This window comes from Phodopus roborovskii, unplaced genomic scaffold (genome assembly GCF_943737965.1).
Source record: "Phodopus roborovskii unplaced genomic scaffold, PHOROB, whole genome shotgun sequence".
Taxonomy (NCBI): domain Eukaryota; kingdom Metazoa; phylum Chordata; class Mammalia; order Rodentia; family Cricetidae; genus Phodopus; species Phodopus roborovskii.
Window position 1 is genome coordinate 30,557,584 of NW_026126416.1, and position 72,089 is coordinate 30,629,672.

At 41.6% G+C, this 72,089-nt stretch overlaps 1 protein-coding gene across 1 annotated transcript; it reads right to left on the reverse strand.

Moving 5' to 3' along the window:
• Positions 1 to 26,805: 26,805 nt before the first annotated feature.
• Positions 26,806 to 56,745, reverse strand: Sqor (sulfide quinone oxidoreductase). Its single transcript, XM_051183524.1, has 9 exons — positions 56,500 to 56,745; positions 52,605 to 52,775; positions 48,612 to 48,665; positions 45,693 to 45,887; positions 44,314 to 44,523; positions 32,944 to 33,127; positions 29,164 to 29,231; positions 28,599 to 28,777; positions 26,806 to 27,094 (listed from the first exon to the last, which is right to left on the reverse strand). The coding sequence occupies exons 1-9, from the start codon at positions 56,734 to 56,736 to the stop codon at positions 27,037 to 27,039; spliced, it is 1,356 nt and encodes a 451-aa protein (XP_051039481.1). The 5' UTR covers positions 56,737 to 56,745; the 3' UTR covers positions 26,806 to 27,036.
• Between the last annotated feature and the right edge of the window lie 15,344 nt (positions 56,746 to 72,089).

Consider the following 72,089-nt stretch of genomic DNA (forward strand, 5'->3'; position numbering starts at 1 on the left):
TGTAACTTAAGTCAAAAAAGCAACACATTCTCTCAAGGAAGGACTATGACTATTTTATCCATTCCCCTTTGTGGTTATAAGTGGCTCAAGAACCAGGGCCGTCTTCATGAGGTACTATGCTAGACCTTGGGATACCACCCATAGCAGGGATTCACAGGAATTTCTCTTAATTCTTGAGTAACATACACAGGTCAGACATTTTATATATATTTGTCAACTTAAACAAATCTGGATAGATTTGTTAGATTTTGATTAGATATTGTTATTTCCATTGTATACATTAGAAATCATAAAAGTCAAATAGGTGCCCACATCCCATGCTAGAAAATGACAACAGAAAAATTTGAGAATTTGAGTACTGATCCATTTAAGTACCAAGGCTTCTCTTTTCTATTTCCCCATTCCACAATGCCTCATATTTGCATATCCCATTAACTCAAAGAAGGCAAAACCATAGATGTCTCTTTCACACAATCCTAATCTTATGGGTGGGTGATTATCAAGTTCTGGTTGCAGCTTGTCTATATGCTAAGAACTAATATCAGAAATAGTTCTTCTATGTAGATACCATGACAATGCTGTCAACGGGGCTGAATGTCCTAGTACATCATTCTGTCTCATTACATGCCTGAGCAAAAGAGCATCTTGGATGGTCTCCTTCTGAATATCTCAGTGGATATATGTCAAATCAAATGGGATTATGAGTGTAATGTGCCCAAGACCATGTCCAAATTAATGAGATGTCACATCAAACTTACATGCATTCAAAGTCATGTAATTTACAAAATAAACAGGTCATGTTGACAGCAAAGGTGATCTATTAATGTCAGTAGATCTGAATAAAATCCATTATCCCCAATGTACTTCATATGCTTCTCTATAAACATTTCATTACCTCATAACTCAAGGGACAAAAGACCATGGAAGAGGCCATGAAGGTTGTTGCCTATCAAAATCATATGAAGGCTAAATATTAATAGTAAAATTGTCCCAAAGATGAATTCACATCAATTGAAAATAACTATGTTAGGCAGTGGATTAAGGAAAGCCAGGGCCCACTCTACAACAATTTTCTAATAACTTCTAAGGGAGATGAGCGAGTAAGTCTATATATTAATTTACCTCCTAAGATATGACAAATTGATCTAAACTTGAGAAGTTTGAAAAATGTTTATTACCTCCCAGTTTCTGTGAGTAAAGAATCCAGGAATAGGCTAGCTGACTCTTCTTGCTTAAGGTCTCTTACAAGGCTACCATCTTCTTGGTTGAAGGAGGATCCACTCCCAAGCTCACGCCTATGTCTGTTGAACCTTGTTTCTTGGGGGTTGCTAAATTGAAGACCTATGTTCCTTGCTGTGTTAGTTACTTTTCTGTTGCTGTGATAAAATCCTTGGCAAAAAGCAACTCGTGGAAAATGATTTAATTTTACATATGGTTTCAGAGTTAACAGAATCCATAATAATGGGGAAGACATGGAAGCAGAAGCAGGAAGCAAAAAGACTACATTTTATCTACATATAGGAAGCAGAAGAAGAGAACAGGAAGTTTAATCAAGCTATAAACTTTCAAAACCCAACCCCAGTGACATACTTCCTCCAGCAAGGTTCCACCTCCTAAGAGTCTCCTAACATTTTGGTAGGATGGCCACTTCCACAATATTAATCTTACCAATCCATGAGCATGAGAGGTATTTCCATCTTCTTGTGTGTTCTTCAATTTCTTTCTTTAATCTCTTGAAGTTTTAATTATAGCAGTCTTTTACTTGCTTGGATATACTTATTCCAAGAGATTTCTCTGAGACTGTTTCCTTAGTTCCTTTATCAATGTTTGTCCTTTGTATGTAAGAGGGATTTTGTGTGTTAATTTTTCTTATTTTACATATCAATCCCAGTTCCCTCTTCCTCCTTCCCATGCCCCCCCCCGAACACCCTCCCATCTCATTCCCCCACCCCACTCCACAGGGAGGGTGATGCCTTCCAGGAAGGATCAACAAAATCTGTCAAGCCATTTGGAGTAGGGACTAGTCCCACCCCCTTGCCTCTAGGATAGGGGAGTATCCCTCCATGGAGAATGTACTCCCAAAGTCTTTTCGTGCACCAGGGATATATCCTGGTTCCACTGTCAGAGGTCCCTTAGACTGCCCAGGCTTTCTAACTGAGACCCATGTTCCAGGGGTCAGTCCAATGCTGGTTTCCCAGCTATCAGTCTGGGGGTCCATTAGCTCCTCCTTGTTCAGGTCAGCTGTCTCTGTGGGTTTCTATAGCCTGGCCTTATCCCCATTTTCTTATCACTCCTCCCTGTCTACATCTGGATTCCAGTTCAGCTCAGTGTTTAGCTGTGGGTGTTTGAAAAGAAAATCAACAAAATTGGCATCTAATGAAATGATCATGAGATTTTTGTCTTTTAGTGTGTTTATGGTTGGGTTACATTTATTGATACATATATGTTGAACCATCCCTGTATCTCTGGTATGAAGACAATTTTATCAAGGTGGATAATTTTTTGTTGTGTTCTTGAATTTGCTTTGCAAGTATTTTATTGAGAACTTTTACATCTATGTCCATAAGGGACCTATAATTTTTGAGGGTCTTTGTATAGTTTTGAAATACAAATATAATGGTTTATGAGAAGAATTTAGACTGTTCTATTAGTTTCTACTTTGAGGAATAATGTGAAGAGGCATTAGTTCTTTGAAGGTCTGGTAGAATTCTATACTAAATAATCCAGCCCTGGGCTCTTTTCAGTTGGGATATTATTTAATTATTGTTTCTATTTCACTAGTGGTTATGAGTCTGTCTATATTGTTTATTACATCTTAGTTTAACTTTGGTAGGTTGTATATCAAGAAATTTATCTGTTTTTTATAAGTTTTGCAGTTCAGAGAACATTTTTTTTTAAAAAAAAAAATATGTCCTCATTCTCTGACTTTCCCTGTTCTCTATTGTAATATCTCCTTTTTATCTCTAAATTTATTAATTTGGACCCTCTGTTTCTATCAATTAATTTGGCTAAATATTTGCCAATTTTGTTGATTTTCTTTTCAAAGAACCAACCTTTATTGCATTGATTTTTTTTGTATTTTTTCCTTGTTTCTTTGTTTATATTCCATTGATTTGAGCTTCAAGTTTGATTATTTGATTATTTCTTCCCCTCTGCTTTTTGGGGGTATTATTGCTTCTTAAAATCAACAAACAGCATCACTGAGAACCAAGTGTTCAAATACATGAGCTTCTAGGGGACATTTTTCATTCAAACCATCATATTCACCAACCATGGACTTCCCTCAGCTATTTGTAACTGGGTCTCTCATAAAAACAAATTACTTTCATTGAAATAAAATAGCAAGTGATTAAGAAGGAGAGCCTTAGTCATTCTGCCACCCAATCTCAAAGCTGGAAGGAACCTCACTATTCTTCCATATTCTATTTATCTAAAGGAAGCCACTAGGTCCAGCCCACATTTGAATGAAAGGGCTACACAACTGTACAAATTCCAGGAGTTGAGACTGATTGGAGTCACCTTAGAGGAAACCCACAGTGAATGTCACCAGCAGCACTGGGCCTTGATGCTCTCCTTCCACTATCTCTCCAGAAATAACAGCAACCTTCTGAAATGATGCTGCACTTAGAGGCATATTCCAGAAGAGGTAGTCTTCTCTCTCTCTCTCTCTCTCTCTCTCTCTCTCTCTCTCTCTGTGGGGTTGATTCCACTTCCTAATACTCCTTATTAATAACTGGCTCATCCTAATACGAGTTATGCTACACACACACAGAGAGAGAGAGAGAGAGAGAGAGAGAGAGAGAGAGAAGCAAAGCAGAAACAGGAAAGGAATTTTATGTTTTTTTTTCATTCTTTTAAATAATATACCTGAAAAATTAACCTCATAAAACAGAGAATGAATGGGAGAAGAGTGGAAAAGGGAAACACTTAAAATACCATCAAGAAACCAGGCCTTTTAGTGCACTACATACATACATACATACAGACAGACAGACAGACAGACAGACATGCCTATAATCTCATATATTCAAGAGATGAGACAAGAGGATCACAAGTTTGAGGCCAAGTTGAGCAACATAGCAAGACCCTGTCTTGAAAGAAAAATTAAAAGGGACTGGCCATATATCTCTGTGGCAGGACACTCGGCTGGCATAATAGGCAAAGCCCTGGGTTCAGTGCCCAGCAATGAAAAATAAAATCAGATAAGAGTCCTGCAGAGAGTACATAACTGTGACACTTGGCAGGTAGAAGGAGTATCTTAAGTTTAATGCCAGCCTATTGGATACAGGGTAAGTTTGAGAGCAGCTTGTCTTGAAGGAAGGAAAGAAAACAGAAGGAAGAAATGAGGGGGAGGAAAGTAAGGAAGGACAAGGAAAGGGGGGAAGAGAAGGAAGTTCAAGACATCCAAGCATTGCCTAAAGCAAGGACCATTCATTTGACTCTTGTTTTACTAGTTAAAGTGTCAGTCTAAGCCACCCCTTTCTTTCTCTGAAAGACCCACCCTAGCTCCTTCCTAAAGAGTTTCTTCTTAGAAACCCAAAGTCAAAAGAGGTCATTTACCCTCTTTTTTAATAACTCTAAAGAACCCTGGCACCCTCTCCAGAAAATCATCTATCATGGCATTTAAGTTCCCATAGTAATCAAAGGCTTTTTTTCTTCCTTCTGGAGCCAGATTGTCTGGGATCAATGCATTTACCAGGGCATTTTAAGCCACTTAATTGGTATTCAAAGTGATGGTCCCGATTCTTTCTCCCTCACATAAATGGATGCTGGACCATGCACAGGACGTTGAGCTGTTCCTAAGGAGGACATGCTCATTGAAATCCCTTGAAATCACATCTCTCCCAGCAGTGGCACACATAAAATGTGTGGTAGCCAACTACCAAACACATCCAAGCAGAAACAAATCATCATCGTTGAGCATCGCTGATAGGCCATCCACTAAGCAGATGTGTGAGGACTGGTGCTGTAATTACCTGCAGAAGAGTTGCCAGCAGCTATTGCCTCAGAATGGTTTTTCAGGCACATAGGAATATTTTATATCTATTGTCTAATATGCCAGGACAGTGTGCATTTGGCAATGGTGTTTACAATTCAAGTCTCTCTAATACTATGAGGCATTCAGACTCTCAAATCTGTACTCTTTCTAATTCTTCTTATGTCATAAATTTTCACCATACAGTTTTCTTTACATCAGTATCTGTAAATTTTCAAAACTGGAGAGTGAGTATTGAATGCCCTTCCTCCAACCTCTACTGATAGCACACCTGCACCCCTAAGACACACACACAACAGCAGCAATAAAGCCCTGTCCTTGGTTACCAATAAATATTCCTCATGTCTATATCAAAACCTTGGAATGAGATAAGTTACCTTAAATTGTCCAATGATGTTTCAGAAAATCTAGTAAGTGAGAACTGACTGCCAAAGGCAGACAATGCCACAAAGCCAAAGAAAAAGGTAGATAAATCGGAAGTAATTAGAGGCTACAGAACAGGAGGCCTTCCATACCTAGAGGCAGGAGGACAGGGCTAAACTGGGCAAAGATGACCCACAGATGGTCGGAATGTACATGGGTTTCTAACTATAAAAGAACTGTTAAGGCCCAGCATCAATGATTGGCACAAAATGCAGCTTAGCTGGATTTTTTTTTTTTTTTTTTTTGGTGGCTTTATCTTCATAGGATCTGGGATGCATGAAAGACAGGCAAGATGGTTGTAGTGAGGTAGTCCTTCTGTAGCACTGACCACGCCCATTGGGGGTGGAGCGATGGGCGGAGAGGACCTGAGGAAGGAGGTCGGAGGGCATAGAATTGCCCCCACCTTGACCACTGATTTGGACATGCAGTCCTATGTGCTTGCAGGAGACAAATATAAAAGACTGCTTGACCTTGCCAAGTCAGGGTAAGACAGCCATTCTATTTCCCTGCTGTTGTTGTGGTCTGTCAAGTTCTCTTGGCCTTAGCCAAATCTGGGTGTACCAACGTCGCTGTGAGACCTAGGGTGACTGTTCAGGTGGCTTGCTGTTTCTGTCCTTGCTGCACCTTTTGGAAGTTGTCCATCCGCATTTCCTGTCTACTCTAGTATTGTTATTTTCCTTCTCAGGTCTTGATGAGGTTGAAGATTAAACTATCACAACTATTATTCTCTCTTCCTAGTTAGATATATTAGGTACTAGACTTAACGTTTTCCAGCTTAGGACAACTCTATTGTAAACTCCATTATGCCCTCACCCTAGGACTAGATATGTAGGTCATTTTGTTCTCGATTTTCCTTTTCTTAGAGCACACTTGTTATTCACTGTTTTGTATATAGTTTTGTATTAAGCCTAAATCTTTTCTTTAGACTAAAAGGGGAATTGTAGTGAGGTAGTCCTTCTGTAGCACTGACCACGCCCATTGGGGGGTGGAGCGATGGGCGGAGGTGACCTAAGGAAGGAGGTCGGAGGGGGCCAGAAAGGCGCTCTCCTTTTCTGGCGTGACTCGGACAGGAGAGGATCGGGTTGAATTTCCTGGTGTTCATCTGTCTAGGTTGTAAGTTATTTCTCCCTGAATAAACATCTATTCGGCCTATTTGTTTATCCTGATCCTTATTTACCGCAATAGATGGTAGTTACCAACAAGATGGCTGTAGTCATGTTTCCCCACAAACTGCAAATTAACAACCTTCTTCAATACTGTCCACACATCTGTTCCTCTCCCAACACCCTCAGAATCTGGCTGGTCATCTCTGTGACTGACATACTCTCTTAGATATAGATAAATTCAATTAGAATGCTCTTCTCCGACACCATACTTACCTTTTATCTTTTTAAAATATTTTTAAAGATTTAATTATTTATTTTTACATGCAGGTGCTCTATTACCTGCATGTACACCCACATGCATGTACACCTGCATGCCGGAAGAGGGCATCAGATCCCATTATAGATGGCTGTGAATTGAACTCAGGACCTCTGGAAGAGCTGCCAAGTCTCCAGCCATCTCTCCAGACCCCACCATATTTATCTTAAAAGAACCTTGAGTCCATCTACCTCCCCCCACCCTCAACCACCTTGACCTCATCAGCCCTTCCACTTTCCACTGCTTTACTGAAAGCCACTTTCCTTCTTCATCTCGCTGCCTCTTCCTACCATTCCAGGATCCAAATGAAAAGAACAACAAGGTGTCCTAACTCCCCGTGTCAAGCTCTCCACCCCCCCACTTATTTTTCCCATACACACACACACACACACACACACACACACACACACATTCTCATACAATAAAATCTGAATACTGCTCCCCCCACCTCTATTCCTCCCAGTTCTTCCCCTCCCCCTCTCACCCAGATCCACTCCCTTTCTGTCTCTCAATAGAAAAGAACAGGCTTCTAGGAGATAACAAGGAAACATAACATAATAAAATATAATAGATAAAACAAAAGCCATCGTATCTAAGTTGGACAAAACAAGCCTGCAGAAAAATAAAAGAGCCCTGAGAGGAGGAACAACAATCATTCACACATTCAGGCTTCCCAGTAAATTACAAAACTGACAGATAACAGTATATGCAAGGGACCTGGACAGACCCACGCAGGCTCTGTACATAATGCTACAGTTTCTATGAGTTCATATGAGCTTTGCTCGGTTGTTTAGAGGGCGTTGTTCTCCTGGGGTCCTCTTTCCCCTCTGTCTCCCCTACTCTTTCTATCTCATCTTCCACAGGGTTCCCTGAGCTCTGCGGGAAGAAATTTGATGGCGACATCTTGTTTATTCCAAGGTCTGTCTCTCTGCATAATGTCTGGCTGTAGAGCTGTAGGTCTCTGTATTTGTTCCCATCTGCTGTGGGAGGAAGACTCTCTGATGATGGCTGAATAAAATATCAATCATATTTATATTTTTGAGTCTGGGTTACCTCACTCAGAGTGTGGGGTTTTTTGTTTGTTTGGTTTTTCTGTTTTGTTTTGTTTTGTTTTTCCTAGCTCCATCCATTTGCCTGTAAAATTCATGATGTCATTTTTTTTCCAAGAGTTGAGTAATACTCCATTGTGTAAATGTACCACATTTTCTTTGCCCATTTTCTGCTGAGGACATCTAGGTTTTGTCCAATTTCTGGCTATTCTGAATAGGGCAGCAATGAACATGATTAGGCAAGTGTCCCTACAGCCTCCATTTATAACATCTGAACTGGATATTCTGTCTTCCTCTTCCCATTGCTGTTATGGACAAGCATTCAAAACTCTCCTGCCTTCTTCAGGGGCTTTCAACCCTGTTCCCATCTACTTCTCCAATATCTGCTCCCAACCTTCTGACAGATGTGAATCACCTATGCTTCTTAAACATCCTCTTCATCATGTTCTGAGTGCCAGCTTGTTGAACCTCCAGAACATCAAGGTAAAGGCTAAAGAAGAGGTACTAATCAGGCAGCAGTTTCAGGACCACGGCCCTTATCTTGCCTTGTTGCAAACCTTCAGCCCCTCCTCCAGTTAGCCAGTGTTCTCTGCCTGCATAGGCACTGGATACACCACATAGATTCATCACCACTTAACTCTGCTCCACTAAGGCCCCAGGATTCTGACGACCTTTGACTTTGCACCCACTGAAATCTGACTTACAGAGTCAGCACTGAAGTGTGGTATGATCTGGCAGCTTTAGACAATGACAGGCAGGGCAGACCAGCTAGCACACAGTGCTGCCTATGGGTTCTTCACTCTTTGCTAACTGATTTGCTGCATGAGACTGTGTTGACCATGCTCATCCTTAATTCCACCCTCTTGCTCTCAGAAGATGACTCCATCCCTTGCAAAAAAGAGCTACTTTTAATTCCTGCCCTCCTGGACCCTCACCTTCCTCTACTCCTACTCCTGACCTATCCCTCACCCCTAGCCTTATCCCCCCTCATTTCCTGGGTGACAAATTACTTCCCTGTGGAGTTTTTGCTTGAGGTGCTTTCATAGCAGATCTGGTCACTGCTCATGCTAGACTCCAAACCTAACTGGCTGGATTACAAAGTGACTGGCATTTCCTTACAGAAAAAAAAGTGTGCTGGGAGCCAAGAATCCAAGCCACTGTTTTCTCTATCCTGGTGTAGCTTTCCATGCTGCTGTAGCAGGAGTCTCCAGGGAGGGACCAAGGAGACACTTGAGTTTGTATCAGATAAATAGTTTTCTATTGAACATTTGTTTATCAGGGAAACATTCAGGTGTTTCTACATAGAATTTTAATTTTTGTTTCTGTTGTTACTGAGAATTTTATTGTCTTGGTTTGTGCTTTAAACTTCCCTTTATTCTCTTTTTATATCTCTTCCTATGAATTCAAACTTCTTTTATTTTCCTTTTAAAGTATTTTTTGTAATCCTATTTTTCAAAGTATTAACACTCAAAAGAACATTCTTAATGCCTTAATCTTGCACTTCAGCTTCAAACTATCTTCTAGTTTTTTTTTTTCCATCTTTCCCTGTGGGTTTTAGTCTTCTAGCCTCTTAATCTGTTCTCTCTTTCCCTTTGATGTAGTTAACCTTTTACATCATTAGTTTACATTTTTTATCCTTGATCTTAATTAAGTTTTGTTTGTTAAATTGTCGTGACTTGTACTTCTTGGCTTTTATTTTTACCTTAAATTCTATTGGCAGCTTCCTGGCCTCGTTTTTAACTGATCTTTTATTCTAGCTTTTCCATGCCTCCCACTTTCCTTTAGAAACAGCACTCTTTTTATAATTCCCTAGATTTTATTTATCTGTCACTATTCGTTTACATTTTTATCAACTGGACCTTTACTCTCCCTTCTAGTCTTTTCTTTGCCTTTTTGCTTTTGGTCACATCTCAATATTTTAACTTTAATATTCCCTTAACCTTCATTGGTTTTCTTATTTTACTTAAGCTTTAATTCTTTCCTTTCTTCTCCTACATCTTTATTTTTTATGATTTGGTTTAGAAATTGCTATCAGGGCTAGTAAAGGCAACATAACTCCCATTTCCCCCAGACAGACCAAGGTACAATCCCTACAGTGGCCCAACCCCTGCACTTCATAACTGATGCTCTCTTTCCTTCCAAGGAGACCTACACGATTGCTATCTCCAGACTGGCATCCTCCAACTGATGCTGAAGGGGTGTGGGAACAACCCTAAATTTTATAAAGGACTAAGGCTTCATTGATTCCAGATATCCCAAGAATTCCCATGGACACATTTGTAAATTTTCTTCAGGGACCTATTTCAGTTTCATATACAGCCCCCAGCTTCAGTCAACATTGAAGTGTTTAGAGAGTTTTTTGTTGTTATTGTTTGTTTGTTTCCCAATGAAATAAAACAGCAAGTGGTTTAAAGATGCGGTTGTTAAATTCTTTCAGGACCTCAGAGAAGAACACTTCTCTGAGTTTGCCATCAGAGACAGGAGGAAGTACTGATCCTGTTTCCACTGCTTGCATACACACAGCTCATATCCCCACCCCCACGCCAGCTACGAGAGAGCTCGAGGCCAAACAGGTGGCCCAATTCCAAGCAAGTTCCCCAGGCCAGAGCTGAGAGCAGGCACCACTCACAGTACCACCTCACCTCTCCGCATCCTATGGGTCTCACAACAGAAGTCTTCTTACCTGCTCGTTTTATACTACTTTGTGGCATTTTGTATGTTCTTAATCATCATAAATCCCTCTGAACACTCTGTTGTGCGGCTATTGTTGACCTTAGGCAAGATAATTGTCCTCATGCTGCTTCCTCTTCCTCATCTTTGAAATAGAGATGCTATTATCTATCTGGTGGATGTTTCCAGGAGTCAGTGACAGCCTGCTGGTCCACCACTCAGCACCATGTGAGGCACTGAAGACAAACATAGCAATTGAAGTCAAAATCAGAGACTCTGAAAGAATTAAAACCATCTAATAAGTAAAGCAAAGGATGACAGTTAGGGGCAATCGTTTCTTCCATCCAACCCGCTCTTCTGCCAAGTGAGCTGCTATGCTTAGACCAAGAGATAGAGTCTGTGCTCCTACCTTGTCGGATCTAGGCCAGCCCTAGATTGATTTTTTTTGATTAATAATATATAGTAAAAATCATTGTGCACATTCCAGACACAGCCCTTATGTCTCCTAGGAACTTCCTGTCCTTGTCTGTAAGGAGCCAGCCATCATTTTTAAAGTGCTACCACCTTGAGATGAACACACTAGGTGATCTCGAAGCATGTGGAGAGTGCCTGGAGAATGAGAAGCCATTTACAGAAGGAAGGATAAAATGCCCAAATGTACATGTGCACACAGAAGCCATCTTGGAAAATGACCCATTCAACATTGGTGCCATTTGAATCACTGTCACCTGGCAATTCACTCACCAAAGTTACCACAACTCTAACAGATGTTCAGAATTATAGATCAGCGAATCCCAAATGGCATAAAAATTATAAAAGTGTTCATTTTTTGTTTGGTTTTTCAAGACATGGTTTCTCTGTAGCTTTGGAGCCTGTCCTGTAACTCACCCTGTAGACCAGGCTGGCTTCAAACTCACAGAGATCCACCTGCCTCTGCCTCCTAAGGGCTGGGATTAAAGGCATGCACTGCCACCAGCAGGGTCCTCCTTCTAACTCCAAGAATCAAATGAAGATATCTGTGCTCTGTGGAAATGAGTTCTGTAATTAATTAGCATTGTCTGTATAGGACAGGAGTTGAAACACTCCTGATAGGTATTGAAAATATGTATTGTTGTTCTGCTGATGGCCAGGGGGTGGGGTCCTGCCCCTTTCTGAGAAATATAGAGGAGGGGTGGACTGGAGAGGTAGAGAAGAGGAAGGGGTGAGAGACGAATAAATTAATATAACTTAGAAAGAAAGAAAAATGCATATGTGCTACTTGGTTTCTGATTCACTGCTACAAAATGATATGCCATCAATATTTTCTATTATTTCCTTGAACACCTATGACTCTTGAACTTTGTACAAATCTCTTTCCATGAACCATATTTTTATCTTTCTTTTCAAAAGTTTTTGTTTAAGTTTATGAGCATTTTGCCTGCATGCATGTATGTATGTGCACATGTGTGTCTGCTGACCATGGAGGTCATACAGGGTGCTGGGGCTGGAGTTATAGATGGTTGTGAACCACCATGTATATGTTGGGAATTGAGCCTGTGTCCACAGCAAGAGTAATGAGTTGTTGTTTTGGACGTTTTGGGGTTTTTTAAGCACTGAGCCATCTATCTCTCCAGCCCCCCACAGATATTTTATAGTCCAGATAGAAAATGAAGAAACTGATTTGAAGTGAGGGTTATGACTATAAACACATCAATAAAGAAGATTTGGCTGAATTAGACTAAACTTCAAGCTCCAAGAGTTTCATATATATACTCACTAAAAGAAAATCATGCACACATAAATAAATAAATATTTTTAAAGAATCTGTATTTCTTTCTCTATGAAATCACAAGTGTGAGTTTAAAATTTTCTAGCAACACAGCCATTCATCTAATTAAATTATGTACAAAACACCACACATATAAAAATATAATTATTCTTATTAAAGAGAGAAAAGTGAGATGTTTACCTTCTTGCCCACCTCTACCTGAGCAGTCTCAACAGCTCTCTGAGCTTGAGAAGTATCAGTATTAAACCAAACAGAAACCTCTACTGTCCCTTGGGACCACATGTAATTACAGCACTATAATATTGCAAGCAATTAACCAACTATATTCATCTCCGTGATCCCAGTTATCTTATGAACCCACCCAATTCCCTTATCTGGGCATGAAGCACCCATCACCTGAAAGAGGATTCATCCCACAAAAATAATCAGATACTTGGCTTGTGCCTTCAAAAGGCACAATTCAGGATTGATTGATCTGCCTAATTAGTGTCAGACCATACTGCAGCAACACACAATCAGAAATATCAGTGGCTTGGTGTAAGACAAATTATTTGGGTTCTGCCACTCCATCTTTTAGCACCATTATCAAGAACATACCACCAAAGGTCAATATGGCAGAAGAGAAAATGTGTACCCTGCACATTCTCAGCTTATATATCAGTCTGTTAGAGATGTCATAACAAAGTACTGAAGGTATTCACTCAAACAACAGAAATTTACTGCACACAGTTCTAGAATTTGGAAGTTCAAGATCAAGGTGTTAACAGATTCAGTTTTTGCTAAGGCCTCTCTCTTTGGCTTGCAGGTGGCCATCCTTTCTACTGTCCCTATTGAGTGTGTTTCCCTCTAATGTTTCTTCCTCTTTTTATAATAGCATCAGGCATATTGGACTAGGACCCCACCATTGCAACCTCATGTGACCTTAATCTCATCAAAGGCCCTATCTCCAATTATAGTCCCACTGGGGCTAAGACTTCAACTTCAGAGGATATAATTCTGTCCATATCATCCTGAGATCCTGTCTAAATACAGTAAGTCACCTAATTTATAAGAGGGTCTGAAGCCTTTTATTTACATATGTACCTGGAAGGAGACAGGAACTAGGCATAGGCAACCACTTGCCATCTCAGTGTCAGAAAGTAAGAAAAGAAGACTGAGAATAATGGGTAATTGAGCACACACACACACACACACACACCATCCTACAGTGAGTTATGGGAAGGCAGAACAACGGACAGTAATGGGAGAAACTGATAATGGCATTTATTTGGAGGCACCATGTAGACAGAGGCACAGGAGACAGCATCCAGAGGTGTACCCTCCTGCTTAGTCACTGCTTCCTTTTGTCATCTGGGTGGGATCTAAGGCCAGCAGTAGCCACCACACTGCACACTGCCTATCCCAAAGGTCTCATGCCTATAGGTGATCATTATCTGGCTACTGCAGTAGCACACACACATACATACACACACACACACACACACACACACACACACACACACACACACACTTTCCTAACAACTCAGGGAGAAAAAGAACCTTCATCAGCCATTCTCATCCATGTAGCTGAATGGAACAGCTCAAGATTTCCCCACAGGCCAGGGGGGAAGTAAATTACTCTCATATATTAAGGGGCACCAAACTAGCATGTGTCAACTCAAGAAATGCCACAGAGCCATCTACTGGTCATCAGTAAGCAAACAAACAAAAGCACTCATCTGCAAACAGTGAATGTGAGGGAAAACAAAAATAAATTCAACCTTAATAACTTCATTATAGAAATGTGATGGGAAGTGCCATCTCATTCTCTTCAGTACAAGAAAATCTAAGACACCTTGAAAGTCAGGCATGCCTTTAGTAAATGTGTTTAGGGAATCTGAATTGTATCAGTCTAGGAGGTCATCAAGGTTCGATTCTCTCCATTCTACATGCTCACATTCTATGAACATAAAACACATATTCATTTTATGAAATCTGAAACACGCAAGTTTAATTAAGGAATCTGAAATCCCACAGCGTGGCTGACAAATGATACAGTCAGCGCCCAATTTTCTGCTATTAAGTGGATCTGCACTACCTCCATAGAGCCTTGGCAACGTGGCGAGTCCCAGTTTCCCAAATGGTTGTAATGATTTCTAACAAAGAACGATTCCCAGAGTCTGGGAGACCGGGTGAGTGTAATAAAGGCCTCATTCCAGCAGGTGCCTACTGTAACAGTATTACTGGATTCAGAAAATGATCTAAAAGATAAGCAGCCTTGCAGCCGATGAAACAATCACATATGCACACACACATGCACAAGCACACACAACATAGAGGACCGGGACGCAACACTAATGTCGTTTCTGCTTTAAGATACAAAACCTAGAAAAGGACACCCAGACAAAGAAAGGTGCTAAAAACACCTTGGGGTTTTTTTCACAGCCTATGGGCAGAATTCCAAAGCCCAGCCCAGGACATGATCCAGGCTGAGGTGAAATGCTATATTTAAGCACAGAACGGCTGACCTTCCGTTTAGGGTCAGAAATCGGCTAATCTGTGTCTCAGACTTGCTCTGCAGAAGCTGAGCAGATAGGATGAAATTTAACTGAAAAGATGCCAGACGCCATGTCTTGCAATGGAAATCTAAAAGATGCTCAGAACACCGTGCACCGAGCCCACAGCGCCACCTACAGCTCTCTAGACGCAACTCACCACCGCCCTGTTCAAAAGCAGCCCCTGAGAGCAGAGAGCATCTAGACTATTTAAAGTTAGTGGTTATTGTGTTTGCTTGGGAATGAATGGGCATGGGGAAGGAACATGGTAAGAAAGAGGCTTCGTCGATGGTTGGTGACATGCCTGATTGATTATATAGTTTGACGTGTTTGTTTTCAGTTAACAGTTTCTAAAACATGCTTATTTTTCCTCCAAGACCTGTTTCAGGAAATCACTGGGGTGTGCAATCAATCAGACATAATCGTCAAGAGCATTTGATATTGAAATATTATGTGTAACAAGTAGTCATTCATCTGCCCTCGATGAAGTTACCAAACAAGCACTAAGGCATAGAATACCTCAACCTTACAGAAGGTGTGGTCAAGCTGGGGGTTAGCAAACAGACTCAACTCTTCACCAGTTCCTCACTGTCATCCTCTCCCTCTGTCTTTTGTCAAATTGATCAAGCATCTATTACTAGCTATAAAGGGAAGATCAAAAGAAAGAAAGGAACACAAGGAGGGAATTCCTGCCTTTCAGAACTTGTACTGCCAAGCTTTATCCTGTAACATCACTATAACCAAACTCACACACAGATCCATGTTTTCTAGCCTTTATTTACTCAGAGAAGGAAAAGATCACTGAGTCATCTGGCTGTAAGTTCAAGCTCAAATGTCAACGGAGACTAACCACACAGTTAATAGAAGGGATGACTAGCTGTGTACTGTGTAAAACCGGGCCCACAGACCCACACAAACACCAGCCAGAGACATGGTCATAGTCACAGCATTCTGAGATATTCTCTTAGGGTAATTCTGCCTTTCTCAAAGCATTTTACCATCATCTGATTTACATGTATCTGTACACTCACTTTCTCTCTCCCAGGATCTATATTTTGCTCGATCCTCTTCTCAATGCCCAGTTCAGGGGCTGGTGCACTGGAGTTTCTAGGCAAATACAGAAGAAAGGGAGCAGGGAAGGGGGAGAGAGCAGGAGGAAACAAAGTACTCAGAACAATCTCCTAGAAACCGAGAGTCATGCAAGTAGATGTCCTAGAAGGATGGAGGGATCCCTGATGCTGGACCAGAACACTGGAATAATTCCTATTTCCCCAAGCTGTAATGGCTATGCCAAGGTCTTCAAAGTTTGATTGAATGGAATGGATTTTGAAGGAAAAGATGACTGGACATGAAAGAATCAATTACTCTATATCACATGCTGATAATGATGAGTCACACCACTGAATAGAATATAAATCTGAGGTCTTAAACATATGAACAAATTAATGAGCATAAGTCTAGAACATCATGTGTCTGAAAGTATAAAAGTGCCCACAAATTAATGGAGATCTGTCAAAAGAACCCAAAAGCTAGCTTGAAAGGGGGTAACACTAGCTAAACTTTGAAATGATAACTTTAAATAAAACAAATGATAGTAATAGTTTACAACCCATTGGGTAGGGTGAAAATCCATGAGACACTGAAGAAACAGGTTAATCAACAGATGAGAGAGGAATCTCTTCCTCCCACTGAGGACCAACTAACAAATACAGATGGAATGATGGGAACCGGAAACCACCATTCAGAAGGAAGTCGTCATCTTAAAGGAAGTCACCAATAACTAAAAAGTCTGGTGAATAGAGTTGTGAGTGAGTAACTCAAATAGCTCCCCACAAAATATTAATCACAGTGGGAAAGCAGTTACTACAATGAATACATGTGACAGAAACCAATTTGATGAACGTCAGGATGAAAATCAAGGGAAGAGTTGTCACCACATGCCTCCCAGTGTGAGCACAGTGTTGTTTCTGTGAATTCTAAGACTATATGGCCATCATCTAGCCAGGTTGGCCTTCAGAATGGCAGGCCAGTACTCTAAGCTTTTTCAGACCAAGCAAGACAGGAAAATGCTGAGGAGACATTCCAGTTTGCAGTAAACTAAGGAGATGTGACTACTAAGCAACACAGTGTGGTGCTAGGCTAGATCTTATACCAGAATGGCAAACATGACATTGTTGAACAGATGGGTCTGTGGATCTGGAGATTCGATGGTTGTGGGTAGTCTTGCAATAGAGATCATTAAGAGTACAGGAAAATGCTGAGGAGACATTCCAGTTTGCAGTAAACTAAGGAGATGTGACTACTAAGCAACACAGTGTGGTGCTAGGCTAGATCTTATACCAGAATGGCAAACATGACATTGTTGGACAGATGGGTCTGTGGATCTGGAGATTCAATGGTTGTGGGTAGTCTTGCAGTAGAGATCATTAAGAAGTGGGAGGTTCTAAACCAAGGTAAAACATTCTATCCTACTCGAAAAGGAAATAAGCAACACAAAAGCTTCAGGAAGTTCCTGGTGCCTACAAGATTCACTAGGTCCCTCCCTCACCAAGATTATATAAGCACTAAGTGCTGGTGGGAGATACTCTCAGACAAGCTGAGCTTCCTGGGAGAAGCAGAGAGCAGTGGAGCTGACAGCTGACACTCTCCAACCTGCTGAGATGCCTGCAGGTTGTGCAGTGAGCCATGAGTTGTCTGTCACCTATGCTGGGGTGGGCTTCTGGTGATATGGCTGTCTGAGTCCTTACTTCCTGAATAAAGTAACCTGAATAAAACTCACTGGTTAGACCTCAGTTGTCACCTTACTTTGGTCTGTCTTTAGTTCTTATTTGGAGTAAGTAGATCTTTGTTCATGTCTCCCCAGGAATTGTGTCACACAAGTCCAAAATTATTTACTGTTTTATTTGGAGGACAGTGTGGTAGTTGTTTAGAAAATTGCCCTTCATGGGAATCCCTAACTTGTATATTTAAAAGTATTGAAGCATCATGTCTGCAGTTTGCCCTAAAACATCCCATTTAAAAGAGTGATAATAACTATATATAATAACAAGGCTTTATTTTAATTACACAAGACAGTGTTTCAAATCACCTTGCACATGGCCTATTTGTATTACCAGCTACTTGCCTCTTCTGAAGAAAATATGAAAATGTTATGCCTGGGTCTGCTCCTTTTCCCATCATCAGAGGGTGAAGCCTATATGACAACCAAGCCCCAGTGTCTGGCTAGCAATGATTACAACAGATACTTAGCAATGTGCCAGTATAATGATAGTTCTTTCTGAATTCCAAAGCACTTTGGGAGCCATAATCTATCTCATTTACCCCTATAGCATTTCAATGAAACAAGCAATTATCATTATTACTGCTGTTATTTGTATATTATTGTTATGGTTGTTATCATGATGAAATGGCAGTCCTGAGACCTCAGAGTAGTGTTAAATAAATAATAATTAAAGTGATGGTTTACCTTGGCAGGCAGAGAAGCAAAATTGTATTTACGCACATACAATTCACCACACACCATGATATTCTCTGAACCATGGAAGCCTCTCTCATGTCCAAAGAAAATCCTAGGATTTTGTACACATACAGTTTGGAACAGGCCCAACATGACCTCCACCTTCCAATTATTAGGTTATGTGACCTTCAGGACAGAGGTCATTCTTCTAGTTTCTACCTCTGCACTATGCCATCTCTTTCCTAGAACTCTCTTTCAATATAGTACAGTTGTCCAAGAACAGCCTCTTGAGCTGGCATCAACCAGAGAGGTCACAAATAGAGGAATGCAGACAATTAAGTTGATGTAAGCACTTCTTCAGGAAGTAACAAATCTCTGAACCCAAGACAGCAGTTAATCAAGAGTGAGCATTAAAAAGAGACAAAGGATTTGGTATTTTGGACAATTGGTATTTATCCTATCCAGGGCTCCATTGATCTAGTTAAAGGCCTCAAATTAACATATTTCCTGTGTAAATAATTGCTCCCTATGTAGCACCACCTACATTCAGACAGGCTTTGGACTCTTAACTCCTGCTCTGATGATTACTATGGAGCTTTATTCAACATTCACTGCATCTCCAACCTTACTCTCTCATTTAAAAATGCATATAATGATAGCAACCCTGGGCTGATGTGTGCAGAAGCCAACTCCATCTATTTTATAGCCAGGGAAAGTCATTTCTCACAAACCAGAAATGCAAGGATGGTTTTAACTCCGGGATAGCATTGATGAGATGGGATGTAGTGACTTGGTTTCTCACTGTGCTTCTTGCAGTTATATGGTTTTCACAGAACAGGACTCAAGATTTCCTGATGGTTGTAGCTTTGTTCCCACTGAGACTCTCCTGGCTCCACCTCTGGTGCCAAGCCAGAGAGTGAGCAAGAGCAGCTATGGATTCATCAATTATGTCTGATCAGAAATGGCATCCCTGTCCAGTGGAACTCCAGACTACAGTGTGTAGTGGCCAAGGGCACAGTAACAACCTATCATAAACACCTATTTAAAAATTAGGGGACAGCCAGACGTGGTGTCACATGCACCAGACATGGCTGCATATGCCTGTAATTACACCACTCCAGATTCTGAAACATGAAGATTGCAAGTTTGAAGCCAGATCAGGATAAGGAGAGATGCACTCTCTTTAAACAATGAATACTTTTATAACAAATTTTAAAAAGGGGAATATCATGTATCTTTCAAAGATGTCATTATTGGGCCAGTCAGAATGCTCAACAGGTAAAGGCACTTGCTACCAAGTTTGATGACCTGAGTCTGTTTCCTAGGACCCACATGATAGAATGAAAGAACCAACCTGGAAGGCTGTCTTCTGTCCACTTGTGTCCATGCATGCACACACACACAAGCATGCACAGTCAATCAATCTATAAGTGCAAAAACTAAAAGAGTCTAGGTTATAAAAGACAAAGAAAGTCTATGGAAATGTTCCAGATGAAATGATGAAGCTATAGACCCTGAACATATAGCTGCAACCAAACTATAGACCGGATTCTGTGCTGGAGTAGTACTGTGGAGGGCATCCTTAATCAGCGGATAAGTCAGAATACAGACAATAGATCAGATAAAACATGTCAGTAAATTTGTGAGGTTGACAACCACATTATATTTATACAAAAGAACATCCCTAATTAGTATTTAGTAATCCTGGTGTTAAAGCTTAATTATTTGAAACAATGTATATACATCTATAACTATAAATTTGTAGAGAAATAGGAAGATAACTCACAGGGAGTGGAGGAATTCCTAAGTGAGTTAAGTCCCATGTGGATGTATGCCGTTGACACAGGTATGGCCATGTCAAGAGCTCAGAGGGAAATGGCAAATCTGTCCCTTCTGTTTCATATGTGGATGTTGGCAGTGAGCACAGAAACTGTCCAGCATATCATTCTCCCCACGGGTTGTTCATCCTGATCTCCTGTTCAGTGTGTGGATGTTGACAGTGTGTACAGAAAATACACACCATAGCTTTCTCCCTCCTGGATGTTTATAGCCTGAAGACTGCTCCTACTGAGATTAGCTGAACCAGCCTCCTTGACATGGCTGTGTACAATAAAACCTGCCTCCTTAATCAGCTGTGTTCAATAACCTCGCCTCTTTGTTCAACTCTATAAAATGAACATCCAGGGCTTCTCCAGAGCCCACACCACCCAATCTAAGCTTTCTGTCTCTGTATCTGTGTCTGTCTTATCTTTATCCCCTCATTGCCCCAGGCTGGTCCAAGTCCCTGGAGTCATACTCTACACAGCATTAAATGAAATATTTCAGTAGGTGAATCTTAATAAAATCTGTCTAGTTGCTCCTGGTGCTATTTATGTTTACAGCTTTTGTAACTTTCAAATGCTAAAAGAGGAGGAAAGAGAGGGGAGTTGTGTCTCCACCGCAGGGTCCGGAGGAGCCAATGGATACAAAAACATCAGATACATCCTCGGATCTCAGGTCACTTCTACCACTCTTTGCAATGCTATTAACAATGATAATAACATTTGCATAAATGTGGATAATGTTTTACAAAGTTCTCATGAAACTCAGACACTACATGCCCTACATGTAATTAATACATTCAGTAACGGTTCATACGCTTATTCTATCTGACATCTTGACCTCAAGTTTATGAATGAGAAAATAATATAAATGAACAAGTCAGTAACAAAGAGCCTTACCTAACTGTGATGGGGTACCATGGCTCTAAGGCTCGCTCCTGGCCCCTTCTGCTTGGTGTTGCATCCTTCTTCCACCCCAGGTGGCTTTCAAAGCATAAATGTCTGATGCATAAGTTTGAGGCTGCAGTGAACGGAGACAGTCCTGCACATATGTATGGCGGTAATCACTACCCTTTGCATCACCTCACTTACACCTCCTGTGTGTAAGGAGTATTTATAGAGTAGCCCATGCTGTCTAAACTGGAATCAAGATGAGTAGCACTTCGAGAATGATGCACTGAGGATGTAGACAAGGACATCTTTCCTGCCTATGATTAGCTCTTGGAAGGAGTCTTAGCCAATAAATGGGAGCTTGCTGCATGGAAAGGATAGAGCATCCAGACAGCAGAAAAGTGACAAAATAAAAGCATTCTGAACATCTGGAGAAATGGGTCCTCGACTGGAGAGATGAGCTAGGGTCTGCAATGACTAGGAGTTGGGCTTCTTTGTACAGCCTTCACAGTACTACCGATCAACCAAGAAAAGCAGGTAAGATGCAGCTCGACATGGCTTGTAGCTAGCCAGTCAAGCATTTCTAGGCAGGGTTCATGAAGGCAGATCAGGAAGCAGATTTCCAAGGCAGGCCTTCCAGTTTCCAGCAGGGAACACTCCTTTCTGAGCAACAGGAATAATCCAAGAGAGTGCTAACCTTTCCTCTCCTTTGTATACTATTACATCACTGGCTTGGGCAGAGAGCCCACCAAGAGCCCCTTAGTGAGATATTCATTTTGTTTGCTTCTGTGGCACTGACCACGCCCATTGGGGGTGGAGCCATGGGCGGAAGTGAACTGTGGAACTAGGTCTGAGGAAGAGACTGTGAATGCTCTCTTGCTGGTAGGACAGGAGAGGAGAGCATCCGGTGGAACCTGCTGGTGTTCATTTGTAAGTTATTTCTCCCTGAATAAAAAACATCTGTTCGGCCTATTTGTTTATCCTGATCCTTATTAAACCGCGATAATCCCCCGTTACCATGCATTGTAAACAGGTGTGCTAGCACGCAGAAACCATCCTCCCTGGAGAAGCCTCACTCCCCTGTGTGCCAGGTGGATGTGTGTAAGACCCTGAGGACCTTCCCTGAAAAGTTGGATTCCTCTTAGACCACAAGCTCCTCCCACCTCCTCCGAGGCTGGTTCCCATCTTAACGTGAGAACCACCAGCGGCCAGCGAGGAGCACATAGTCCGTAACTGCAGAATGCATGCAGGAGCGAGCACTGGTAACTGGCCATCACAGCATCCTACCCTGGTAACACCAGCCTCTCAGGTCTTACAGCCTCAACATCAACTCAGAACCCTGCTCCCGGGAACCGATCCATGATTACTTAAGGAAAGTGAGGAGCTGTGAAGATCATCTAAGCTACAGCCCAGTCTGATCGGCACATGAGGAGTACATATAGGAGAAGCCAAGAGAAAAACCGCTTCCCCGCCCACTCCCCAGTCATCTCTTCATCACCTGGAATGCTGTGCAAGAGCTCACCTATCACTCCCAGCTATACCCTCATAGTGTAAAACACCTCAATCATCACATAGTAAGACCATGCTCTAAGATATTTATTTGAAAACATAGATAGTAGGCTGTGTTTGCCTCACAGGTCATAATTGCACAACTGCCACAGCATTCAATTTTTCTGCTTAAGCTATTCATACAGTGTTTTCTGCAGTCCTGGTGATATGATACCTACCCTGAGTAGCTGTGAACACCCACCCTGGTGCCATGACCTTAGCTAAGGCCACTCTCTCTCTCTCTCTCTCTCTCTCTCTCTCTCTCTCTCTCTCTCACACACACACACACACACACACACACACACAGGCTCTCAGCTCCCCTCTAGTCCACACACACACACACACACACACACACACACACACACGTGACTTCAGTCTCTTGTCACTCCTCCATACATTCTTTCACCACCACTGCCTGGCTTTAGGTTCACCTAGTGTCAAATAAAGAGCAGGTGAAGAGTCTGGTGGGATCAATTCAAGATGGCACCATGGTGGAGCCAGATGCAGGAGAGGCACAGGCAAGTGCACAGTGCTGTCACTCAGGGTTTGCAGTTCTGGTGCCCATCAGAAGTCAGGGAGCAGGTACCAGCACCCACAGCAGGGCTCTGCCAACAGTCTATGCTGAAGGACCAGGTTTTTAGGCTTTCTTGTTCATTTTGTTCTTAGACTAGGATGTCTTATAAAGCTCAATTTCCTGACATCATTAGATTCGACAAGTGAAACACTTTATAAAACTTCATAAATTCATAGTCTTAATTTTTGTTTTTACCACATTGAGGGGTCAAGACAGCCTGCAAGGGTGGAATCAGAGGAATCACTTGCTATCCCTCTCCCCATCTCCTCTCATCATTGCCCAATAGTCAAACTCTACCAGAAAATGGACGCCAGAAGAGACTATTGATATAGATCTCATTTGATAGGCTCCTGGGGCAGAGGGTGGAGAGAGAGTGAGAGCACACATGAAAACAAGCATGTGTACATGTGTGCTGCAGCATGCTTGTACAGGTCAGAAGAGAAGTTTAGGGAACACACCAAGATGGCTCAGTGAGTAAAGGTGCTTGCTGCCAAGCTTGCCCACCTGAGTTTGACCTCCAGGACCCACATGCAGGAAGAGAAAACTGATGCCTGTAAAGTGTCCTCCGTCCTCCATATGTCTTGTCACACACACACACACACACACACACACACACACACACACACACACACACACGGGAGGGGAGGGATATAATCAGTATTGGAATAGAAAATTGTGTCTCCGTCTCCTTTCCACAGCCTCATAGGATTTTTCCATCCACCGCATAGTACTGACCTTAAATTCTTCCATCGTGTGGACAAGCATTTTCCTTAGCTACTTGGCAGTTAAGCAAACAGACTGATCTAATTTTTATTAACCTAATCAGAAAGCCTCATCTTACCCAAACAAGTTTTCTTATATCTTCCTGCCATGAATTGATGAAACTAAGTCTATCGTGAATTAAAGCCCTATGGTCTCAGAGAATGAAGGAGAAAATCAGATCAGAGAGCTAGGGAGGTAGCTCAGTGTGGTAGAATGTTTACTCGACATGCACGAGGCCCTGGAGTCAATTCCCAGAACTACAGGGAAAAAAAATAATTAAATCAGTTCGGGGCTCTCCAATACATTTTTAATAACATGAACTGGTTTTACATATTGGATTACAAAAGCCACTTTCCTCAAAAAGAACAATAATTTGTTTTGAAATTTATTTTGAGATTATAATTTAATTACATCATTTCTCCCTTCCCTTTGCTCCCTCCAGAGCCTCCCATATGCCCCTCCCACTCTCCTTCAAATCCATGGCCTTTTTTTTTTTTTAGTAATTGCTGTTGCTTGCACTTATGTACATGTTTATACATATATACTCCTAGGTATAACCTGTTCAGTCCAAAATTGTTTGTAATATTAAGCTGAAAGACAGACACCTACCGGCTGTTTGCTGTCACTACTTGATGTTGAATAAAGTGATCGCTTTTATTCCCTTTCTCTCTGTTCTTTACATTTCCTACAAAATTTAAATATGAGGAAACTTTCTCATGTATTATACTAAAGAAAAATCCAACCCTCAAACCTTGGCCTTCCCTAGCTGACTTAAATCCAGCCTTCTCCCTATATCCCTAAACCATGACCAGTTCAGACACCTTACACACCACCCACCCAGGGCTGAGATGACCCAGACTCTATTCCCAACATCCATGACATGGCTCATAACCATCTGTAACTTCAGGTCTAGGAAACAGAAGGAAGATTCTCCAAAGGCAAAGGTAATAAGAGGTTAAAAGGATTCCCCCAGCTCAGCAGGCCCAGCCCTGTCACTTCTGGATTCTGAGGTTATATGTCTAAGGCATATATGTGTCTACATGTAGAATCTGTAACTCAGTCCCACCAAAAGGCATTGCCCTTCAAGAAACCTGTACCCCTATCCCCCACCACTTCCTGCCTCCTGCTCCTAATTTAAAGACAATTCCAAAAACAGCCTCTCCTTTGGGTTTGAGGTTTCAAACCCTAAGCTTTTCTAGAATTGAACACAGTTGTTCTCTTCTCCATTTGGGGAAACTGAAAGCTGGAGACCAATGTGCAGACATTGGCAGTAAGTTACTTCACATACATGATCTCTGAAGCAGTTCCCTGCTTGGAGAATTTATTCAGAATCCATTAGCATAAGCAGACCTAGGAGGTTGTGTTAAGTCTGCATAGGATTTCAACTATCCTCCACCAAGAGGCTCAGCCATTACCAGGAATCAGGCCCTATTCTTACTTGCATTTTTCCCCACATCCAATGAGTCAATCCCTTTTGAATTATCCCCAATTCTTTTCTTGCTGGGGCCTGTAGTGAAGAATGATAAGGTGTGAACTCACAGTGGGTATCCTGTAAAGAGTACACAGGGGGGCGGTGGAGATTCCAAGAGAGGACAAGGCTTCTCTGACTCAGCTAGAGACCTTTACAGAACAATGCCTTTTCTGATTGTGTGTTGCCAGCCAGGTATGGGTAAGAGCACCATGGATAGCATGACTTGGCCATCCTGGGAGCAGAATGAGGTAGTAGTCCTGGACTATTGTTCAAATGGGGACATCCTGAGGGGTGAAACGATTGCCATTCATGTCTGGGCCAGAACCGGTGTTAACCAGGAAAGTACCTGATGCATGGTCAACCCCAGGGAACATCTTCCACTTCCACTAGCTCAAGGTCTCCTGCTAGGTTGGGGTCCATCCTCCCAAATCAAGCCACGTCTAACTCCGCAAGCTCTCTAGCATCCCAGGAAAGATACTATCACAAAGGTCACAAAAATGACAGCAGAGTCCTTATCATTCCGGTTTCTCACTGCATCCCCCAAGCTAAAGCAGTACTTAGCAGTTATTAGGCGTTTGGTAAATAATTTTTTTGAAAGAATAAATGTCTAAATGGGGTTTCCAGAGTCATAAGGAGAACTCTGGGCACCCAGAGAGACTTGGTAACAAATAAAAATGGTTTCAATTCTAAAGTGTTATAAAAATCTAACTCATTTATAAATATGAAATATACATGCCTTTAAAATTCATGATGGACCAAAACTAAACATCTACACTTTATTGGGAAAACTGGAGCTGAACTGAGCCAATACTCACCACAACCACCAGCATTCTTCAAATCCAACATCACTATGTATGTGTAAGCTCTCAGGGAAACTTGGGTGTTATGAGAGAAATAAGTTAACAAGAAATTTAGTAAAGAAAATGCCCTGCAAGATAGAGAAGAAGGAAGATAAATAAGGTAAGACTGGCCCTCAGACTATGATGTGAGTGAAACCCGCAATGAAAGAGAAAGGAAAGAAAAACCTTAGATTTGGTCAAGCTGATAGGGCTCCCAGAGCCAAAACTGCTTAGTAGGGGACCCTATACCCAAAGGAATTGACAAATATTAGTAGCCACAGTGTCTGTTGTTGGCTGGAAAATCACAAACTCAGATCAAACAGTTAAGGCATCCAAGGGGAAACATCTGGACTCTCAGATCTCCATGCTGGCTCTTGCAGCAGGAGTTCTCAACAGCAGTATGTAGGACTATGACAGTCTTTGCAATGATGTCATGGGATCATTCTGTTCAGTGACTCAGTCTCTGTAAACTAATGCCAGCTGTAGGAGATGGACAACAAGAAAGCTATCCAACCAGTACCAGCCTCTTCTCCCAAGTGTTGCAGCTTCCCATTCTTACTAGTCAAGATACTTTCTAAGTAGATCAATGACAAAGTTTTATTTAGAAAATAGAAGTCCATTATTTCATTTTAATATCTCCAAAGAATCAAGCCCATTCTTGGCTGTCCACATGATAGCTACTCAGAGGTCTAGAAAGGTCACCATATCCAGTAAGAAATTCCTTACAGGGCGAGGTTCTGAGTCTTCCATGTCCATCATAGTCAATCAGAAACTGTGATTTTGGTTCAGAAGCCATCCAAGGAGAGCCATACTTAACTCATGCCCAGATGAAACAGCTTTCGCAGAAAGGCTGGACCTCCCCAGTAGCCTCTGTAAGAAACAACACAGAGAGGCTATGGAGACAAAATCAGCCAACATCATGTTACGAAAAGTCACAAGGGATGCCTAGCAGTGCATGAAGCAAGATGTGTCTGCTGAGGTGTAAAGAATCTCATGACTGGAACAACCTGCCTTGAGTACTAGCTTTGACACTGGACTTGCTATGTAAGAGCCAAGCATGCTGACTCAACTCAGCAGACCCCCCATAAAGCAGCTGCTACGTGAACACTGCTGTCTGCTTTGCTTTATCTCATGACTTTAAAGGAAGGTAGAGTCTCTCGATCTCTTGGGACCTGGTGGCTCCTTATCACAGGAGTTGCCCTGTGCACTGCAGTACCCCACACCTCTTCTCACTAGCTGTCAACAGCATCCTACCAGTTATGACAACCAAAAACGTCTCCAAATACTGAGAGATGTCCCCCAAATCATCCTGAACTAATGATCGGTAGTGTAGATATTCTGACTTACCTATCTCATATGTGTCTGGAAAAGCCAAAGAATGTTTATTTTAGCAAATAGGAAGCATTATTAATTTGTAGTAGTCTACTTATTGAATGCCTACCATTGTCTGCCTCTGCCTGTATTATCTCCTTAATGTTATTTTCATTTCTCAGTTAAGAAACTAAACATAGTCTAATCAACTTGCTCAGCTAGCCAGTGGTAGAAACATTATTCAAAAGTAAGTCAGAACTGGAGTCTATCTCTGTTCTCTTAATTACTTATAATGTTTCTTGAACATAATAAAAACCAAACGAAGGTAGCAGATTAGAAAGTACTTGGCATGTGAAAATGGTTTTTATTATAGTATTATCATTAGCATTACTTTTATCTAATTTAGCTAGAAAAAAAAAAGAGAATAGAGGATGGAAGAGAGACGATTTGGCTCGTCCCAGGAATGAAGAGAAGTATGGGCACCCCACCACAAGTGGGAGATGTTACAAACTTTCCCCAAGTGTGGCTGAGGCTAGGGAGTCCTTCAAGGGCTACCAGCAATTCCGGAGGGATGGCACCATAGGGTAGGTCCCATTAGCAAGTCCTGCTTTGCATAGAAGCTGGAAGGACCCCAGAAACAGTCCTGATGGGAGATGTCATTCTGTAAATATGTTTCTCATACTGGTTAATGAATGAAGCACTGTTGGCCAATAGGAAAACAAGATAGGTGGGACTAGGAGACAAGGAGGAAAGAGGAAATAGTAGGGAGGAGTCAGCATGTAGAGATGGGAGAGAGCAGAACCACTGGCCCCACTCCCTGGTAAGATGAAACCATGTGGAAGTAGAAATTAATAGAAATAGGTTAATAATTAAGACAGAGCTAGCCGATAAGAAACAAGTAACAGGCCAACAGAATTATATCTAATACAGTGTCTCTGTGTGTTATTTGGGGCTGGCGCTGCAGTGGGTCCAGGCCAGCAGGAAAAACCTTACTCCTTACACAGTCCCCCTCCCCCGTGCACAAATTGGTGCCCTCTGCACAGGCACAAGCTGAGGCACCCACCTAAGCATTATGTTCCAATACAGGAAAGGCATCATGTCAGCTTTCATGAGATACATAGAAAGTCGTTCTTTGCTCTGATCGAAGGGGAAGGTTTCCAGAGGCTCAGCACTGTAGTTGAACTCAGCAAGAATCACACGGTTGTAGCCAGTCACCAATGGACACGAAGTATAGCCATCATACTGAAATTGTGAGAATGAGTAAGAAGTACTTTCCACTGTGGTAATATGTAAAGACTTTAATTTAGTATTTGCTGAGTGACTTCATTTTTTTCTTTGTTCTAGTTGTGTGTGCTAGTTGTTTTGAACCATGAAAGTGCAAATTGTGCAATGAAATATAACACTAAAGACAAAAGTTAAAGTTCCCACATTGGATAAACTAATAAGAAAGCACAAGAATTTCTGAAGAACAAACCATTCATACAACAGGGAAAGGTAACAAATGAAGAAGTAATTCCTATGGGCATACATTCTGTGTTTGTGGGTCTCTGATGGGCATACATGCCGTGTGTGTGGGTCTCTGATGGGCATACATGTCGTGTTTGTGGCTCTCTGATGGGCATACATACCGTTTTTGTGGGTTTCTGATTCTTCATAATCAGAGACATTGTTCTGTCAAGGATTCCTGACTGGGCAGCTATAAGAGAACGGAGAGTAAGAACCTCAGGTTTTCCATGAAAACTCATGTTAACATTAATATGAACAAGTTAATGCTGATTCCATCCCTGTACTTCTATAACAGCAAACCTCAGCCTCCCTAATGCTGTGACCCTTTAATACAGTTCCTCACATTGTGACCCCCAACCATAAAATTATTTTTGTTCCTACTTCATAACTGTAATTTTGCTACTATTTTGAATCATAATATAAATATCTGTGTTTTCCTATGGTCTCAGGTGATACCTGTGAAGGGGTCAGGTTGAGAACCACTTCTCTGGATTTGTGAGTTGAGTGTGATTCTCCCTTTACTTGAAGTTCTGACTATCAGAAGTGGCCCCTCAATTCATCAAAGGCCACACATGTGTCACTGTTATTTTGAAATTAAGGATCCAGCCCTCTCCAATAAGATGATAAGAATGGCCCTACCCAAATCCTATTCCCCCTACTCCGGGGGTTGGTGACTATCAGTTTTGTCTGGATGCCATATTATATGGTATCTTGTGTCCCTGTTCACAGACAGGCATACCCACTAAGGTGAATACTGGGCTTTCCTCTCAAAGTATTGCCTGATTGAAGGTAGGTAGATAGATGGATGAGTAGATAGATAGATAGATAGATAGATAGATAGATAGATAGATAGATAGATGATAGATAGATAGATAGATGATAGCATAGATAGATATGTGAGGGTATTATATACACGTATGAAAATATATATGTATATATACATATACATATACATATACATATATATATATATATATATATATGAAAGTCTTACTGATACAATCCAAAGAATATTATCTAGGTTTACTAATTCTCATTCATAGAACAATGGGATATTTTTGAAACTGAGTTTAAAAAAAAACTGAACTGAACAAATATTCATCTGCAGAAATTATTCTTACCCAGTTTTTCAAAGACAGGCCACAGAATAATTTTGTCAGAAAAATAATAGTTTACTGGCACTCAAATAAAAAAAGATGATTTATTTGTTCTAGAAGTAAAAAACTGAATGAAATTATTAAACGGCAATCTTCATTACTGACAACGTAACATCTGCAAAGAGCCTGCCCCCTCTTTGGGGAATTCTGGAACCACCGAGGACATAATGGGTTTGGAAACCACACTGAGAATACTTGAGGAGGCCCCTGGCACAGCATGCCAAGCTCAGTAGCAAAGGGGAAAAGCTGTTTGTGGGTGCCTCTGCAAGGAGACTAGGCCTGCAAGTAGCCACACCTAACAGCAAGGTTGAAAGGATGTGTGGGTATGGGCCGACCTGAACTGTGTTTCTTACTTCTGTTACAGTCTCCTGTTCTGCTAAGAGTCTCATGGCGGAAAAGCAAAAGAGGCATAAACCACAGGGAAGCTGCATTCACTGTGTAAGACATGGCCTTACTCACAGTGGACTTGACAGAGGCTGGGAGGCAAGTTGGCCCAAGGAGGAACATATGCAGGTATTGCACAAGGGCATTCGGGGACCTTGGGGGAGGGAAGCCAGTGAGAAATTCTTGGGAAAGCTGGAGTTATTGTTATTTAGACAGTGAACAGGTATGGGCCCCTTAGACCCAAACACTCATGTGTTTGAATGCTTAGCCCATAGGGAGTGGCACTATTAGGAGTTATGACCTTCTTGGAGAAAGTGTGCCACTAGGGGTCAGGCTTTGAGGGCTCACATATGCTTAAGTTATGACCAGTACTCAGTCTCCTTGTGCTGTCTGCTAATTAAGATGTAGAACTCTTAGCTCCTTCTCCAACACCATATCTGCAGGCATGATGCTGTGTCATGCCATAATGACAACGAACTATACCTCTGAAACTGTAAGCCAGCACCAATTAAACATTTTCCTTTGTAAGAGTTGCTGTGGTCATGGTGTCTCTTCACAGCAATAGAAGCCCTGAGACAGACACCGAGGACACAAGCACATATTCATGTGAAGTGACAAGGAAGGGCATTCACTACAGGATGGGCTCTGTAAAATCAGAGTGGAAACAACCCAAGGACAAGAAAAACAAACAGTCCTGTAATAAAACATGGTTTGCAAAAAGGCAGGTGCAGAAACAATGGGGATACTGTTTACAAGGCTGAGGGATATAGACACTGGCTAGATGGATGTCAGAGCTGGAAGTAGGGCTTCACTAGATAACTCTGGTTCAATCTGTCTGTCTGAAGCACTAGATTAATACTTCTCTGTTAGGCCTCTCATAACAGGTATTTCCACCACAGAAATGCATGTAATATGAATGTACATTTAAAGCATTCCCTCACATACTATGTATGATTACTAAGAGAAGGACATGCTAATGACTCAGCAGGCCAAGATGACGTGAAGAGCTAAGTTCAATCCCCTCCATGGAACCCACATGCGGCATGGAAAGAATCAACTCTAAGCTGTCCTCTGACATCCATGAGTGCACTCCCATTAACAAACAAACAAATAAATAAATGTCACTACATGTTTACAAAAGATTTTTTGTGATGAAAACAAATAGCATGCAAAAAAGAATTTGTTTTCAAAGGAAAGAAAAAACTAGCAGGCACATCACCCCAACCAAGTGATGAACTACAAGCCTTACCTAAGACAAGACAAATTGCTCTTACAGGCTACAATGGATGTTTCTAGAAAGGATCAGTTGGATTGATGTGAAATGGTTTTATTAGCCAATGCTACATTTCTTAGACATAATAAAGGTCCTGTAGAGGTGGAGGAATATGTTCTTTCTAGAAGAGACAGGTTAATGTAGTTAAGGCAAAATACCATGGTGCCTCAACTACTTTGAAATGACTCAAAAAAAGCATGCAAAAGTATAAAGTAGTAAATCAAATATGTATTTTTTCAAATTTTTCATTAGTTGAGATTTTTGAAAATAAAGAGATGGGAGGTAAACATCATTGACATTGGAAAAGACACCTAGTAGCTCTCACAGAAAGCCTTTCTTAATATTTAGAAAGTGAAAGTAACACAACAATCTCCACAGGTGTCTAATTCACACAAAACACTGCCACCCCATCAACAGGGAGGTCCATGTTTTATGGCACTCAAAGAAGACAGCTCCTCTCCATGGAGGACAAAATCTAAAAGGCAATTCTTCCCATCACTGCTAGTGCAGAACATCTAGGTAAAGAAATTTAGTTTTCCTGGCTGAGGCCTTAATCGTGTACCAATCAGGGCATGCTCCACTGTGCTTGTCTATACTGAACAATTTTCTGGTCTGCGAGCTTTCATTGACTTGCATGTGTTTCCTAGGGAAACAAATGCCTCCCTAGCCTTGCAGTGGTTCAGGCAAAAGAAAAATAGCCAACCTGTCAAGGGCCAAGAGTATCAGAGATGTAAGCATGGCAATCAGGAAAGGAATAGACCTTAGAGAGCTGGGAAAGTGTCACCCTCTTTGGTGTCATTCATGCTCTGACAACAGTCTCTGTGACAGGTGAGGACACAGTTTTGGTATTTTGGCAAAGCTCTTAAAAGCTATGTTCTTCTCCATAACACACCAGGTTCCTTGATGACTTGATTCTGCCTTGGGGAAGCCAAAGTCATCTTTAAACCACCAAAGTTGTTTCCCATTATTGAATATAATATTATTAAAATTATTAAGTTATGAAACCATGTGCTAGACCTCTGCTCTTGTTGTGATGGAACCTTGAGGAGACATTAGTTTGAGAGGGGAATCAGAGCTGGTTATCCTACCTACTGCAGCAGCAGTCTTTGAGGTTGGAAGGTTGGTGCAGTCCCCAATGCCAAACACGTTCGGGTATTTCTTATGCTGCAGAGTCTCCTTATCCACGTCCACCCAGCCGGCAGAATCGGCCACAGGGCTTGTCTTGAGGACATCTGGTGGGCTCATAGGTGGTGTGATATGAAGCATTTCATACTACACAAAACAAAGACATCCAAATTTTCATCTTTTCAATCTCTCTACAGTCCACAAGCTTTTCTCTGTCTTTCTCATTCTGTACATCATAATGTCTTCAGGGAGTGATATGCATTAGTGATTATATCAATCCATATACTCTCCAAGACCATATGTGCTACTGTGGAGGATGGAGAGAAATTAAGCAGCTATCCTCTTAGGTTGGTACAATCTGCCTATAATGAGTCCATGTTGTTCTTCAACAAAAGAGTTGGGGGAGCCCAATATTTTGAAACAGAATTCACTAATATCCTGAAATAATCCACTGAAACTTTTTTTTCTAAAAATTGAGTTGTGACATTTACTGTCCATCTTTCTCTGACCCTCAACTGTCAACTAATTTATCACTGTCTGGGTTTGGTTCTTCCGCTGTATTCTAGAAGATGTTTAGTCTCTGAAAGTTATAAATATCATATTAGGAGCATTACTCCCAAATGAGACTCAACTCTCAAAACACACAAAGAAAAGTTCCAGTCATCAACATGAGATATCAAACTGAGTAATAAAATTCTCTGACAGCTTGGAGAAGTAAAGAGGGATCTCGCGAACTCCCTGGGTTAGCCCCTGATCCTGCTGCTCCTGTCTCCAGTCCCCATCAAGAGCACCCTTGGAGCTCTGATACACCCCCAACCATCCCCACCACAAGCCTGCCCCCCTGCCCTGTGCCCTACCCTACCCACAGTCCTGCCGCTCTGGTTGAGCACTGGGACAGAGAGTGGAGCCAACAGTCCACCCTACTTCGCAGACTTCTCGGAGCAACTCTGAACAAAGGAGACCTGACTATCCACGCGGGACCACCCATAATTTCCACCTGCTTGGTCTCTGACCCCACCTCCAGTCCTCTGCTGGAGTCCCGGGCCCCTCCCAGAGATCCGCCTATTTCTGCAGGACTACTGTGAGTACCTGCTGGCATCTACTGGATCCTCATCCTTGACCCCATCCCTGGGTCCCTGTCTGCGGAGAAACCTCCTAGAGAGCTTGGACCACACAGAGCTACAGATATTGAATCTCAGACCCACATAAGCCCATCGGGGAAATACCATAGAGAGAGGGGGAGACCCCACCAACACCTACTGGAAGAAGCTATGGGAAGAAGCAATACAAGAGAACACCTAACAACAGAAAGACAAGCATGACATCACCAGAATCTAGGGAATCTACACCAACTAGAATGGAACACAACAACAAAGCAGAGGAAGCAGAAGGGCACGACTTAAAAATTACCATCATAAAAATGATAGAGGCCCTCAAAGAAGATGTGAGAAAATCCCTTAAAGAAATGGAGGAAAAACAAACAAAAAAGTGGAAGAAATGAACAAATTCCTTAAGGAAAGGAAAGAAAGTACAGAAAGCCAAGAAAAAACAATTAAGCAGGTGAAGGAAACAGTTCAAGACTTGTAAACTGAAATAGAGAAGATAAAGGCAACACAAACTGAAGGAATGCTGGAAATAGAAAAGCTGGGCAAAAAAATCAGCAACTACAGACACAAGCATAACCAACAGAATTCAAGAGATGGAAGAGAGAATCTCAGGCGCAGAAGATAAACTAGAAGAAATAGATTCATCATAAGTCCAACAAATGCTTAACACAAAACATCCAGGAAATGTGGGACACCATGAAAAGGCCAAACCTAAGAATAATAGGCATAGAGGAAGGTGAGGAAGCCCAGCTCAAAGGTGCCGAAAACATATCCAACAAAATCATCGAGGAAAACGTTCAAAATCTGAAGAAGGACATGCCCATGAAAGTACAAGAAGCATACCGAACCCCAAATAGGCTGGACCAAAGAAAAAAGACCCCTCAACATATAATAATCAAAACACCTAGCATACAGAATAAAGAAAGAATATTAAGAGCAGCGAAGGAAAAAGGACAGGTAACATATAAAGGCAGACCTATCAAAATTACACCTGACTTCTCCATGGAAATCCTCAAGGCCAGAAGGTCCTGGATAGATGTTCTAAAAGTATTAAGAGAACACGGATGCCAGCCTAGGCTACTATATCCAGCAAAACTCTCAATCACTATAGATGGAAAGAACAAGATATTTAATGACAAAACCAGATTTTCCCAATATGTATCTACAAATCCAGCCCTACAGAAAGTATTGGAAGGAAAACTCCAACCCAAGGAAGGTAACTACGCCCACAAAAATGTAGGCAACAGAAAATCCAACTACACCAGAAACCAAGGGTGAAGCAGAACTAATATATTCACAATACCACTGCCAACAACAAACCTAAATCAAACAAGCATCAACAATCAATGGTCCTTACTCACCCTCAACATTAATGGTCTTAACTCACCTATAAAAAGACACAGGCTAACAGAATGGATACGAAGACAGAATCCATCCTTCTGCTGCATACAAGAAACACATCTAAGCTTCAAAGGTAGACATTACCTCAGGGTAAAGGGTTGGGAAAAGATTTTCCAATCAAAAGGAAATAAGAAGCAAGCAGGCGTAGCTATCCTAATATCTAACAAGTTAGACTTCAAACCAAAATTAGTCAAAAGAGATGAAGACGGCCATTTCATATTCATCGCAAGAGAAATCCATCAACACAAAGTCTCAGTTCTGAACATCTATGCCCCTAATACAAAGTCACCCACATTCGTAAAAGAAACACTACTAAAACTCAAAGCTCATATAAAACCTCACACACTTATAGTGGGAGACTTCAATACACCACTCTCAACACTAGACAGGACCACATATCAGAAACTCAACAAAGAAACAAAAGAATTAACAGAAGTTATGTCTCAACTGGGGTTAACAGACATCTATAGAACATTCCATCCAAAGACAAAAGAATATACCTTCTTCTCTGCTCCACATGGAACCTTCTCTAAAATCGACCACATACTAGGTGACATAACAAACCTCAACAGATACAAGAGAACAGGAATAGTCCCCTGTATCTTATCGGACCACCATGCTTTAAAATTGGAATTCAACAACACAAGTAGCAGAAAACCTGCAAACTCATGGAAACTGAACAATGTGCAATTGCACCACTCCTGGGTCAAAGAAGAAATAAAGAAAGAAATTAAGGACTTTCTAATATTCAACGAGAATGAGGATACAACATACCCAAACTTATGGGACACCTTGAAAGCAGTGCTACAAGGGAAGTTCATTGCACTAAGTGCCCATATGAAGAAAATAGAGGATAGTCACATAAGAGAATTAACAGCGCAACTGAAAGCCTTAGAACAGAGAGAAGCGAATTCACCTCGTAGTAGTAGATGCCAGGAAATAATCAACTTGAGGGCTGAAATCAACAAAATAGAAACCAGGAAAACAATACAAAAAAATCAATGCAAAGAAGAGTTGGTTTTTTGAGAAAATCAACGAGATAGACAAACCTTTATCCAAATTAATGAAAAAGCAGAGACAGAACATGTAAATTAACAAAATCAGAAACGAAAAGGGGAACATAACAACAGACACAGAGGAAATCCAGACAATTTTCAGGTCGTACTTTGAAAATCTTTATTCCACAAAAATTGAAAATTCAAAGGAAATGGACAAATTTCTGGATAACTATCACTTACCAAAATTAAATCAAGAACAGACAAACAACTTAAATAGACCTATAACCCACCATGAAATAGAAGCAGTCATCGAAAGTCTTCCAACCAAAAAAAAAAGTCCAGGGCCAGATGGATTCAGTGCAGAATTCTACCAGGCATTCAAGGAAGAACTAATACCACTACTCCTCAAACTGTTCCATAAGATAGAAACAGAAGGTTCATTGCCAAACTCTTTTTATGATGCCACAATAACTTTGGTACCCAAGCCTCACAAAGACACAATTAAGAAAGAAAACTACAGACCAATATCCCTGATGAACATCGATGCAAAAATACTCAATAAAATACTGGCAAACCGAATTCAAGAATACATCAGAGAAATCATCCACCATGACCAAGTAGGCTTCATACCTGGAATGCAGGGATGGTTTAACATATGAAAATCTATCAATGTGATCCACCATATAAACAGAAAAAGAAAAACCATATGATTATCTCCCTAGATGCGGAAAAAGCCTTCGACAAAATTCAACACGCTTTCATGATAAAGTTCTTGGAGAGGTCAGGAATAACAGGAACATACCTAAACATAATAAGAGCAATATACAGCAAACCAACTGCCAACATCAAACTGAATGGAGAGAAACTTAAGCCAATTCCTCTAAAATAAGGAACAAGACAAGGCTGCCCTCTCTCTCCATATCTCTTCAATATCGTACTAGAAGTTCTAGCTAATGCTATAAGACAACAAAAGGAGATCAAGGGCATCCAAATTGGAAAGGAAGAAGTCAAACTGTCTCTATTTGCAGATGATATGATAGTTTACATAAGCAACCCAATAAACTCTACCAGGGAACTCCTACAGCTGATAAACACCTTCAGCAAACTAGCAGGATACAAGATAAACTCAAAAAAAATCAGTAGCCCTACTTTTTTCAGACGACAAAGAGACAGAGAAAGAAATCAGAGAAATATCACCCTTTACAATAGCCACAAGCAACATAAAGTATCTTGGTGTAACGCTTACCAAACAAGTAAAAGACCTATATAATAAGTACTTTGTGGCTCTAAAGAAAGAAATTAAAGAAGATACCAGATAAATGGAAAGATCTCCCATGCTCTTGGATAGGTAGGATAAACATAGTAAAAATGGCAATCTTGCCAAAAGCAATCTACAGATTCAATGCAATCCCCATTAAAATCCCACCACAATTCTTCACCGACCTTGAAAGGATAATAATCAACTTTATATGGAAAAACAAAAGAACCAGGATAGCCAAAACAACCCTATACAATAAAAGAACTTCAGGAGGCATCACCATTCCTGACTTTAAGCTCTACTACAGAGCTATAGTTCTGAAAACAGCCTGGTATTGGCATAAAAATAGACAGGTAGACCAATGGAATCGAATTGAAAATCCTGATATTAACCCACACGCCTATGAACAACTGATTTTCGACAAAACAGCTAAAATTATACAATGAGGTGAGGACAGCATCTTCAACATATAGTGCTGGCACAATTAGATGAGGGTGTGTAGAAGACTGCAGCTAGACCCATGTCTGTCGCCATGCACAATACTCAAGTCCAAATGGATCAAAGATCTCAACATCAATCCAGCCACATTGAACCTCATAGAAGAGAAAGTAGGAGGTACCCTTGAACAAATTGGTATAGGAGACCACTTCCTGAACATAACCCCAGGGGCACAGACACTGAGAGAAACAATTAATAAATGGGACCTCTTCAAACTTAGAAGCTTCTGTAAGGCAAAGGACACAGTGGATAAGACCAAACGGCAGCCCACAGATTGGGAAAAGATTTTCACCAATCCTATATCTGACAAAGGGCTGATCTCCAAAATATACAAAGAACTCAAGAAACTAGTCAACAAAACGTCAAATAACCCTATTAAAAAATGGCGTACAGAACTGAAGAAAGAATTCTCAATAGAGGAAACCAAAAAGGCTGAAAGACACTTAAGAAAATGCTCCACATCCTTAGCTATCAGGGAAATGCAAATCAAAACAACTTTGAGATACCATCTTACCCCTGCCAGAATGGAAACACCAATGATGACTTATGTTGGAGAGGATGTGGAGAAAGGGGAACACTCCTCCACTGCTGGTGGAAGTGCAAACTCATACAGCCATTTTGGAGATCAGTATGGTGGTTCCTCAGGAAAATGGGAATTAGTTTACCACAGGACCTGGCAATCCCCCTCTTAGGCATATACCCAAAGGATTTACATCCATGCAACAAAGACATCTGTTCAACTATGTTCATAGCAGCACTATTTGTAATAGCAAGAACCTGGAAGCAACCTAGATGGCCCTCAATTGAAGAATGGTTAATGAAGATGTGGCACATCTACACAATGGAATACTACTCTGCAAAAATAATGGTATCTTGAAATTCGCAGGCAAGTGGATGGCACTTGAAGAAACCATCCTGAATGAGGTAACCCAGTCACAAAAAGAGGAACACAGTATGTACTCACTCACATATGGATTTTAGACCTAGATCAAAGGATCATCAGCCTATAATTCACACCACCGGAGGAACTAGGATACAAGGTGTATTCTAAGAGATTCATATAAAGTCCCTCACAGAACTAAGAAGGGACAAGTCCCCCAGAGCTCAGGTGAAGTGGGGGGGTATTGCGGTAAATAAGGATCAGGATAAACAAATAGGCTGAATAGATGTTTATTCAGGGAGAAATAACTTACAACCTAGACAGATGAACACCAGGAAATTCAACCCGATCCTCTCCTGTCCGAGTCACGCCAGAAAGAGAGAGCCCCTTCCTGGCCCCCTCCGACCTCCTTGCTCTGGTCACCTCCGCCCATCGCTCCACCCCCCAATGGGCGTGGTCAGTGCTACAGAAGGACTACCTCACTACAGGGGGGGGGGCAGCAAATGGAGAGAGAAGTAGGAGAAAATGAGGGGGAGGAAAGGAAAACATGTGCGACCAGGAAGATTGAGCCTGGTTAGGAATAGAAGACAGGAAAGAGAGATACAGAGAGAGAGAACATAAAAGAAGGAGCCAATATTGGTTTGAAGATAAAATTGAACACAAAGAAAGGTCTAGAGAACTACAAGACTGCTCCCAACTAACAATTTGAGCTTCCGTGGAAAGACTATCATAAATGCCCTTCCCAGAGAGTGAGATCAACAACTAACTTCTCCATGGAGCCCTTAACTAATGTCTGTTGGAAACAGGATCAAACACCCATACATAAACACTGAGTCGAACTAGAACCCAGTTGCAGATGGAGAGGACAAGACCATGCGGCAGAAACACATACAGACAGCTTATCTGAACAAGGAGGAGCTAACAGCCACTAGACTGATAGCTGGGAAGCCAGCATGGGACTGACTCAGGCCCCCCTGAATATGGGTCTCAGCCAGAAGGACTGAGCAGTCTAAGGGACCTCAGACAGTGGAGTCAAGATGTATCCCTGGTGCACAAAAGGACTTTGGGAACACATCCCCCATGGAGGGATAACTGCCTTAATCTAGAGACAGGAGAGAAGCCTTAGTCCCTACTTCACATGACCTGTCAGATCTACATGACCCCAACTGGATGGCATTCCCCTACATATGGAATTGGAGTGGGGGGATGGGAGGGGAGGATGGTTAGTGTGCATGTGCGAGGGCAGAGAGGGTAAAAGGGAGGGAGGAAGGGGAGGAGGGAAGGAGGGACGGAGGGAGAGGGAACTGGGATGGACATGTAAAATAATAAATTAAATTTTAAAAAAATGCTTTGACTCCAAAATTTAAGTTGAAGGACGAGTTACTGGGGAAAAGGATTTCTATTTTTGTTTCCACAGAAAATGAAAAGATGTGGATTCCTTCCAGACTAATGTGGTTTGATCAAGCCAGACCGCCTGAAACAGAGTACAAGGTGATCCTACATTCAAAACAGCTGGACAAAGTAGCCCTACAGACTACAGCCAGGATTTCTGAATCTTCTTTGAATCCCCCATGACAGTGCCCCTTACCAGCAGGAAGTAGTTTGGAAAGAACAACGCCCAAATTCCCAAATATTGTCTATAAATGTTTGTTTTCATTTAAATGGACTTTGTTATATAAAACAAATTTTAAAAAATAGTAAAAAAAAAAAAAAAAGAGGGATCTCCTGTAGCCTTAGGTTTATTAAGCAGTGTTGAATATAGGGACGGGCCTTCTTTTCCCAAACATATACAGGAAGGCTGTCCTTAATGATCCTGTGCTGAGGCTTTCATTCATTCATTCATTCAACTTTTTATTTATGTAATATTCTTCCACTTTTTTGTAGGTCATGTCTTATTCATTTTATTTCACAATTCCATGTCACAACTTCAATGTGTTGTCAGGTCTACTTCAGGACACATTTACTCAAATATTCATGTTTCATCAAGGTAAAAATATTAACTAATTAAGACTGTCTCAACCTTGCTATAGTCAATAGCCCCTAGTGTCCAGTGCCCTCATATGGACTCAGCAATCACTGAGGGGTCAGAAATTAAAAAAAAAAAAAAAAAACTGAATTGTGCCTTGCCCAGCCTTGGTCCTGCCACACCTAGAAAATGGAACAGACTGAGTAGACTTCCTAGGCCTTAACCTCTCCATGGAGCATATGGGAGGAGGGTGAGTGGAGGAGATGGGAGGAGAGGAGGATAGGGGGAAATGGGTTTGAATGTAAAAAATAAATTAAGAAAATAAGAAAAAGAGCTGAATCATATTTATTCAAATGGTCTGTCATAGGATTACTTAAGCTCAGGAAAGTGTTGCAAATAGTGAGTGCTCTTCAACATTGTACCTTGAGGGACCATTTGAGGTCATGGGTCCCTGACACCAAGTCTGCTTGTCAGTGAGCATGGAGAAGCCTGGATCAATTAACACACTGTTTATAGAGTATACAAGACTACTGGGCTTTAGGATACATTTAATTCTTACATGGCTTTTGTCAGCCTTAGTTGAACATGAGAATTCTAGGGCAATTTTTGAAACTCAGTCTTCAGCCATCCTCGGTCCACACCACAGACAAATTAATCAAAGCCTGTGTCATCGAGACCCAGGAATCAGCACATTTGGAAAGCTCCCTGGGTGGTTCAGGACTTAGAGTTACTTGGAATCCTTCGGTGGGCTTTCTGATATTCACAGTCTAAGAGCATATTTGAAATATCTGAGCTGAAATCTTATCACTCAGCGGTGACACAAGTATCTTTCTACTTTACAAATTTGGTCAAAGAAATATCCTCTCATTCATCCAGGTCTTTACCAGCAGCCTCAACTCTCCAGAGAGCAATTGGAAACCACATTTTTAAAAATCACAAAATTCCATTCCTTTGCTCGAGGTCACACTTTCCTCACAGGCATTTGCTTTGGACAGTCACTCACTCACAGCCCATTTACTTCTACTTACATAAATTCAAAATTTTGGTTCACTTGTTTTCCAGAAAAGAAAAAGAACACTGAAGATGAGAGGACCTTTCAAAACCCACAACTTTCTGATAGCCTGGGAAACTGGAAAGCAAAACCACTAGCAACCACAACACCACAACAAACCACAAAAACTAGCAGAGGTCCTTGTACTAAATGGTAACTAGTAGCCGGGGAGGGGGGGGGGCTTTGCATGAGAGCTGTTCAAAGTGAGGACCCTGATCTGGAGGAGACAGAGTCGGATGAGCAGGGACAAAGTATAACAACAGACAGCATAGAAGGAAAGAAATGTGTCACAAGGACACAGAAGCCAGCTTGAAGAGGCTCTGACCAAATCTGGGACAATTTGACTACAAAAATAATTATAAAAGCACTAATGAATACTAAGACATTGGAGAAAATGAGCATCCATGAGTTCATGCCAGTAACTAATTGATAAATACAAGGGGAAAGGCACTTGCTGATAAAATGCCAAGCAAGGGCTTACTAATAAGCATGGATAAAATTCTGGGATCAAAAACAGTTTGTACTGCAGCCATCACACTGGAAAGTGAGGTGGACGAGTATAATCAGTAGGTATCAAGTGGAGTGAAACTTTGAAGAATGGAGTAAGTGTATGTCTCTCTGGACTTTCTTGTTAGCAAAGGGGAAAGAGAATAGTAATTCAGTGGAGAGAATAGACTGTGTCTGGGCTGGAGACCAGAGCAAACTGCTAGTGAGGAGCCTGTATGCTTCCAAATGCAGTTCCCTGGAATGCCCAGTTACTTGTGCACTGCTCACAAAGCTAAAATCATCACTAGACATGAGGAAGGCTTCTGAGAAAGTTCAGAGAAGCCTTTATTGTCCCACAATGCCAGAGCCATAGAAGATAAAGGAAAAGTGTGGAGATGTTCCAGACTGAAGAAGGCTAAACTAGCTGTACTAGAAATGGGAGAACATTGTAGAAGCTACTGGGTCAATCAACAAAATTGGTAGTAGATAAAAACAGCACATGTGTGCCAAATTTACTAAGCTGATTAATTACTGTGGTTACATTTCTAGAAAGTATCCTTTTCTAAGGAAGTGTATCTGAAAATTTATCTAGAGATAAAGAGAATAATGCTTGATGAATGTAACCCATATTTAGGAAATTTAACAGAAACAGAGATTGAGGGGAAATCAAATAATAAAGCCAAAGCAACTGCTATAAGATTCTGAATGTGAATCTAGCTAAAGGCGAACACAATTTTATTTCTGACATTTTTGCTTTTATAACTCCTCCAAGTTTGAGGATACTTCCAAATAAAGGATTTTTAAAGTATGCCCCTGAGCCCTTGGTATTGTTTTTAATGATATTTAATGTATTCTGTTTAAGAAAGAAAAATGGGTGCATGGATTTTTTTTAAAGATTAAGCTAAAAAGGCTCAAATTAAAATTTTTGATGTCTAGTAAGTAGACTAATCTCTGGTTCATTCAAAATTCCTTTTTATGGGCTCTTCGTCGTCGTTAAACACAGAGTACAATGTGAGCATGTCACACTTTCTCGATGCTGGTAGCTCCTGCCAGAATGCTGTGAACAAATACTCTCCAATACCATTGGGTCTTGTGCTTAATCTTCATAATTCCTCTACTAAATGGGAAAGGAAACAGATGCCCAAGACCAAGAGCACACAACACAAGCGAGAATCTTCCCAAGGAAGCTGGTGGCTCTACCAAGTCTCTTGAGAAAGAATTTAAGAGCCAAGTGTTTGCACAAGTGAAAGATGTATAAAGACAATTCTTCCACAGGTGTAAAACACCCCTGTCTTTCTTGAGAGCCCCACAACTTCGTTGCTATTCACAAGCAGAGCTGTTTCTCACTCACCAAAGGCTGAGATAATCACAGGGCCTTGCGTTTGTGGAAGCCCCTTCCTGAACTCTCCAGGCAATAAAAACTCAAGTAAAATAGTTTGCTTACCAGGAAAGGTGGAGTTGAAGAAATAAGACGAAAAATTGCTTGGCCCCACATATAAGCCCTCCCCACTCCCTGCTGACACAGCCTCTCCCCTCTTGCCTCTTCCAGTTCTGCTTCTAGCTCCTAGCATCATCAGCCTTCCTCAGCAAGTTATGAGGCAGTTCAGGAGGAGGTGTGCTATGTCTCCTGCACCAGCTGTTCAGAGCAGCAGGTAAAACCCCAGGCAGCCAGCTTAACCTGCCACTCACCTGAATCACTTTTATTTCCCCAGGCTTGTCCAGGTTCTCAAAAACAGCCTCCTGCTTGTCAGCTCGAACCTCAATAAGGTTGTGTTTATAGTTGACAGTGAGGTCCCTCTCCTTGATAATCTCCTGCAAGGCAGCTGCATACTTCTTAACTCCAAAAATTGCTCCAAGAGCTGTGTTGAAGATGACATTAGCCTTGGGTCGCTTTCCAGTCTAAGAAAAAGGAAAGAGAAAAGCCAGACTTACTCCAGCCACCCTTTTAGTTTTTGTTTCTTTCTTTCTTTCTTTCTTTCTTTCTTTCTTTTTTTTCTTTTCTTTTCTTTTCTTTTCTTTCCTTTTCTTTTCTTTTCTTTCATCCAGACCAGAATTAAAACCCTGAGTAGAGATCTTGTCAGCTACTTATCAGAGGTTATGTCAGTAGAACTTCATTGCTTTCCCAACCCCCATGATCTGGAATGAACTTCCTCAGTATCGGAGCATCACTGAGGCTGTCTCTTAGCTCCCCACCACACAGGATCACTGCAGTTTACAGAGTTCAGGGGAGCCCATGACAACTGCCAGGCTCCAAGAACAACGACCACAATCCTCAAGCTGTCCCTGCCTTTCTCACTTTCTGTCCTTGTACAAAAGCACATGTTGCCTTGGATTCTGCCATGGCTCCAGTCAAACCATGCCTGAGTGAGCCGAATGCCATGTCTCAGTAAAGGCCAGAGAGGGCAGAAAGACCCCCACTACCTGATGCCAGGTCTACTCCACTGGTCTTCATCTGCTCTCACAAAGAAGGTGTTTGGGAAAACCTCCCTGACCCTCATTACAAAAAAAAAAAAATTAAATCTCTTTCCAAAATCTCTGAAATTCCATGGGAACATTTTTTAGCTTTAAAATTGGCATTTTGCCTCTTTGTAAATGCATGTATCAAAAGCCAGAAAATACTCATAACCTTGAGACTGAGTGCAAGCAATTGAGAGCCTATGTGTGTGTGTGTGTGTGTGTGTGTTTGTGTGTGTGATTTATAATTAATTGCCTAACAACAGATATTAAAGTATTTAAACAATCTCTAACATAGTTTGCCAGTGAACTTTTATACTCAGTTTTAAAGTATGTCACAAGGACCATTAATAACATGGAATAATTTGTTTGTATTATGTACAGTATGGTTATCAGAATATTTTCAAATCTGTAGGAAACATCTTCTAGTTTAAGAGAACAGCTTTCTAAGAGAATGTCCATGATGAGTGGTCTCTCTCACTTCCAGCTGTGGACATGTGGAATAAACTTTTAGAAATATAAAGGTCAGGTGACAGGGAGGAAAGTGGATTTGTGGCAGGTGCTCAATTGGCAATCCCTGCCCTTGTCATTTCTGTCCTGAAGAGGAGACACACCTTCCTAAAGTAGGCTTCTGATAAGTACATGATCTTCTGGGGGGCGCCAGCACACTTCACTGGAGTGTTTGGGAAGGTGAAAACCGCATTGCCCTCCTTGAAGTCCTGCAGGGCCTTCCACGTCTTCTCCACTGTCTTCACTGAATAATTGGACCCTATTTTGGGATAAGCAAAACCTTCAGGTAGTCCTTTAATCTGCAACCAAACACACAGACATTTGTCTTTTAAAAGATGAATTTAAAAGAATGCCATAGATAAATAGATAATGAAATTTTACTCAGCTACGATGAAAAATTAAATTGTGACATTTGTAGAAAAAGTAATATATAACTGTGGGTGATTGTATTAAGCAAAAGACACCAAATTCAGAAAAGCAAATGCCGTATTTTATATACCATATTCTAGATTTACATTTACATCTATGTGTGCATGTATGGTGTATGTGCATGTGGTGTGTGCGTGCGTGTGTGTGTGTGTGTGTGTGGTATGTGTGTTGGGAGATATGTGCATGTGGGGAGGGTGTATGAGTGTGGTGTGTGTGGTATATGTGTTGTATGTGTGTGATGTACATATGTATAGTGTGTGTGAGTGTGTGTGTGTGTGGTGTGTGTGTGTGTGTGTGTGTGTGTGTGTGTGTGTGTGTACATGAAGGGATTGGAAAAGGAACCCTAAGAGGAAAGGAAGAGGCCATAAGACAGGGGAAAAAGAAGAGAGAAGTTAATGAATACACGGGACATAAAAGTCTAAGGAAGGAATATTTAAGGGGAGGAGGGGGCCTATTAACTAATGTGGGACAAATTGTGAAAAGATACACGATATCTTAATGAAACTAATTATTATGCATGCTAATTAACAAAGTTAAAAAATAAGTACATCAGCAAAGAATAAAAAGACTTATTTTAAAGCACTTTTTGCTATACATATAAATTTGCCATTTATTGAAGATGAAAGCAAATTTACATATTTAAAAAAAAAACAAAAATTTGTCACAGTGCTTTGGAGCCTTTGTACTTTGCCTACAACCCTTCAAACATTATAGTGGCACACTCACACAAGGAACAGACAAGTAAATGAGAAACTCAGACCACAACCATGGCCCCTAAAGTCACCTGATAAGCTGTAGAATGGGCTCAGGCTTGGTGAACCCAACCCCTCCTCCCTGGACATGAGGCTGCAGTTGGGATACAGCGCTTCCCTGCTCCAAAGTAAAGACAGGACACCAGCCACAAGTGCCTTTGGGAGAACCACTTGCCTTCCTGAGAAGCTAGACAGGGCCAAGAGCCATTCATCCATAATGTCAATGAGGCTGAAATTATCCTCCTAGCTTGTACATATCCAACTCTTGGTGAAGCAGTAAAGTAAGGCATTAAGTACGTGAACTTTGGAATACTAACAATCTGGTTCTGTCCCACCTTTCCTACTAAGCAGTGTTGTAACTCTGAGTAAGTTACCTTGTACTTAAACAGCCACTGTTAAGAGAAAGGGTGACAACCAAATTCCTTCCAGAAAGTTCTATGTGATGAGGTTATGTCTTATGCTGCTTTCAGTAAACTCTGAGGCAGAGAGATGGGAGCAGAGAGGGGACACATGGGCTTCAGGGAAGAGAAGAAATGGAATTTCTGGGGAGCTGAGGTCTATCCTGTCTGTCACATGACAGGCCAATGAATGAGTAGGACACCATGCCAAAGACACTCAGTGGAGCTGGCATGAGAAAGAACAGAGACAGATGGTCCGTGTCAAGCATGAGAGACCCATACATCCAACAGACAGAGTAGAGATCCAGCCTGCCAGAGACCATCACATTCCTGCCTGGGGCTTCACAGAGATCTCATATCTGCAAATGGTTGCCTTCTTTTCTGCTTCACATTCATTTGAGAAGCTTTCTAGAATTTATAACCAAAGACACCTGGTAGTGTGCTAGCCATGATTAAGTTACATTCATTTAGCCTCAAAAAAGGAGAAAAAATACCTTCCTCGCCAGAAGCTGTAGAGGGTCACTATCAGTCCCCAGCATCTCTCTTGATGAGTAGCAGGAATCCCATATTAATGGCTGCCTTTAAACACTGTTGTTTCTTAGCTTGCTACAAAAGGATGTTAGGAACTCTCAATCCTGCCCTCTTCCACTCTGCTCACAAGGCAAGGAGGCCACTAAAGAACTTTATTATAACATATCTCAACATATCTCCACTACCCTTTCCCAGGCATGCCTTGATTCTTCACATCTAAACACACCCCCAAACCCTTCCTGGGCCACCTCTACCAAGATGGGATCATATCTGCAGCCTGAGTAAGCACCAGGCTTTATGTACTGCAACTGTTTATCTCAACAAGCTCCTGGGAATCCTAACAACAAAAAAGATTATTCTGCTGTGTTTTAGGAAAACCCACTTGAATCTCACAATTTCATGTAGCTCCCTTGCTTGCTGAAAACACACCTAAAAAGGCTCTAGATCACATTTATATTGTGCTGATCACTTCATACCCCAAACACTCAAGTCTCTATACAATAACCCCTAAAGAGGCATCCAGGATCTGTTGAACTACCTGTTGTGTTCTGCTGTTATAGTCTGGTTAAGAATTCAAACTAGATCTGCTTTGCAAGGGAAAGCCAGCCCTATATAACAAGGCCAACTTCCTGTGAGTGCGTGTGTTTGCAAGAAACATAATTAGGACACAGTCATACTGAATTGTGCTTAAACTTTGAAGCTAAAACACATTATCATTGATAGAATCTTAGAGACATTTTTGGCATCATAAAAAGGTCTCTGAGAAACAAGCTGGGCTTGGGGGGTGGACAGTATCTAAACCATTTCCCTACCATTTCCCTATTACAAATGAATATAAAGAAAGAATACAGTATTTTAGTTTTGCCTTAGCATAAATTAGAGGGTGTAACACAGCAACAACTGAAGATTGTACCTTCTCATAGTCCAGCTGGATTCCAAGAGCGATGATAAGATATTTGTAGGAGATCTACAGCACACATTAAAAAAAATAGAGAGTTTTAGACTAGTGCTCAAAAATCAGCACCATGCCTTCATTTGTCAAGGTGAGTGCTTCCAAGTGGATGGTGGTGGGCAGGGTAGAGAGGGGTGGATTCACACTGCAGTTGACCATCCTTCTTCTTCTGTAGCCTCAGATCTCACTGCTTCCAAATTTCTGTGCCTGGCCTCTGAGAGCCTGGGATGCATATAACTTTACACACTGGAGAATGACAAAGAGGTTATAATCTTTTGTGCTAAGCTTGTGTTTTTTTCATATTGTCAGGAGTAAGATTAACCTTCAAATCTCAAAAGACAGTCAATTCCTTTTAGATCTATGCAACATATGACTCTGATCTATAATAGGAACGGAACCAATATCATAATTGGGAAACTTCTTCTTCAAAGGTCACTGAAAGGTTGCTACATAATTGTTCATACTTAATGATTCAAATGGATGCTGAAGATAATGATACAGTAATGGACATATATGTTTCAGGATCAAGGGGAAGACACTTTTTCATGAGAAGCTATAAGAGAGGTGCACAAAATTAGAATATTTCTTTAAAATAGCTAAACCAGAAAACACTTTAAAAAAGAATCAGGGGCCCAGCAAGGAGACATGGGTGGGAATCCCCCATGATCTCAGATTAAATGAAGAGAAATAGGCAGCAAGCTGAGCAAGCCCCAGTTGAAAATAGTGGATGCCCAGACCTGAGAGTAAATGTATGGAGGAACAGTTTTAGTTTCATTAAGAAAAAATAAATAAAGTTTATCAAAGTTAACAGAAAATAAAAAACATCCAGGTCTGTATGCTCTGTCCCCACAGACAGCCAACCTTTGACATTTTGGTTCCATAGCGGAGCCAGTTACTGAAAGGTACAGAAGTGGTAATAGGGATATGGGGTGATGCCCTACTAGGAATATCATTTGAGTCATTAATGATATCATGAACAAGGTGCCTGGGAGAAAGGATAGGAGCACTACAGAATGGCCTAGAATCAGCAGGACTGTTCTCTCCCACAGTTATGTGCTGTGTTTGCCTTTTTCAGTGACAGCACAGTGCTGATTCATGTTGAGTTCAAGATCAATTCACAACTCTCAGTCCTTCCTACACAACCCTGCCCTGGAAGAGAGAAAAGCTGTTCTTAATTTTACCTAGCAGAAAGGCATGAATACAAGTGCATATAAGTAAACATGCACACATATGTGCACAGCTTGTTTACCTACTAGTCTTTTGATTATAGGTCAAGAGACTTCTCCCTAATACCAAGCCTGGCTCCTTGGTACAACCAGGCCTGTCTCACTGATAGACCCCTTGGAGATCCAGGAATTTGGTGTCTCTGTAGTGGGGTTCATTATCTTGAGGATTATCAGTTTTTTGCATCTCTTGAGAATAAGTGCCCTAGTAGGTAGGTGTTCTGACCATGTATCATTTGTGACTTCTAAAACTCAGAAACTTGGGGAAGCTGTAGGATCTTGTTTCAAGGTTAGGGAAGAAGCTGGTAACTCTGATAGGATGTTCTAAGACTTTAGTGAGCAGAGTACAGCATAAGCTGACAGCATCAGGAATCGGAACATAACATCTCCTGGGAGGTATCTTATTGGCTTCAACTTATCCTCCCACTATGTATGAGTCTTGGATTTATGATTCTTGTCACCCAGTTAGCAATTTTCACCACAGATGGGCTCATTTAAGTTCAAGTTTTAATTCTGTAACATGTCCCTAGAGAGCTTTCTTCAGATTGCATAAATTAATCAGTGTTCTTTAGCAAACATTCAATTTTCCAAAGTATTCTATTCTTAGTTTATCTTCTTCTGCCATAGATACTAGAAGGAAATGGACTTGTAGTCACTGCTGTGACCTAGACTGTGTCTCCAACACTCCAGCCTCAGGAATCTGTTTCCTAGACCATGAGCTTTAATTCTTCTCTGAAGGGTTTCCCTTCTTACACCTCCTACTCCAGCCACACTGGTTTCTGTTTCCTCCAGTGCCTCTGTTTCCTTCTTTCCCCAAGGCATTTGCATGTTTCTCCCATCTCTAACCCTAACTAATGCCTACTCACCCTTTAACTTAGAAAGGATCGCTCTCTTGACCTGACAAACCTGGTTGGCTCCCTCTTGGCATGCGGTGGCTTAGTGATTTCTTGTATGATTATCTGAAATCCTTCTCTTTCCCATCAGACTGAGGTCCTGAAGGAGATAAACTCTCTGTCTTGCTCATCATTGTATGTGCAGTCTCCAGAATGACAAGGAGAACACAGAAGGTGTGCAGTCAGTTCTTGTAAGGCAGCCAGGTCTCCAGTTCTTCACTTGTGAAAGGAGAATGGTGCCTACCTTGCTGAGCTGCTCTGAGCACTCGATGGGTGGGAACCTGTAAAGCACTTAGAGCAATGCTTTGCACAGGTGCATGCTCAACAAGTGTTGTTACTGTTCCATCAAGAACATGAAAAAAGGGAATAGAAATAGGGGCTGCGTGTTCACTGTGATCCCGGACTGTTTAGTTCCCTGTGAGCCGGGACTGCTTAGTCACTGAAGGCAGGTTTGTCATCTTTGAACCTTGGTTGGCACACTTCCATTTCTAAATGAGTATGTGACATTTATTTAGTAGGTGAGCCTGGAGTTTTGCAAGGGGTTTAGCTACTGATCCCTTGTCCTGTCCACACCCCAAAACCATGTACGAAATGAGGATACTTGTCCATATTAGGCCTTCTGGCAAGATCTATGCTGTTCTCTGCAATTGCTCAAAAGTCGTGTCTACAGCTTTGCGGCCTGTCTGTGCCCAGTCCTTACAAATAAATGATACTACACTGTAATAAAAACCACCAAAGTATGCATAGAGCAAAATATGTTTACATTACAGTGTTCCTCTGGTGTTTTCCCTTTAGGGCGTCATCTCAGACCCAAGGCCTCCTGTCACTTCCCATGTCTTTCAATGGCTGAATTTCCTACAGAACCAAGAATGTCAAGGTGTTGACTCTCTGAATGGCACAGAATACAGATCAGGATAGATGTTGTTATCTGTCTACTTTGATAAAACTCTAGTTTTCACAAGCAACTGAAATTGTTTCCCTGTATATCTACTCATCTAGCAAGCATTGGTAGTTCTAAGATCTAAGATCTAAGAAGATACAACCTTTATCCTCTAGGGGTGTTCCATGAAGTGGGGAGGGCCTGGCTTCTGTGTAACATGCCCACTTCCATAAAGCATCATGGACTCTGTGCTCAGAGAACTCTGGGAGGGGTCTGTGGCAAGGGTGAGTTCTGGGCTTAGAAGCAAGATGGGGAACATGAAATTAAAACTAGATACTGGGCCTGTGGTCTCACCATTGTACTCTCAACTGTTCCATCAATTATTGAATAACCTGTGGGTCTAGGGTAAAAAGTAACATCTAAATAGTGCTAAACACCTCTGAACCTCATCTCTAGCAGCATCACTTCCCCCTTAGTGCTGGGACAAACCTTAGTCACAGAACTTCCCTAACTGTCTGGAAGAATGTCCCTACTGTAACTGCTGTGGCTATTTCCTAACACTCACCTCCTATGGAAAGCCAGCTAGGAATACTAGCTTACTTCAAAAGAAAGGGGGAAATGCACCTGCTATTTTGATATGTAGAAATAGCATTTGTTCAACAAAAATTTCAGTCACAAGACTACATTAATCAGTGAGGTCCACTGTATCACACAGTGGGTGTTCAACAATAACTTGTTTTAGTTTATTAGTTCAAAACCACTCAACCCTTCCACCTATCTCCCATTTACTATACACTGTTATTTTTGTTTTTTATTTGTTTTGTTTTTGTTTTGTTTTTTTGTTTTTTTTTTTTTTTTTTTTTTTTTTTTTTGCAGCTTCAACACAGACATATAAATACAATATGGGCATCTATACCATCTTCGGATGACAAGAAAGCCCAACAGATGTGATGGTTACCTCTTTCCCAGTGTCTGTGCGGATACAGTTCTTGTCTGGGTTCAGCTCTGCCACTCTGTCTTGAATCCACTCCACACCAGATGGAATCACACTCACTGTGGAACGGCCGGATAAGGACAACTGTTTGGCACCAGCACCCACTAATGTCCATATTGGCTGATAGAAATGTTTCTGAAAAACAAAGTATTAATTAGGTTTTTCCCATTTGAGCCTTATCTGAGGAGTCCTGTCTTAAGTTATTTCAACTATATTCTCATTTAATACCTCCTGACCCTTAGAGCATTGCACAGGGAAGTCCATAGAGGGTTAATTCCCCAGTGTTGCATCTTCTAATACGTTAATTCTGAAAGATCACCAACCAAGAGTACTTCCAAGATCAAAAAAAAAAAAGCTCTCTTTAATGACCACTGAGTTAGCCACAATTTTTTAATGCTAAAAGCTGATTTGGTGTTTATTATGTATGCATTGCATATATGAAATATAGATAGATAACATATATAATCTATTTATGTATGTAACTTATGTGTATAGATAGTAAGGAAAATTAAGTCCAGAAGAAAAGTACATGGTACCTTCAAAGAATTCAAAGATTATAGCAAGGCTAGAAAGCTGTCTGTCATTTCTGGGGGCCATCAAAACTTCACTAACTTCAAACTATGTTCCCACAAAGGACTGTAGACATTTCTGATTCATCTGTCTTTTCCTTTCTCAGGGGTTCTCCACCCAAAGCCAATAGGTACCATACCCTTCTCCACAAAGCAAAATGCAAATGAATTCTCATGATCTTCTGCAGTACTCTTACTTCAGATAGCCTAGCCAATTCTTAATCTACATTAATTATGAGAGTTCTGGGCTAAGGACAAAGAATGGGTTAATTTAATGACCTGTGAGAGTCCACTCATTGGGTAGATCAAGAAACCAAAAACTCTCCATATTGCCCAAATGCTTCTGGTGTTTAGACCAGTGTGACTGACTAGAACAGCCTAGAACTCGGGGGGGGGGCGCCAGGGGTGAAAGGGTGGTAAAGGGGATAGCAGAATAATTTGTAATCTCCCTCAGGTCAATAATCATTGTGGTCCTGAAAGAGGAAATGAGAGGTCTCCAACTGTGAGAGCTCATCAATTTTGAGACCATCTTGAAAAGAAAGTAGAACAATAACACCAGCTCAAGGGTTTCTTCAATCTACAAACAACAGTTCCTGCAATCAAGCATAGCAGACATCCAAAGCCTAAGTGTGACTAGCTCTTTCAAGAAAGGTCCCACGAGTGCTTTGTCACAGGGCAAGACAGAGACAACTGCCCAAGCTACAGCCAGTCCATCCCAAAGGCACATGATCTTCAAAGCTAGGCAGGGTCAGACCTGGTGAAAATTTTAGTGGGAGAAATGACTGCTCACTTCCCAGAACAGCACCAGCGGGGGACCCACTGTGGGTCAGCCACAATACAGTGTGCACCAGAGAAGACAGCCATCTGACACAGCTCTCAGACCACTGTCATTTGAGGTGGTCTTCCTGGGCTGAAATGACCATATAGTGTCCTAGGGAAGTCTCATTCCCTGACAACACAGGAGCATGTCTTTCTTGTTCTACCCACACACTTCAAAGCAGGCACTAAGCCCTCTTGGCTTTCTTCTGCTATGGGTACCGATCCCAGATAGCCCACATCCAGCTCCTCCGTGGGGAAATATTGGCAAACCTCCAAACATCTTGACTATTTCTCTGAAGCTTCTGTATTCTTAAATTGTTTCCTAGGAACAATATTTCACTTGATCTCCCCTATCAGAGGCTGCTCTTTCCAGGATATTTATAATCCCCTTAGACTCAACTTTGTGAAGCCCATGGACAGCTTTCCTGGGGTATTCTTGCCCATGTCTCATCACCCCTTCTCTAGGAAGGCACAGATGTAGGACAGAACATGGCCACTGATTTTCCTCTGGACAGAAGGTTGCGGTGGAAGGGTATCATGAGCTGAATTACATCTTCTAAAAGACGTATGTTTATATTCAAAGCCTAGTTCAGCTGACAGTAACTATACTTGAAAACAGAATTGGTAATGTTCAGATGGGGTCATACTTAACTAACAATTTAAGCAATAGTGGAGAGGCTACCTTAAATGCCCTTCCTCTATAATGAGATTGATGACTACCTTATATGCCATCCTAGAGCCCTCATGCAGTAGCTGATGGAAGCAGAAGCAGATACCCACAGCTAAACATTGAGCCAAACTCCTGGAATCCAATTGCAGAGAGGGGGTAATGATAAGCTAAGAGGTTAAAACAAGGCTGGAAAAACCCACAGAATCAGCTGACCTGAACAAGGGTGAATTCATAGACCCCAAACCGATAGCTGGGAAACCAGCACAGGACCAACCCAGACCCCCTGAATGTAGTATCAGTTAGGAAGACTGGGAAGTCTATGGGGCCTCTGTAGTGGGTCAGTATTTATCCCAAGTATACGAATGAACTTTAGGAGCCCATTCCACATAAAAGGATACTCTGTCAGCCTAGACACTTGCAGGGTAGGGCCTAGGCCGTGCTCCAAATGATATAACAGACTTTGAAGACTCCTCATGGAAGGTCTCACCCTCCCTGGGGGGGGGGGGCAGAAAGGGAATGGGATGTAGGTTGGTGGAGGGAGGGGAACGGGGGGGGAGGGGAGGATAAAGAAACTCGAATTGACATGTAAAACACGCTTGTTTCAAATTTAAATGTAAAAAATATCAAAAAAAAGAACAAGAAACAAATAAAACAGAGCATGGTTCTCATCAAATAAATAAATAAATAAATAAATAAATAAGATGGGGTCATACTTGAATAAGGAGCATCATAGATCCTTTATGTTGCATCCTTATAAGAAGGCTTTATGTATACCTAGTGACAATGTTGTACAGGACTATCATTGTAGCTATACTGTCACCATCTTCAGCATGTCAGCAAGACCATCACAACTGGGTTTGTTGATTCCCTCATTATATAAGGGGATGAGGAGGGTCATGAACCCTAAGATGAGTATCCTACCACTCTACCCAACCAGTTGTATACAACTCTGACCTAATTGCATGTGGCTATGAGGATCACAGGAAGGGGTTAGAGTATACAGGTGTGTAAGGACTAAGGAGGGGCTCTATAACACACAGCCATAGGGCAGTCGTCATCCATGATGAATGCAGACCTCCCAGGGAGGCTGCTTCAGGATCACCTGTTCTCCTGCCCAAAGCTTCTCCCCCATGCTCTGTAAGTAACCCTAGGAAACTTATTAGTGTCTGAGGCCAAACTTTGGTTTATTGTTGGGACTTTGGAAGGATGGGGTACACTTTTCCTAATCCTGGCCTACTCCAAGGTGAAAATTCCCACAACACTGAGACACCCCAGAGGATACCATGTGAAGACAAGGACCACGACTACAGATGCTGTTGTAAACTTGGGTTGATGAGGATTGCTCCTAACTGCTACAAACTAGGAGGAGAGGCAGAGAAAGCCCTTTGCCCACCCCCCACATCCAACCTTCAGAGGGAGTGTAACCCTGTCAATAGCCTGGAACAATGTGAGAGAACCTGTGCTTGCCTTTTAACCATACACATTGTAGCAGTTTGCTGTGGTAACCCCAATGTGCTAGAACTGAAGAGACACAAAAAGCTTAGAGATGTTGCCTCCCTCTCGGGCACCCTCCTCTTTCTGCCGGTGCTTTTTTTTTTTATTATTATTTTAAAAGAAATTTCTCATATAATATGTTGTAATCATTCTTTCCCCCCCACAAACCTTCCCAGATCCTCACCACCTTCTGTTTTGTTTTTGTTTTAAGCCCAGGAGAAGCATTAATCATAAGACATAAAAACCATGCACCCACACAGCCTAATACATGCACATACATGCTCTCACACATGCCAAGGACACTTACCTCACTGGGTTCAACAATGGCCACATTTTCTGCTCCCACTTTCCTCTTCATACGAGCGGCCATGGTGATCCCCCCACTGCCCCCACCCAGCACCAGCACCTCATAGTGGTTCTTGGCTGTGCAGCAGGCTCCCGTATGCAGCTGTAGGGGTGTAGCCTGCTGAGTGCCCAGCCTAAGGAAACAGGCAAAGAGCCGGGAACGTGGACTGGATACAGCAGTAACCAGTGGGGCCATCATCAGGCTAGATTTGGGCTAAAAAGAAGCAGAAGAAACTATGAGTACCAAGGAAAGATCACTCTATGACCTGAGGAAGGGGAGGCTGGCATTGGATCAGCTCTATTTGATACCTACTGTCTTCGTTCAAATTTGTCTTCCTTCCGGGAAGCCAGCCAGCTTCCTGACAACTATGGGCTGATGGCTACCTAATGGCTAAGCATTCCCTCTCCTTTCTGCCTATCATGTCATCTAGGACTATTTGAAAGACATACCCATGCCCTTTTATATTTTATTTGAGCATATGTATGTGCCCGTGTGGAGGTAGAGAACTACTTGTGGGGGTCAGCTCTCTCCTTCTACCATGTGGGTCCTGAGGATCGACTTGGTCATCAGTCTTAGCAGCAAGTGCCTTTACCTATAGAGCCATCTTGCCAGTCTTTTATGGGTGGATATGAGCTATTGTTATATGGGTGATCAGAAATGAACTCTGGTCCTCTACAAAAGCAGGAAGTGCCCTTAAGTGCTGAGTCATCTCTCCAGCCCCACTCCCCATTTAGAATCTCACTACTAATTTTCTCTACCTATCCTTGACCACCTAGGGTACCATCTGTTTCTCTCCAGATATCTTAAGTTCTCTCAATCACATCCAAATGTTCCTTTGGCTTTTAAGCCCAGTAAAGTGGGCATAAGAATCTGCAGCTAGAGATGAGTAATGGCCCTCACCTTGAGGAGCACCTGTGACCTTGCTGCAGTTGGACTTTCTGCCACTCAGGGTTCATTCTGATCGTGGCACTCAGGGTCTCATCCCCCAAGCAAGAGGTCCCTTGGCTCTGCTCAGCCAGGGAAACACAGTTAAATCAAACTCATTATTGTATAGGCAAAGCCCTTCAGTATTTGAAGCAATTTCAAGCAGATGATTAATACAAGTCATAAAAGGTGCCTTGCCTGGCATCATAAAGTTGTGGTTTATGTAAAGAATCTTATCCTGCTGCTGAATGGTCTTTTATTGTATCAACTTCATAAACAATTCCTCCTTACAATTCAGAGAAGTTCCTCCCCTTAGGAAGGTGGGCGCTGGGCAGTCAGTTCCTCAGAGAAGAGAACAGTGAGGCTTCTCGGGAGCTGGTCCTCCATGCATAGCACTGGCCTTGCATGGGGGACACCACTTGTATGACTTGAGGGTCCAGACTTTGGGTACCATGGTGCCCCAAATGCCTCTATCAGTTTCAGCCCTGTGAGTTCAACCAATGTTCAAAAAGCCTTTATTCAAATATAAGCATTCCCTGAGGAGTAAGATTCCTAGACACTAACTTCTGAATGGGGATGACTTAATTGTACCACATCCACAGACTGGGAAGGAGGAAGGTTGTGTGGGGGTGGGGCTAGAGAGTGCTTAGCCAAGAGGTGGAAAGGACAACCCTTGAGGAGGGAAGGATGAGGTAGAAGCAGATACCAGTTTTAATCAGTATTGACTCAGTTGCAGAGCTTTGGTGAAGCCAAATATTCCTTGAACTTCCAAATCTGAGGCCCACATAAAATGGAACAGGCCCATACATTATGGCCTCCTGTCTAAAATCTATGCAAATGCTCTAGAAAATAACATCCATTGTCCCTCCACCCTGCCTTCTGTTCCTTGGAATCAAGCAGGAGGAAGTAGTTTCTAATATAGAAGAAGAAAAAAGTCTTACAAAGATGTCTCTAACATATTTTTCCTGACATAGCCAGCCATCCTCTAACACACTGTGGATCAATACTGATAACACCCTAGGACAAACAACTGCAGACTGCACTCAGGCCAGGGGCAGTCCTGGACCTTCACTGTTTCCATGGATGTTGATTTCCGATCACATCAGTTTTATATGGAGAGTGTTTTCAATGCCAAATATTGAGGAAAGGTTGGGTAAAATATGGTTACAACAATAACTCGTGTTAAAATCTTAATGTGTACAAAGAAAATGTCAAATGTTATATGTCATCCCAACAAAGTAAGAGAAAATATATTTTAAAAAGAAAAAATAGCCAAAATGTTACATGGAATAAGTACATTCTCTGGGTTTTAGAATATTTGACAGTTATGATTTTTTTCTGGTTTTATTTTAAAAATGTTCTATGAAATACATGTTTGACAATAAAATACCATTTCAAAGATAATAAGTGACGATGGTGACATCTTTTCTGTTGGCACTGGACTTGTAAATGGACTACCATTATTGTCCTAATTTATAGGTGACCAAACTGAGGCAGATAGCATCTCTGTGACTCTCTCCAGGTTATTCAGACCAAAGGTGGCAGGCTTATCCAGCACCAGAACGTCTACCTTAAATCACTACATCATCCTATACCTGTGATCTTTTGGACAAGAATATATCAACACTGCCATCACTTGTCAGGACTATCCAACCTTTTGAAATTGTGACAGGTGGTTGTCATCTATGAATGTGTTGGGCCACATTCACAGCTATCCTGGGACACACATGGCCTCTGGGATGAATATTGCACATGCCTGTTAGATCTTGGATGTCCCCAAAGTCACAGGTATTAAAGCTTGGTCTTCAACCTGCTGGCAAGTGGTGGTAGCTCAGCAGGTGAGATCTAGTTGGAGGAAGTTAGGTAAAGGAAGGCATGGCCCTGGAGAGGACCTAGGGACCCTGATCTCTATGTCCTCCACATAAACCCTGTCTCTCTGCTTCTTAGCCACCATGAGGTAAACAGTCCCCCACCACACACTGAAGCTTTGCCTCAGCACAAGCTTGATGCAGTGCAGCCAAGTTATGATGAATGGAGACCCTCTAGGAAGCATGAGCCAAAGGAAATCATCTCTCCATTGCATTGTTTCAGATTTTTGTCACAGAGATGGAAAACTAACAAACATAAACAACAATAAAACAGTGCCTGCATGATAATGTTAAGTGAGGACAAACTCCCAGAAAAGGGCAAACAGTTTTCCATTGTTCTCACACTACAACTTAGGTCCATGGTAAGAGTTTCGTTTCATTTCATTTGTTTCTTGTTTTTTAAGGCAACCCAAAGGAAGTCAGAGCTAAGTTTCTGGTTTGCAGCCACTCCAGTTTGAATTATTTGACCTCGATTCTTTTGAAACTTGCACAAATGCTTCCCTCACTCGGCCAAGAAAGCTATTTCTATTTTAATTTCAGTGTTTACCAAGAGTCCATTTCTGGGCTCAGCATAGCTAAGTGAAATGCCTTCTCCAAGCTAGCCTTTTCAACTTCACTAATGAACAGCCAAGTGTGCCAGATATTAAAGCCATATTCTACTCTAAAATACACAGTTCCAAAACATTAGGGAAATGTCTCATGCTCTAACATACTTGAAATCTCCACATTCTTTTGATTCTAGCCACATAACACCAGATCAGAGAATCCAGAACCATCACCCAGCATTGTGAATGAAGAAAATAAGGCCTGGATCAATACCAAAGACTAGAAAGAAGACAGTGGAAATATTATAAGCATAATATTTAATATTTCATTTTAGAACTATAGTATACTTGTGTGTGTGCACATGTGTGCATGCACGTGCTCAAAGGTCCTGCAACCTTAATAGTTTCTGATTTTGTGCTTTGGGATGATTCAGGGTAGGACCCCTAGACTCAACATGGGACTGGTGACCAGAAAAGCCAAACATGATCATAATGACAGGGTTGAGATCTTGAGCCCCACCTCTGACCCACAGGAAAGAAGGAGAAGCAGTGGGGTTGGAGAGTGGGGTATACTAACAATCCTGAATAAGCTTTCAAGAACTCGGCCAGGGTTACAAACACAGAGGCTCTGGGACAGTGGCATGTCCAGAGAAGATACAGAGGTGCTATGTTCCCAGTACCTTCCATTCAAGCATTCTTATGTTCTGCCCGTTATAAATGCCGGGTAAGTAGTTTCCTGAGTTCCATGAGAAATTCTAGATAGTTGTCAAACCTACAGGGTGATCACAGGAAGTTCTGAATTTGTATCAACCAAACAAGCATGTGAGTCACCTGAGCTATCATTTGTTGAGGGAATCTGAAGTGAAGATTGTCTGTAGGGCTGAGCCTGAAACTTTTAGTATTGATACAAATATTTAATTTAAATTTTAAAGTACTCTATTGGGATCAAAGAATGGAATGGTGTTGGTGAGCAAAAAGAGATATTTGGCATTAGAAGTCAGATCAGGAACCACTGAGGAGCCAAAGGGCATTCCTGACATTGACCTAAACTAAATCGAAAGCAACAACCAGAAGAACATCAGACAAGTCACGGAAGTGACAGTCACACAATCTCAACTAGAAGACAGAAAAGAGAAAGGAAGAAAAGAAGAAAGGGAGGGAGAGAGAAAGGCCAAACTTGAACTTGGTTGGGCATTGGTGATGCACACCTTTAATCCCAGCACTCGGGAGGCAGAGGCAGGCCAATCTCTGTGAGCTTGAGTCCAGCCTGGTCTACAGAGCTAGTCCCAGGACAGGCTCCCAAAGCAATACAGAGAAATCCTGTCCCAAAAAAACCAAACCGAAGAAGAAGAGGAGGAGGAGAGGGGAGAAGAGGGGAGGGAGGAGAAGGAAGGAAGGAAGGAAGGAAGAAAGAAAGAAAGAAAGAAAGAAAGAAAGAAAGAAAGAAAGAAAGAAAGGAAGGAAGGAAGGAAGGAAGAAAGGAAGGAAGGAAGAAAAGCCTAAACTTAACCCTGAGGTCTGCAGAGAGAAAATGAAAATCCCTTGGTAACAAAACAAGAATGGGGCATAAATCTAACACAACTTCTCAATCTCCCCAGAAAACAGCCTGGAACCTGTGCACCTATTAGTCTAAGAAGTGCCTCCACTAATAGTGTTACAGAGTGAAGCAGCCACATTATCTTTACATTCTTATAAAGTAAAACACAAACTTTAACAAATCAATAAATAAAACTAACTTAACTTTCATTTGCAAGGGGCACATTCAATATAGTTTACAATTAAATATACAATGCTTTTAATCTAGATTTAAAAATCTCCCAAGTGGTCCTAAATCAATTGAGTGAGTGCCTCCTTCAAAAGATGGAAATAGACACATGGACACAGTAAAACCCCTGCTGGCTGAGGGGTCCTGGACATTGCTACTTACATCACTTACTGGCAACATTTTCACAGTTGGCCCTTCATAAATAAACAGTACAAACTTCCTGTGTCCAAAGGTGCTTAGTCTTATGTCACTTGACATGCCACATGCCTCTCACTTGGCTGTGAGCAGCCAGAATGCCTAGCTGAGTTAAAAAAAAAAAAAAAAAAGAGCTAGCATCTCAGAAAACATTATCTACAGCATTCTTTTTATTATTTTGTTTTTTTGAGGCATGGCTTCCCTATATTGCTTTGGAGCCTGTCCTAGAACTAGCTCTGTAGACCAGGCTGGCCTTGGACTCACAGAGATTTGCCTGCCTCTGACCTCCAAGAATATATGGTCCATTGTATGGCTCAGAGTAATTTCTCAAGCCTTTCCAGGCTGATCCACACTGTCTTGCACTTCAGTAAGCACATGGCCAGCCTGAGCTGATCACCTTTGCTGAACACTTCATAATGAAACGTAAAAACAAGAGCAAGCAGCTCTCGCTACCCACACAGACCTGTACCAAACCTACTCTGTCAGGATTCCCATGAATTCCAGGTTCTAATACACTGACTTCCAGGTTCTGAGGTACATGATCCTCAACTGCACACCACAAGTAGACTTAATGTAGCATCCAGGTGTGGACGCTCTGGAATGTAATTACTTCAGTCCTAAAGCTGTCACTAGCTATTGACATCTCTCAACTAAATTATTTCCTCAAGGCACAATTAAACAGGAAAACATGGAGAAATGTTCATTACAAATAGTAACTGTTTGTTGAGTAGTGGTATTTATATGTGCTGGCTGACCTTATGCTGATTCACAACACTATAAACATTTTGCTAATGAGAGAATTGAGGATTGGAGATCAGTAAGAGAATTTGACTAAAGTCACTTCTATGTGATTATACAAATACGACCCACCAAATTCAAGTGTTGAAAACTTAATCCCCAGTCCAACATCACTGAGAGGTATGACCTCCAATCACGAAAGGACCATCACATGGGAGATAAGTTTATTATAGAAGTGGATGTGCCTTCTTTGCCTCTCTCATCCCACACAATCCTTCTGCACTGTACAGCAAGAAGGCCCTCTCCATATTCGGGCTCCTGAACCTTGTACTCCCCAATTCCAGAACTTTAAGAAATGAATCTATTCTTTATAGACTACCTCACATCACATATCCTGTTACAGAAGCACAAGACAAAAGTAGTCATTTCACTCATTAAGCAGCAATTTTTGTTCAAATTGGCTCTTCAATAATTTAGGGGGAAATGCCCACTGGCAGAATTTTATCTTCATAGAAAGTAGCTGGATTGTGTTCCAAATACTGAAGTGATATGTGATATGTGATTTGAAAGTTTAACTTACTAAGTATATTGAAAATAAGAGAATTCAAGCTTTAGAGATTGGAGCAAGGCAGTAACGATATTGATATACTTCCTAAGATCCGTGTCTCTTAGAAATAGCCCTGAAATTATTATAGTTGAAACAGCCTGGAATTCCCTTGAAAATATTATAGTGGATAAGAATTGATGGGAGTGAAGATAAAAGAATAGAGCCCATGAGCTAAGAATTTGGAGTCAATTATGGTCGCATGTCTATGTTTGTATGTTTGAAAGCTAACAATAACAAGTTGAATGAATAAGTAAAAAAAAAAAAAAACAAAACCAGAAAATAGTGTGCTAGAGCAGACATTGGATTTTTGTAGGTATCAAGTGAAGTCCTAAGAATATGTATACTGTTTGACACAAGTACGCTATGTCAAAGACCAATGCCTCAGCCCCATAGAAATGGCAAAGCTTTCCCCAGGTGAGGCTCAGAGAGATGGCAAAGCCTTCTGCAGATCTGAGCATGAAGTTGATAGTGGGTGTAGATAATGCCCACCATAGCTTTATTCCCCAGGATGTTACAGCCTAAGACTGCTACACTACAGAGAATGCCCTAGTTGCACTGTCTGTAATGACCCTGTTTATCTGTAGGTTACAGCCCTACCTTCATGTTCAACTGTATATAATAAGCACACTAAGCTTCTAGAGTGCTGTGACTTCTCCAACAGAATGAGCATAGCTCACCAAATCCCAGTTTTCTGTGTCTGTATGTCCGTCATTCCTTCATTTCCTCATGGCATCTAGTCAGTCCTTACGGCATCTTCTCTAAAACCGTGCAAGGTCATGGCAGGATTTTGTCATTGAACGCTAAGTTCTGGGCATTTTTCAAGTAATTGCAAGAGAATATTAATGCTAGTGTTAGCAACACAACTTAGAATCACTTATCACCGGATCCACAGGTGAGTCAACACTGCAAGTTTTGAAAACATTGAACTAATGGAGAAATGGAGGCTCAGAGAGGGCAGTAATATTTCAAAAGTCACATTGTGTAAGCAGGAGGGCCAGATAGAGAATGAAAAGCAGCTCTTTCTGAATGTCCTCTGGAGCAGCAGTGCAGGTCCAATTGGAAAGAGAAACATCCAAGACTAGAACTTTTCCCAGATCCAGGACCCAGAATAACACCTCCCTGCAGACCTAGGAAGGTCAGAAGAGTACTGCAACTTCACACACACACACACACACACACACACACACACACACACACACACACACACACAAGAGAGAGAGAGAGAGAGAGAGAGAGAGAGAGAGAGAGAGAGAGGAGAGAGAGAGAGAGTCTCACTGTATAGCCCTAGCTGGCCTGAAACCCACTAACTAGACCAGGCTGACCTTGAACTCATAGAAATCCACCTGTTTCTGCATCCAAAGCATGCATGGTCCTAAAGGCATGCACCATCACACCTGGCAAGAGGCAAGTTTAGAGTGGGGTATATATATATATATATATATATATATATATATATATATATATATATCCTTTATGTGATTAAGTACATACATAGAAATCTTCCTGCTAGAAGTCATCTTCCCCTCTCTGGAACACTGGCTTGCCCTGTGCCCTGTGTACGGTGAAGGCCCTGAAACAGAAACTTCACTCTTTTCTCAGCAAATCTGCCTCTAGGAACCACAGCCTCCTCTAGGACACCCTACTTAACTGCTGCTCAGAGACCCCCTGGAAGCCATCCCCCTCTTTATACCATCCTTTTGTCAAGCCCTTCCTCTCCCCTCCCTCTGAGCTCTCAGATATACGGCATGGTTTTTCTGAGCAATCTGAAAACAAGTCACAATCCTTAACATAAAACTGGCTCATTACTACCCTAGACAAGACTCCTACCTGCCAGGTACAGTGCTGCTGGGTGCTCAATCAGGCATAATGCCCATTTTCTAGCTGGGGAAATTGAGGCTGAAGGAGAGTGGTTCTATCCTCAGGGTCATACAACCAATCCAGAACAAGACCAACATTCATAGGAAGGAGACTTTACCAGTTTCCCTGCTGCCTAGAGGTACTTCTGGAAATGAGCTCATGTGGTTGTGTAGAGTGTGGATGCTTTTCTGTTGCTATGATAAAACGCCAGCACCAAGGAAGTGTATGGAAAGGAGTTTATCTGGGCTTATGATTCCAGGGGGATAAGAGCCCATCATAGCAGGAGGCATGGCAGCAAGCAGGTATGGTGGCCCAGACAAGAAGCTGAGAACTCAGGTCTTCAACCCCAAGCATGAAGCAGAGAGAGCAAACTGGAAGTAGAGAAGGCTACATATACTCTTGAAGCTCCCAGGGATATATTTCCTCCACCAAGGTCACACCTCCTAAACCTCCCAAATGGCACCACCATGTGGGGACTGAGGGCTCAAATATCTGAGTCTATGGGGGACATTCTCATTCAAATCACTACAGGGAGCCTAGTCAGCCAGAGACTCTGGCCTGTGGTGAAATTCTGATCCCAAGGCTCATCTGGAAATGAGGAAAAGCCAGGGTTTCCGAGGAGTGTCGCAGGCAGAACCATGTTCCAGTGCAGAACACTCAGGTAGCAAGGACTCTGTCCTGTCCATAGAGTGCCAGCAGCCTTTGTTTGGATGAGCACCTCTCGAACGGGGAAGGGCAATGTCTTATCTAGTTATCCAGTTAAACCTTATTTCATTCATAAATACCTTGCCAGTCAGTCAGAACTCAGTTTGACCAAATGGCTAGGCACCTCATATAAAGCTGACATGGCCCTGTAAAGTCAACAAAGCCTTTGAAGGAAAAGAAGAAGACATAATCTGGGAAAAAAAATCTCAAGAGGGCTTGCTGCTGTCCCTGGGTTAGCACTAAAGGGATGCTAAGGAAATGCCAGAATTGCCTCACAAATTCTTAGGCCGCCCTCATACAACCCCTTCTTACCCTGAGGTACTGCAGGTAATGTGTGCTGCGATATGTTTATAGACATCCCCTTCCTGAAGATATTCTGAGCTGAGCCCTACTATATTAGCTACATATTTTTTCTGTGTTAATGATAAATGGACATTTTGAGACCTGGCTAGTTGCTAGAAAGACTCTCTTTCCCAGGCCCAGCTAACTTCTGGAGACAGTGAAGGTCTGGCCTACATGCATAACTTACAGTCCCGAACACAGAGTCTGAGCCATCTTGTCTGCACTGCTTTGACATTCCATGAGGCAACAATAGTCATATAATCGCATTGGCACCAGAAACCAGGCAACCAGAAGCAGCCTCTGCACCCTGGCTGCCAATCCTGACCTGCTCAGTCTTCCCACTGCATCGTAACAGACTTTTCCCCATGCTTTTCCTCACCCTTTCCTACCTTCTGAAAAACCCCAGGTGCTTCCCCTCAGGGCCTAAATGGCATGTTATGCCTCTGGTCTCTTGAGAACTGTGAGTAAAAATGTCTTCCTTCACTGCAGTCATCTCATGATCTATGGTACTTGCCATACTTGATTTAAAAAAAAAAAACAAATTCTGGGTGCATTTTAATATACCTACATTAAAATGTGTGTGCCAACTGTTCTGTCAGATGGAAGATTTTACATGCTGAACAAAATTTTGTTAGGCTTCTTCTCCTCATATATGTGTGGAGCTGTCAGGTGGCATTTAAAAAGCAATTTAATTACATACTACTGAAAAATGTTGCAATTACATGGGTGATTGGGCCAATTTTTGCAGCTCCAAAACATAGCTACAGTTTGACTCTTTAATGCCATAATTAATCTGGAAGAATATGCCACCTGGTGTTGCTATCCCTTGTCACACTCTTCCATGACCTCTGTTGAACTTAACTTGGCAGTGTCTTCTCCATCAAGGAAAATCTTCACATCTCTTCAATCCATTTAACCTTGACACACCACCCAGGTGTGTTCATTAAAGGTGTTTAAAGACTGGGTTCTCTGCAAAGTGTTAGATTATGGTCAAATTCAGCGTCTAACCATCCTCAGCTCATCTCAATCAGGTAATAGCTGAATTTTCAAAAGTGGAAAACAAGAAATATAATCAATATTTTAACCTACAGGATCCGTTCCCTGCATGAAGGAGAATGTGTCAAGAAACAGTTTGCTTGGATAAATGGATAAGATTATCTTGATGAAAAGTAGAATTACATGAAATATGCATAGTCATGCTTACTCTGCTATTCAGAATGTTCCTGGACAACTCATTGAGCACCTAGGAAGGATGTGGGCTGATGAAAATGTTTTTCTCATTGTAGTCCTGGCCCCACTCCCAATTTATCAACTTCAGATGCTAAGGGAACAGTAGAGCTTAGCAGCTGCTGGTAACAAAAGCCAGGAAGAATTTAGACTCAACCTTTGGGAAGGCTTTCTTGTGTTAATGTTAGACAGTTTAATTTTTAAGTATTGAAAGCAAGCCATAAACATCCAGAAAGAACATTTAAATAGCCATTCTTAGCAAAATGGAAACTTGCTTAACAAAAGAAATGAATCAATCAAATATCAGTGATTTTATCACCTTTTTATCTTTTTGCTAATTATTCTCTACACCCACACTACCTCCCCAACATTGTGGGTGTGCTGACATGGTGAAAGCAAGCAGGACAAGAATGAGCTCTTCCTTTTTCCATTGTCCTTATACAGGTTTCCAGCAGAACTTGTGGCCCAGATTAAAGGTGTGCCTTCCAGCCTCAAGTTCTGGATTAAAGGTGTGTGTCTTCCAGCCTCAAGTGTCAGATCACAAGTGTTACCCTCCATTTCTGGATTATAGTTCATTCCACATATAGTCAAGTTGACAACCAAGAATAGCCATCATACTGTTCAAAGCATGACAGAAATGTCATACATGTCTTGATAATCCATTTAGTGAAGACTCAGAAGATGACAGAGAAAAACACAGTTGACCTCAGAAAACATCTAAATCACAACAAAGGGACCTGAATTAAACAGGTGAGCATGCCTTAACTCTCTACATCTTTTAAAACTGGAGAGACTTTCCCAGCAGTTAGGGAGCTATGATCAGGGAAGACTGGTCAGAAAATGAAAGGTCACTGGCTTTGGAGATAGAGGGCAAGGATAATGAACCAAGGATGTGGACAACTTAAAGGAGCCAGAAAAGACAAGAAAACAGAATCTCCTTTAGAAGTTCCAGAAACTACAAAACCTTGATTTTAGCCTAGTTAGGTCTGCACTGGAACTTTGAAGTAGACTATTGTAAGATAGCAAATTCTGTTGTTGGAGTTTGGCCTATAGCTGACTGGGACAGCAACAACCTACCATGCACAGACCTGGAGTTCAACTGACACTGCCACAAAATGGGGGAGAGGGGGAAACAGGGAGTATGTATCATTAAGCTACAAAGGCTGTGGTTTATTATAACAGCATCATCTCCACAACAAATCAACAAGAGGTGGGTACCATTATTTCCATTTACAGATAATGATACTATTCTTTAAAAGAAGTTAAATGACACCCCAGTTAAGTCTAAGATAGAATATGAACCTAGATTTTTTTTGGAAGCTAATCTCATTGCTCTTTCCACCAGTCTAGAGGAGAGAGATTTGCTCTAAGGTAAAGATACAGCATTTCCTGACAACTATTCCTAGGAACCTAGCTGAAAAGCTTGATGAGATTCTCTTGGTAGAAAGCACAGACTTTCTTCCTATCTACTTCACCATCCAGAGCACTCCCAGGGAATGGCAAGAAAAGCCCAGACTGGAACAGAAACCTGGAATCTGAAACCACAAAGAAGGCTCACTCTCTCTAAAGAGAAGAAATGCATCAAACTGTGAACCAAAAAAAAAAAAAAATGAAGTGCCCACAAGCAAATCCCAAGAATAGGGTAAGTAAACAGTAGAAGGAAGGTGAGATAGGGACCAAGCATTTTTCAAGAGGACACAGTCTTGGGGGAGAGAGAAGAGAGCTAACATATACTATGTTCCACTTCACATAAAAGCTGTTAGCCTGATGTGGTATACCAATTATTTTAGTCCCTGGGAACTAAGACACTTGTTATAATGATGTAGCTCTAAAATATTTACTAAAAGGGATGAGTTCATTGGTGAGTACTTTTATTTATCTATATTAGACAAGAAGGGGGTAAATTAATCAATAAACCCAGCTATAGTCCTATAAGTCTTTTTCCAGTCTACTGCATGTGATGAGTGTACATGGTAAAAGCCTGAATTTCAAATAAATAATCAGATAAAACAGAGAATGAGTGGGTGAGAAGTGGAAAGGGCCTCTGGAAGTAATGAGGAAGCTATGGAGAAAGGAATTGTATCAGCAGAACAGAGAGGTCATATCGAGGGCCCACTGGAGCTAGTGTTGCCCAGTTGAGGTTGACGAAGGCACTGGGAATGTAAATCACCTAGCTGTACATGAGAAGGAGGGCAGCTCTGGGGAGGTATGTACTGGGGGGATAGGACCGTGTTTCTGAGATTTAGGATTGAAAGCTATGATGGCTATTCTTGGTTGTCAATATATGGAATGAACTATAATCTAAAGATGGGGGACACAACTGTGAGAGATTTTTTTTTCTGCTTGGTTCAAAACCTCAACCAACAAAACAGCAGCAACCAAAGCCCAAGCCTGTAGACTAGGCTGTTTTGTTCAGCTTATGTTTTCCTAAATTCTGAATTACTTGCCAATGTGGAAAATTTTGGAGATATCTCCTAAAAATGACCCTATGATCTAACTGACAATAGGAAGCCCACACTCACACATGGAAACACTTGGTTGGAGCTACATAGTCAGTGGGACCATCACCAGCCTACAGGTTCCAGTTCATTGCCCCACCCAGCCTGGGTGAGTCATGTAAGTTACCTGCTCTGCCCTCTCTTGGATTTCAGCTTCTGTGCCCTGCTAATGGCAGTGAGAGCTTTGAAAGTCCTTAATGGAATGGAATTTAGATAGAGAAGCTGGGAGCATGAATTGGAGTGCTTGAGTTAACTTCAGCACTTTCAAATGTTTACTGTATGCCAGGCATTGTGCTAGGCACAGAGACAAGTGATGAAACTGTCTGTCCACTTTCACAGCAAAGCCCAGGAATATGATGATCCGTTGGGCGGCTGTTTCAGAACTCCAGGCACCAGCAAAGGCTGGGTCTCAGCAACAGGAAAGAACTAAAGTGAAGGTGAAACTTGAGGGAGGAAAACAACTAATTGTGAGGATAAAGAAGAAAGAATTCGAATGACATTAAGCCTACTTGTTCTGTTGGGTGCAATGAAGAAGACAAAAACAACTCTATGAGAGAAAAGCAAAGGTCTGAAGTATGATGCCACGGAAAAACTATGCCCCTTGAAAACAGAAGAGATCACACAGGCCTTGCCCCTGCTCTTGGCTCGCCTCCTCTTGAGTAATGTGGGGCTGGCCCTGCCTGCATATTCAGGAACTGGATTACTATATTGTTAACAAATAAAGGAAATGAAGCAATCTTCACTCAGCCCTGGATAATCAGAGCCTATGTGGAGTGCAATCAATCCAAAATTTGCTTAAATATTAAGCTGTGAAGCAAGAGCTTCAGTTGTGAACTAGGATTAAGCTGTCCAAGAAACAGGAACAAGTGCAGACAGCTCTTTGTAAGGCTTTTGTGGCCACATTGGGGTCCTCAATCTTCAGGGAGCACTGTAAGAACTTTCTTTTTAAAGGTAGCAACAGTCATACCCAGTTAAGAACCACAGCAATAACCATCATGGCATAATAACCGTAAGGATGCAGAAGTGGCACACATACCTTGGTGATAATCATCAGCTCACTAATTGGATTTAAAAACCCACTCAAGAAGAATACTATGCCTGGTACTGGAAACTTAGCCAGCTACTCTGAAGTCATGGATCTCGAAGGAAACTCTACAACCACTACTTTACTTATCCAAAACAATCCCTAATAATCTAATTGTGTGTCCTTACGCAGTTAAGTATAGTCTGCAGCCCTCATCAAAGAATCTTTTCTTTGCAACATATAGAGACCATTAAAAAAAAAAATCACAACCAATCAAAATGCAGAGTTATGGAGCCAAGAATACATCTACAAAACCTAAAGCTCAGAGAACATTTTGGAAGAGGGGTGGAAAGATTGTAAGAACAAGTAACACTGGCTGAGCAGGTTATATTTATATGTGTGTGTGTGTGTGTGTGTGTGTGTGTGTGTGTGTGTGCGCGCGCGCGCGCACATACATATATATGTATATGTATACATATATATGCATCTAACAACAATTAATGAAAAAAAGAGTCTTGGGGTATATATGGAGGAGCTTGAGAGAGGAAAGGGTAGGGGAAATGATGTAATTATAATCTCTAAAATAAAAAGGAAACAAAAAAATTACCAATAAGACTTCATAATGAAGAGTGATTCCCTTTGCTGCTGAAAAAAATCCCTCCAAGCTTAAGTACTTTGTAATATTTTATAATCAAAGCAAACATTATAATGATAAATCTGATTACTTCACCAAGAAAAATGCCAAAAACAAAAATTACATTTATATAAAGGAAAGATTTTGCCTTCAGAATCGAAACTGCACATCGATGAATTGCATTTGCTTTAACTGAAAGGGTTTTGACTGGAGCACACAAAACATAAATAAGCCTTAGTCTCTGTTTGCTTCCATTTCATAATTGCCAGAGAAACTTGATTCCTCACAGACTAATATACTATAAATAAAAACAAATGACTCCCTATTCCTCTACTACATTGTACACAACAGGCCTCTAGTCAGGTTTCCTGTTAAGGTCTGTACAAACGTGTGTGGGCCTAGTCACAGACCCTCTGGAAAGGGGGGGTCTCCAGTTAATTAACAGAGTCTCACAGTGAAGGTCAGTTTAGGCCCAGACTTCCTGAATCTGGTATTTGTTTCTTTGAATAGGTGGTGGGTAGATGGATGGATGGATGGGTGGGTGGGTGGGTGGGTGGGTGGGTGGGTGGATGGATGGATGATGGATGGATGTATGAGGAGGCAGTCGGTCATATAGCCCAGG

Coding starts and splice junctions, on each gene's coding strand:
- Sqor (XM_051183524.1), bottom strand. CDS start 56,736: ATGATGGCCCCACTGGTTACTGCTGTATCCAGTCCACGTTCCCGGCTC. Junction 29,232..32,943: donor AAAGACTGCTGCTGCAGTAG/GTAGGATAACCA, acceptor GTTCTCTTATAG/CTGCCCAGTCAGGAATCCTT. Junction 28,778..29,163: donor ATCAGAAACCCACAAAAACG/GTATGTATGCCC, acceptor TCACAATTTCAG/TATGATGGCTATACTTCGTG.